We start from the raw sequence: 70,606 nt of genomic DNA, 5'->3' as shown, positions 1-70,606 counted from the left end.
CATAGACCACCCTCGAAGAGACTGTAGGAAATATGCCAAGAAAACACACATGCACAAGGCTTAATGCTTTACTTGTTCTACCACGCACAACTTGCTGTTAATGTCTTTTGTTTTTCCAGCAATCTCTTCACTAGAGTCAAAGAACGAATCCATGTCACTTTTAAATTCGGAGTATGCGATCACTCCTCTGTATCTAAGATGGGACCACGGCCTACGCCTCCCACACAGATGGAGATGTGTTAAAGGATCGTTGGGAAAAAATGTGCTCTGTGAGGGTGGAGTGGGAGTAGCACTTATGTAATCCAAACATGTTACACTTTCTTGAGTTATTTTAAAACACATTCTACATAATCATCCCATAGTATTCAGTGTTGCTGCATCACATAATCAGTTGATTGTTAGTTAAACTGTGTGAAATGAACGGTTTAGTGAGATGATCCCCAAGATAATCCTCCAGGTTGCCATCGGTTTATTGGACTTTGATTACCTTGAAGGCTTGTAATGTCGAAGTGTGCTTTGTGTGATTGCAGACAACAGGAGTATTTCCTACCAAATAAAACTCATTTTCCAAAGTCTTTTTATATTGTTTTTTTTTCCTCCCTCAAAAGCAGTCACAGTATTACATTTTTCATAAGTGTAACAACACTTATCGTAAAAGAACTTCCAAAGAAGTATGTTCATTGAACATCAAGATTTCAGTGTTCTCATACTTTATTACCATAAAATGACCAAAAGCCTAATTTGATGTAACAATATAATAGACATTTACAACAAAAAATAAATAAGCAGTTGATAAATTGAAATAATTCCAGCAACCAAATCTGTCTCAAAACTTTACAGACATTTTAAAGGTATCCACTCACACCACAACAGCACAATTCAGATCATACTGTACATTATATTAGTGTTCTCAATCCTGGTTCCGGAGAACCGGAATGTGCATTGCACATTTTAGTGTTTTCTTACTATAACTCATACATTTGAAGGGCTTGTTAATTACTCATAAATTAATATCTGACAAGCCTAAAACTGTTCACAGATTTCTATAACAGAAGCAAGTATCCTTACTTGGGAATTGTATTTTATCTTGCAGTATTTTATATCAGGTTAGAAAATCCTAGACTACTAAATTGAGGTTGCAACTCATTTATTATGTCTGTTACAGCTATTTATCAGGAGACTTAATGGTGACTCTTCTAAATTTCCTTGGGAGAAATAGCATTAGACTGAAAGGAGACATGAGATACTGGACTTCTGGCCCAGATACAAATTATAATACTTACTCATACATTTAAAAGTGTTGTTTTAAATTAAAAACGTTACCATGGCCTTAAAATTCTGAGTGTATTGAACTTCTTATATTACTAACAATATGTTAACATAACAAAAGTCTGTCATATGTTATTTTGTTATTTGAAGTTCAGTGAAGGCAGCAGGTTACTTACATTTTCAGTTAAAATGAAATTATTTTACTTTGTGCGAAGGCTCTTAGTCTTGGATGCTAAATTGTTGAATTCCTGTCTTTAGTTCAGTTGTAGATAAACATGAATGTTTTTATCTTGGCAAAAAAGAGTGACTTTATTGAGATTGCTACTAAAACTCAAGAGGACAAATGTAAGATTACCAAGGTATTTTTCTCAGGAGAAATATCTGAGCCTCAGAAGACTGGGACATAATTCTCCATTGTCTTTTGCTCTGATCTCATTGGTGTCTAGTAGGAAGTATATATTAGGATCTCTTTGATTTGTCTTTTCTGTGAAAGCAACCAACTAGATGCACAGAGCTGAGATGAAAACACCTAAATGTAAAGAAAGTTATAGTAAACTAGACAGCTGCTGATGGAAAAACAAACTCAAAGTGCAATTAACTTGTCAAAAAAGTTACAAATATTGTGGTGCCTGTTAAATGGGGCATTACCCATTCCCAGTTTCAATTTCAATTATGCTTCATAGCCAAAAACAGAAGTTAGGACACTCAGGGTTTGTCCTAAAATTAGGACAGCATTTAGGAACTTGGCAAGTTGGGATGCTTCTGTAATACTATTTCCTAACTAAAGTTATAGTGACTATACAGATCAGATCTGGGAATACAGCCCCAGGATTATAAATGTTGCACTATACCAGTTACAGAGTAACTAAGAAAAGCATTACTATCATTATTCAGTTACAATTATACCTCAGTTTTATTACAGCAAAGTACCCAGCAGCATCTACAGTCTGTCATAACTTAGAAGCATGAAGATAAGACATTATGTGGTAATGTGCAAATCTACTCTTATCAGCCCTAAAAGTAAGAATAATGCAGTAAAAGCTGGGCTGTGAATTTATCACTAAACAGCATTTTCCACTTTCAGTGTTCACTGAGCCAACCAGACATTAAATTAGACTGAGTGAAGGAGCAAAAGACCAGACATTTAAAATGAATCTAAATGTGATCACACTGTGCGGACTGTCAGGTGAACAAAGCCACATTATGAGGCTTCTGCAGAGAGGTCCAAAGCACCCCCTCTTGTGAGCTTGCGGGACTTCATATCCTGACTGGAGTGTTGATAAATGAAGGGAGCACTACTGGTGCCCAATCCCTGTAAGTCCTGAAACTGAGCATCAGAAGGCAGTGGCATCAGTTCTCCTTCACTTCTCCAGTACAGGCCATACTCCTCTGGCTGGTCCACTCCAAACTTGACAGCGCAAAGTTGTGACAAAGCCTCTCCACTGACCCCTGCCTTCCACTGCAGTGTCTTCACCAAGCTACACTCTCCATCCTGGAAGAGCACCTTTACAAACCTCTGTAGAACAGAACAACAGTAGCACTTTATTAGTGTATTTTGTCATCTAAGCCGTGAGCTGCATTCAAAATCACTCACTGTTAGTCAAACAGTGAACTGTGTAGAAAGGGTGAACTGTATGGCTAAAAACAGCACCTTGCAAAAGTCAAAGACCACGTTTACTGATATAAATTCCAGCCAAAATCACTAATAAGAAAAGTAAATCATCTTTAGTGTCAGAATCTGTTTTCTTAACAGGGACACAACCTTTCAGTGCCAAAGCATTAAGTTGTCTTTTCACAGTGGATGGACGGACAGATCTGAAACAAGTGTGGTGCTTGATTTTCTCCTACTTAACAGTTTTGGTGGTCTGCCAGGTCTTGCACAGTTGTTAGTCTCATTTTAACTATATCTAACCATTTTTGGGAACTCCTGGGTTTTTCTTCTTTACTCATTTTCTTTTAAATTTCCCCTTCCTTATGAAAGTGGATTACATTCTATCTAATCTGCTCAGTTATATGTCTTGAAACATTAATAACTTGTACTGTAAATTAAATAAATGAGTGGTCTATGATTGATCATTCTTTTTCATTCAGTTTTCTCAGTACACAGTAAATACCATGGTATTTCATTTTTTGAGGTCTGAATAATTGGAACAGACCAAAGAGAAAAGTCTTGGTGTCCTATTAAAATTATTTTCATTGATTTATTTGGTTTATTTTATTAAAGAAGACCTAAAAATTGTGACTGACCTGTTGCAAGTTTCTGTCTTTCTGATTCTTGGCCTCACTGCTACGGCGGTGGCTCCATTCCTTCAGTGATTCCCTGACCTGTTGGGTGAGTCCACTCTGCGGTACAGTCTCAGGCTCACTCTGGATATGACTGAGGCTGGCATAAACACTGGTCAGATAGTATCCACCTAAAAGAAAAGTATTAGGTCAGAACATTTACATTTTGTAGAAACTTTTTTTTTCTTAGGAATGAAAGCAGTATACTGTGAGAGCACGTCATATGTAGCTTTTTAGCTTCATGGTTTGAAAAGTCTGATATTCATACCCTCTCCTGTGAGCCAAGGCGTTTCTAACAGCTCCATCATGTACTCCACCTCCAGAAAAAGCTCAGGCATGTTGCACTGCACTATCACGTAGGAAAGAGCTGGCAAGAAGTCATCTGCTCCAAATTCCTGTGCTGTTTCACAGACAAGAATATTACTGAATTGTATTTAGATGATTCTTGCCGTGCTTATCAAATTTAAACAAGATTTTTTTCAATAAAATGGTTCATGTATCTGCTTTATTCACTAAGTGCAAACATTTGAAATTCATTGCATTCCGTTTCAAGGAGTCCTCACCTGTATTATTTTTCATGGCTTTATAGATGAGCTTACAGATCTGCAGGAGCAAATGTACTTTGTCAATGGGTGAATATGCACATTTCATGAGAGACAGTTTCCGCTTTATCTTCTCTATGCCCTGGACATCCGGAACAGCCACTTGCACACCGAAAAGGTCACAGGGTGACTTCTCTCTGGCTCTCCGCATACTCTCAGCCATCCTCTTAGAGGTGCCGTCGCGCTCATGCAAGGTGTGGAGTGCTGCATAAATCTGTGCTTTCAGAGGCTTTAGTACACAGCGGAACATGGCTTTTTCCAGTGTCTGATCTGCAAATTCACACATACATACAGACATATTCAGTTGTTTTTTTTGTTAAGGAGCTTTGTAGTGATGATGCAGTACTGTTTAATTTACTGAATACAGTTCAAGATGCCTAATCTATGCAAAGTCTTTGTTGTATACCTTTCTCATCTTCAGGTACTAGGGTCTCAATCGGGGGCTCAAGTTCTCCACACTCCAGGAGAAAGGCCTTAGCTTGGTTGATAAAGAGACGCACAACCTGCAGCAGATCCACAGCAGATGTCAAAGACTGCGGTTTCAGCGCCTCCCTCTGCTCCCTCAAGAAGTCCTGAACAAGGGTTCCAAACGCTGTACACCTGTCACGAGAAAGATCCTCCACTAGCCTTGCGACTCGCTTTCCTGGCACAAAAAAGGACACAAAGGCTGCGCTCATCTTGCGCAGTGCAGAAACCGACTGGCGGGGAGGACGAGGTGAGGGGATGATTGGGTTACTGGTGCCCCGCGTTAGGGAAGGACGTTCAGGAGACTCTTCTGTCTCATCTAAACTGCTAAGAGAGCTGCTGCTGTCCAGCTCACTGAGGGACGGGGCAGACCTTTGTTCCAGGATCAGTCCTACTGCCACATCCTCTTCTTCCTCCTCTTTCTCCATTTTTTTACCAGCCTGTACATACATAAACAAGTTTGAAATGAAAGAATTAAACCAGAAGTGTCAAACTGGCTTCCTTCCAAACCACAACTCAGTATTGACATTAACAGCATTTGGCAGACGCTCTTATCCAGAGTGACTTACAATTTGATCATTTTTACAAAGGTAGGCGAAGGTAGTGTTAGGAGTCTTGCCCAAGGACTCTTATTGAACCCCTGTCTACAACGTGGAAGGCAGAGATGTTACCCACTACACTATACCAACTCACTGTTTTCCCTCTTCTGCAACCAGCAGTATACACCAATCAGGCATAACATTACGACCACCTCCTTGTTTCTACACTCATTGTCCATTTTATCAGCTCCACTTACTATAAAGGTGCATTTTGTAGTTCTACAATTACAGACTGTAGTCCATCTGTTTCTCTGCATACACTGAGCCTTAAGCAACCTTAAGATGGACACTAAGTGTTCTTGTTAAGAATATGTAGTTTGTTTAATTTGCCAGCTTAATACTCTAAATTCAACTCATAAGACTTCAACGCATAACCACACAACAAACAGCTTCTGTGCATTCAATTTAGTTTAGGGAAAATTAAATCTGTGGGAATCTCTCAAACAGAGGTCTTCAATTCCAGACCCTCAGTCCAGTTCCTGGTCCTATATTTGGTAATCACTGGTGGTTAAATGAACAGTTGATATAACTGATTTGCCATCTAATGTAACAGCTGTCAGTGATTACAAAATCTAAGATCATAAACTAGATTCAATGTCCAAAGATCTCTGCCACTCCAGCTCTGCGTCCCAGAAGAACCTTTCAGCCAATGGTTCTTCGGACAACCATTTTTGTAAATCAGGTGCAAATGTGAAGATAACCTGCATATGTTTTCCTAGATCTGCATGTATAGTCCAACAACCATTCAGGTTGCAAACATTGTTGTGTAACTGCTCCGTATAGGCTGATGTGTGATAGATATGGTGCAGACAAAGTCATACCTGCAGAAAAGCTTTGGGCAACTGGTAGTCATCCTCCTCTACAGTAGGAGAGAGAGTGGGGATGACCATAGCAGAGCCCTTCTTCAGCAGGGCAGGACAAGGCTGCAGATAGTCTGAATCTGCCTCGTCAGGTTCTGTTTTCTCTTCAGCTTTCTCACTGGTGTGGATTGCTTCAGCCTGCGGCACAGACATTCCTTTACTCTTGGCTTTTGCAAGCAGTGGTGGAGGTGGTGGTGGGGAGACAGGTGGTGAGAGTGAGCTTGAGTTTTCAGTGGAGACACGAACCTTAAAGCTACGTTTGAAGTGATGCCGTTTATGCATGGCGCCGCGGACAGGGTGCTCTTGCAGAAAAAGTGGATTTATAAAGCACAAAGCCCCCTGGCCTGCCCCCAGATCAAGCTCAGAGGGACTTCGTGTTTGAATCGGGCAGAACTCCTGGAACAAGGTCAAGCTTGTGCTTGTAGACGAGGTGCATTCTTTTGGGGTGGGATTTGGAGTAGGATCTGGATTTATGGGTGCATCAGGCACTGGTGGAGGACCATTACGAGGACCACGGAAATTCAACTGCGAACTCCAGAACTCTGTATGGAAAAATGGCAAGGAAGGATTGTGATAGTTGATTTGCTTGCCACGCTGTATAATATCATCATTGATATAATATCATCATTTTTTTCACGTTATGCTTCACAATATTTAATTTTTCTATGGTGGAACAGACCAAAAATGCACCAGCAGTGCCACATTAAAAATTTATATCAAAAAAACTAAATTTCACACAATGCACTGCACTAAATCCGCTTAAACAGGACTAACGCTGATAAAAACAAGCAGTGTTCTTTAGGTACTGACTAAAGTTATCACATTGCACACATCTGAGTTTTTAATTATCATCTCAAGAAGTTGTGGTGATATTTTTATGAAAGAGGTCCTCCTTGTTTTCTGGTTATGAATAAGAAGGTAAAAAAATGATTTTATTCATGAATAGACACTGTTTTCTTAACCTAAAGTTAAAACTAAATTAATTTTTTGTCTTTTTTTCACTTTTGTAAATCTAAAGGTTCATATATTCTTTTGAAATAGTATTTTAAAACTGATCATGGTAACACTTTAATTGGCTGGTCCATTTAAATGGCTTGTAAATGTTTAACTAACATCTAACCAGCATTTAACTAAATATTTATTCACCTTAAGTTTTTCTCAACAACCATAATCTCAACTCTGGTTCCAACCATAATCTTGAGTGTAATGCTATTAGTAATCTATATTTAGGAACTGACTTTCTCTAGATTACTCCCTGTATGACTTCAGTTTAGAGTCAGCCCAACTTGTACTCACCCACACCCATATGAGAGATGGATTCAAGCTGCTTGTGGGATGAAGCCTTGGCTATGGCTTCTGGTAACTCCAGCGTAAAGGGAAGAACATCCCTGAAGTAAAAGATATTTTACCACATATTTCATTTAAACAAGGAAAAAAACTGAAATTGACAACATCTGTTGGCAACAAGCTGCGACTTACCGGCTAACACAATAGAAGGCAATGAGTCGGCAGAGATCTGGAAAACTGATAGCTGAGCTCTCCAAGGAGAAGGCTGAGGGTTAGAGGGAAAACATTAGTGAATGCCACATCAATGAAATGTAACTGTTCAAAACCAAACTTATTTCCACAACTGATTCATTTGCTTTTCATAAAGAATTCTCACTTGAGTCCTTCTCTCGGATGACAAACTGCTTGACAAAAGACGGCATGCTGTCATCTGCCAGCCTGACACACAGCATTTTCTTCTGTGATGTGCTGGACTTTCGCACCAGGAAGCTCTAGAAAATACAGAGCAGACAACCAGTCTGTGTTACTGACACATTTGTTTTCTATTTTTGATTTGATTTTCACCCAAATGTCTCCAAATTGTCTCTGCCTGTATTATGTGCGTAGCATATGAAGCTTGTTAGTGCCTAAAATGCCAGACAGAATTGCCTTAGCCTGTCTGCAGGTTGCTGTTCACCCCTCAGTTATAAATATAAGTGAGAGCAGACAGTCTGAATGTGTGAGTAGATGCTCCTCACCCCGGGGGGCTCGCGCTGCAGGATGTGAAGGGCTGTGGCTGAGTTGATGGACAGCTGGAGCCACACAGGGTATGTAAGCAGCAGGCGATCCAGCACACTGATGCTCTTCAGAGAGCCTCTCTGAGGACATGCCCGCCTCTCCCCCACTGGCTGGGGGTCTGGATAATCGTACACAGGGTCTTCCTGCATCTAAAAGACATGCACATACCTGAATATGTAACAACTGTGAGGAATATACTCTAAACAAACAAAAGTGTAAACTTCAATCTGTCACTAACAAATATTAAATGAATGTAAATCATTGTGTAAGTATGGAATTAAAATGTAATCACATTAAAATCCACAAGATATTCAAACTTAATAGAAGAGCTGATGAAAATGTATAGAAAAGAGGACTTTGAAATAGGTGAGTGAATGCACCAGAACTGACAAATTATTGTTCCAAATATTCAATCAGCAATTGATTTTTTTTTAGTTTTGGCCAATCTGTTGTGCAAGTGTATGACATACATAAATAATTTCAGTCAAATAAGTGCATTTGAGTATTGTATTTGAGTGCTGCTACAACTGTACCAAAATGTCATAGCCTCTTACTGGCAATGTAACGCTTTATTTCACTCATCTTAACAAGGAACTGCTTTTTCTCACTTCTAAATAACATACCCCATTAAAAACAATGTTAATTATGCTTCAACTATTAGAAAGTACTGTAAATGTGCTAGTGTGTGTGTGAGGTTAAAAAAAGGCTGCCAAAAATCTGAAAAAATCATCTTTTGGCCAATTAGGCTGTAAAATAAATTGGAAATGGAACCAGCCATAAAAATGTAGGAACAGTGCATCCTTAGTCAGTAATTTACAGTTTTAATTTCTGTTACTTGACTGTCGTCCTAAATGGCGTCATTGTTTGGACAATGGACAAAACGCCGCTCTGATCGTCACTGTAAACCTCCCTTACAATAAATACTAAATCACTCTTACATTTTATTTCACTTCCTCTCTTTCCCGTACATTATGCCACCTTTTTTTCTGGAATGGTTATTTTCTACTCAAGCATGTGCCTTTTTTCTCCTCTTGACCTCTGTTCTTATTGCTTGTGGGAAACTCCCCCAGGGGCTTGTTCCTCCTTCTGATCATGTGAGGACTGAGTGTCATGGCCTGACTAATTCCATACACTTCATTCTGTAAAGCACACCATTGACTAAACCTGTCTGTTCTCAATGACAGCACATCTTTCACATTATGTTTAGAATAACAACGCAGTAATGTAAACTTCAGTGGTAATCGAGTTCTTGTGCACCCACATCTCTCATTTAGCCTACTCTGAGGTGCTATAACAGTTCTAGCTTGGCATAAGGTTTTTTTGGCATTAAACATGTAAGTTTTACAAACATGAGTTTAAAATGTAGTTTGAAATTATCTCAAACTGAAGCCTTGTATCCGGTCCCTGTGGGAGTCAGTTACGCTGGTGGGACGTGAATCAGGCCCACTCCAGTCAAAAGTCATCGTGAGATGTATTTTTATATAAGCTGATTCTATTAATATTTTGCGCCTGAGTTTTTTTTCTGGGTTACAACTGCATTAAATTATAATCTGCATGTGAATAGATTTACTATTCATTACAGATGCACCAATATGGAATTTCTTGGCTGATACAATAACTGTGATAATTAACACATCATTGTGGCTGGTACTGATATTGAAAACTGAACATTTTCTTAATAAATTAATTATTTTAAATTGAATTGGCTACACTACTGTATATGGATATTTAACATCATTTAGCACTAGTAGTGAACCAACTCTATTACAGCTAGACCTTCAGTTTGAGCCACAAATGCCAAGACAAGAAAATGAGAAACAGGAGAAACCTTCGCTAATGCTTATTTCTGCTACCATGTTAGGTCTTTATAGTAAAGTCTGTTCACTCAGCAGGTGTATAAGGACTACCTTCCAGCTCCTGAAGGCCTAACCAATGGGACAGCTCTATCTAGATACCAAGGTGGAGAAAACAGATAAAACTTTTTTTCAAAATTTGAACCCTTTTAGTTAGCCCTAAGTGAATGCGGGTGCACGTAAACTTTTTTAGTCAGTATAGATGAAACACAGACATTTGAAGTTTGTAAAAGATATTTTATTTGAAGTTTGTAAAAAACATTAACATATTTTTCTGTGAATGTTGCAGTTGTACTCTTTAAGTAAACATCACTGGCATTGAGCTGCAGACACTCTTTTCCATTGCTAACAACTGAGTGAAACCACATTGGATTGCTGCTTGTATTGTCAGTCTGTTATGTGTCTACTACCTCCAGAAGGGCTAATGCAGTGGTCAACAATCTTATCCACAAAGGGCCAGCATGGCTTCATATTTTCGTTCTACCCAATATAAAGCACATCTGACTCTATCTGTTTAATCAACTGATCTCAGTCTTCAAATGACTAACGTTATATGAGGTGTGTTCCTACTTAATTCAAATGAAAACCTGTAGCCACACCAAACTTCCATAAATAAGACTGGTGACTCCTGGCCTACAGCGACTATTTTTCTCAAGGAATTGGTCCTTCCCATTGTAAATCAAAATGTGATTGGTTACTTCCATTTTCTAATTGCTTGGTCACTCCCTAATTGACTAGTTAACTCTTCCTTCCTAATTATGCCCGTTAATCAGGTGTACAAGGTGTTCAATATACCTCCTGAAGGCCTAACCAATAGGAGAGCTCTATACATACAGTATAAGAAGGAGGGAAAATGATTGGACAGTTTTTTGTTAGGTGTTTCAGGATTTTAACCCTGGTAATTCCAACTGAAATGTAATAATGAAATAAAACATACGGCTACAAAACTTGCAGCGTCTCAATATAACAAGCACAATCATTCTGTTAAATACAAATATGCATTTTTCTTAGTTTTCTTTTCTTCTTTCTCTGAAGTCCTAGAAGACTCTGAGGGTTTCACACTGTTAAGAAGACTTACAATTAACTATATAAGTAAGAGAACTTGCTACATCCACTAGAAAGTGTTCACAGGTATACATGAAGCCTAAACATTAAAGTGTTAATTTAACCCAGAGACAACAGAGTACTCTATAGTGAGTACTGACTCACGTTGATAAACCAAACCGCGGACACTAAATGCAACCCACCCCCGCCACACACACACATGTACACACACGTACACACACTTCTTCTAAGCCGCTTCTCCTTCTTGGTACTAAATGTACACTAAATATCAGATTTATATTCTCAGTTTATAGTGTTACTCTAAGAATAAAGGCTTTGTGCTGATACATTTGGTACAGGCTTATTACGATTATGGCTTTATTAATTTATGTATTTATTTGGAAACCACCCTGAAAAAGTGATTCAGGTGAATTGTTGTATCCATTATTAGACAATTCCTTGATGAAGGGTATAACACAGTTTTAATTTCCACTTGGCATGCAAGTGAGAAAAGTGTGTTTGTTTTTGTGGGTGGGGGTTCAGAGAGGGGAACTGATTGGTAGGACATCTTTAGAGTGGAAAAAGTTTGGAAACCCCTGGCATAGGTTGACTCTGAGTGGGCTGGTGAAGAATTCTCTTTGTTATCAGCAGATGGCTGCTATAGCAACAGCGGCCTACATGTCCTGCTGGGCATTTCCCACCCACACACACACCCCTATGCTTTTTTAGGATTTCACGAAACTAAAACTTTCAAACACACTTCAAAGTCATCCAACAAGTACTTTTGAGAGCTCACAGAAAAAAAATCATCTCTCATCTCGTTTCAAAACATTAGGCTTATCTGGATTGTGTTTTACAACATATTAACTGCATGTTAGAGTACATTTCTACCCAGCTCCTGCAAATACAGTCCATATTTGAGATGGAAATGTTTCAAAAGACATGATTGATGGTGTCTCTAGAGTTAAAGGGAAAAGCTTCAGAGAAATAATACGATGCAGTAAATTACAGAGTTAGTGTTTAGGCTGGAGGGGCAGACCACAGCTCTGCTTATGAGGCGTGTGCTTATGAGCCTAGCAAGTCCAGGCATGGTGAGGTGGAAGCCTTTAAGTATGTGCTGTGGAGGTGTCTGTATTATTTTTGCGTGACTACCATGAGCCTGTAAGTGCTACCTTGCATGGCACATTATAGAAATCAAGGAAAAATGCAGCACTGTTCACACATGTACTGTACTGTCTGGTACTTGGTTCTGACTGTGTTGGGCTGATCACAGGAGCTTTATAGTATGGAGGACTACACTACAGTGTGGAGAAAGCACTATGGTGCAATCAGCTGAACAGATCCTTTAAAAGTCAGCTAAAACATCCAAGTGAACAAAACTTGGTAAAATCTGTTCTGTGACCAGTTTTTGCGCACATCATATTATCACACGTGAAAAAATGTAGGATCACGTGTGAAAACCTGCTCACATGTGACCACTTGAAGACACATAGTTTTTGCACACTTCACATGTGAAACATAAGTGACTTTTCTGTAGGAGGTGTTATTGTTTATATGCTCTTCTCTGAGTTTCTAACTTTTTTAACTTTTAAACACGTCTCCCACTACAGGTGCATCCATTTAGTCCTGAATAAAGCAACTAGCCATGAAATGAAGGAAAACATTTTTAAGACAGGCCTACCAGTTGTGATAATCGTGAAGAAGATGTTTATTGTCGCTGCTATTCCTGTTCTCCTTCTTCTTCCTGTTTTTATTATTTTTAATAATAGTAGTCAAACCCTTATGGGAAAACAACATAGTAATAGAACTGAAATGTACTATTTGAATCTTTTAGTATATTCGGAAATGACCATAGTTTACTACAGGATACTACACGAATGTTATAGGTTACTGTATGATGGTATTACAGGTTCATTATACAGGGATTAAAACGTTATAGATTATTATAGTAATATACACCACTATAGAAATGATAGAAAAACTTAGATCTTTTTGTATAGGTAGTAGTAGTACACGCTTCAAAAGGTGGTTGTTTAAGGGTTTTCTTAAACCGTGTTATGCTTAAATGGTTCTTTGCATGGTGAAATGGTTCTTCAGATTAATGGAGAATGTGGTGTACATGTAAATGGTCCTATATCGCACCAAAAAGCTTGTTGTTACAAGCTTAACATCATAAAAATAGCAGAACCATTTTCAAAAAAGGTTCCATATAGAACAAGATATAACATATTCTCCACTGATCTGAAGAACCATTTCACCATGCAAAGAACCATTTAAGCATGTACAACTCCTTGCCTTTACTAAAGAACCTTAAAGAACCCCCTTTTAAGTGAGAAGAAAGCTATCACAGTTGTATCTCAGCGGGCTGGGAGAACTAGAGCGAAATAAGCCCTTGGGATCCATTTCAGGGGATCCATAGTGAGATTAACTCAACACAGTCACTCCACCGCTCACACACACGCGCAGACTTTCCTCGACCTCGGCTCTTCCCTCAGCAAATGTTTGACCAGCGCGCCTCAGAACACGCGATGAAAAGCAGCGCTGTGCAGGAAGGCAGCCTCAAGACTCTGAGCCAACTTAGTACAGCGCTACAGACACACAGACGGAGCTCATTTTCCTCCAGAGAGTCTTACTTACCTTTCCGCTCCGTCCCTCGAGCTCGCTCAGTCACAGTTGCCCTCACACCGCTCCGTGACTCTGAGCTGTCAGCTCCATGAAGTGTCTCGGACAGCTGAACGCTGAAAAAAGACCTGAACGCTGGTGTTTTTGCTCACAGGGGAAATCTACAGGTTATTTCCTCTTCCACGTGTCCGAGAAGATGCCGTCCAGCCCTCTCCCGCAGCGTGTTTGAGAAACTGTGATTCAGACATTACTCACAGCACGTCCTCCTGCGCCTTTCCACACTTCTCTTCTTCTCAATGACAATCCAACAGTTTGCCCTGCTGACAAATCTGCGCATGCGCCGTCTCAACCTGGACGGTTCACCTCACCTCAGGACTAAACCCACTCTTACAGAGCTACAGGGGTAAACTCGCGCTCTGAGGACTAAACCCACTCTTACAGAGCTACAGGGGTAAACTCGCGCTCTGAGGACTAAACCCACTCTTACAGAGCTACAGGGGTAAACTCACGCTCTGAGGACTAAACCCACTCTTACAGAGCTACAGGAGTAAACTCGCGCTCTGAGGACTAAACCCACTCTTACAGAGCTACAGGGGTAAACTCACGCTCTGAGGACTAAACCCACTCTTACAGAGCTACAGGAGTAAACTCACGCTCTGAGGACTAAACCCACTCTTACAGAGCTACAGGAGTAAACTCAAGCTCTGAGGACTAAACCCACTCTTACAGAGCTACAGGGGTAAACTCGCGCTCTGAGGACTAAACCCACTCTTACAGAGCTACAGGAGTAAACTCGCGCTCTGAGGACTAAACCCACTCTTACAGAGCTACAGGGGTAAACTCACGCTCTGAGGACTAAACCCACTCTTACAGAGCTACAGGAGTAAACTCACGCTCTGAGGACTAAACCCACTCTTACAGAGCTACAGGAGTAAACTCACGCTCTGAGGACTAAACCCACTCTTACAGAGCTACAGGGGTAAACTCGCGCTCTGAGGACTAAACCCACTCTTACAGAGCTACAGGAGTAAACTTACGCTCTGAGGACTAAACCCACTCTTACAGAGCTACAGGGGTAAACTCGCGCTCTGAGGACTAAACCCACTCTTACAGAGCTACAGGAGTAAACTTATGCTCTGAGGACTAAACCCACTCTTACAGAGCTACAGGAGTAAACTCACGCTCTGAGGACTAAACCCACTCTTACAGAGCTACAGGAGTAAACTTACGCTCTGAGGATTAAACCCACTCTTACAGAGCTACAGGAGTAAACTCGCGCTCTGAGGACTAAACCCACTCTTACAGAGCTACAGGGGTAAACCCGCGCTCTGAGGACTAAACCCAGTCTTACAGAGCTACAGGGGTAAACTCGCGCTCTGAGGACTAAACCCACTCTTACAGAGCTACAGGAGTAAACTCACGCTCTGAGGACTAAACCCACTCTTACAGAGCTACAGGGGTAAACTCGCGCTCTGAGGACTAAACCCACTCTTACAGAGCTACAGGAGTAAACTTACGCTCTGAGGACTAAACCCACTCTTACAGAGCTACAGGGGTAAACCCGCGCTCTGAGGACTAAACCCAGTCTTACAGAGCTACAGGGGTAAACTCGCGCTCTGAGGACTAAACCCACTCTTACAGAGCTACAGGAGTAAACTCGCGCTCTGAGGACTAAACCCATTCTTACAGAGCTACAGGGGTAAACTCGCGCTCTGAGGACTAAACCCACTCTTACAGAGCTACAGGAGTAAACTCGCGCTCTGAGGACTAAACCCACTCTTACAGAGCTACAGGAGTAAACTTACGCTCTGAGGACTAAACCCACTCTTACAGAGCTACAGGAGTAAACTCGCGCTCTGAGGACTAAACCCACTCTTACAGAGCTACAGGGGTAAACCCGCGCTCTGAGGACTAAACCCAGTCTTACAGAGCTACAGGGGTAAACTCGCGCTCTGAGGACTAAACCCACTCTTACTGAGCTACAGGAGTAAACTCACGCTCTGAGGACTAAACCCACTCTTACAGAGCTACAGGGGTAAACTCGCGCTCTGAGGACTAAACCCACTCTTACAGAGCTACAGGGGTAAACTCGCGCTCTGAGGACTAAACCCACTCTTACAGAGCTACAGGAGTAAACTTACGCTCTGAGGACTAAACCCACTCTTACAGAGCTACAGGGGTAAACCTGCGCTCTGAGGACTAAACCCAGTCTTACAGAGCTACAGGGGTAAACTCGCGCTCTGAGGACTAAACCCACTCTTACAGAGCTACAGGAGTAAACTCGCGCTCTGAGGACTAAACCCACTCTTACAGAGCTACAGGTGTAAACTCGTGCTCTGAGGACTAAACCCACTCTTACAGAGCTACAGGAGTAAACTCGCGCTCTGAGGACTAAACCCACTCTTACAGAGCTACAGGAGTAAACTCACGCTCTGAGGACTAAACCCACTCTTACAGAGCTACAGGAGTAAACTCGCGCTCTGAGGACTAAACCCACTCTTACAGAGCTACAGGGGTAAACTCACGCTCTGAGGACTAAACCCACTCTTACAGAGCTACAGGGGTAAACTCACGCTCTGAGGACTAAACCCACTCTTACAGAGCTACAGGGGTAAACTCGCGCTCTGAGGACTAAACCCACTCTTACAGAGCTACAGGAGTAAACTCACGCTCTGAGGACTAAACCCACTCTTACAGAGCTACAGGAGTAAACTCGCACTCTGAGGACTAAACCCACTCTTACAGAGCTACAGGGGTAAACTCACGCTCTGAGGACTAAACCCACTCTTACAGAGCTACAGGGGTAAACTCACGCTCCGAGGACTAAACCCACTCTTACAGAGCTACAGGGGTAAACTCGCGCTCTGAGGACTAAACCCACTCTTACAGAGCTACAGGAGTAAACTCACGCTCTGAGGACTAAACCCACTCTTACAGAGCTACAGGAGTAAACTCGTGCTCTGAGGACTAAACCCACTCTTACAGAGCTACGGGGTAAACCCGCGCTCTGAGGACTAAACCCACTCTTACAGAGCTACAGGGGTAAACTCGCGCTCTGAGGACTAAACCCACTCTTACAGAGCTACAGGAGTAAACTCGCGCTCTGAGGACTAAACCCACTCTTACAGAGCTACAGGGGTAAACCTGCGCTCTGAGGACTAAACCCACTCTTACAGAGCTACAGGGGTAAACTCGCGCTCTGAGGACTAAACACACTCTTACAGAGCTACAGGAGTAAACTCGCGCTCTGAGGACTAAACCCACTCTTACAGAGCTACAGGAGTAAACTCACGCTCTGAGGACTAAACCCACTCTTACAGAGCTACAGGAGTAAACTTGCGCTCTGAGGACTAAACCCACTCTTACAGAGCTACAGGGGTAAACCCGCGCTCTGAAGACTAAACCCAGTCTTACAGAGCTACAGGAGTAAACTTGCGCTCTGAGGACTAAACCCACTCTTACAGAGCTACAGGGGTAAACCCGCGCTCTGAAGACTAAACCCAGTCTTACAGAGCTACAGGAGTAAACTCACGCTCTGAGGACTAAACCCACTCTTACAGAGCTACAGGAGTAAACTTGCGCTCTGAGGACTAAACCCAGACTTACAGCCTATGATTTTAGGGCTGGTATAACCTGACAAAGCGTAACAAAGCGTTCTTCAAATTGATGGCCAATGTGCTGTAGATGGTTCTATGTCTTTAGAACCCTTTTCAAAAATGTTCTACATACAACCATATAAAACACACTCTCCAGCAATCTGAAGAACCTTTTAATGAGGCAAAGAACACTTTAATCATGTACTGATGCAAAGGGTTCTTTATGTGTTCACGGCTCTATATGTGTTTTATATGGTTCTGTGTAGGACCTTATTGAAAAGGCTTCTATATCCTGTTGAAAAAGGTTCTGTACAGAACCATATAAAACCCATTCTCCATTCACCATTTTCTTTCCTAAAGAACCCTTGACGAGCTGTCGTCTTTAAGTGTGTACTTTATTTATACTGTCATATCATAAAAAGGTCGTTTCCATCCGTTCTTTCAGTCTACGGCAGTTTTAGCCACGCCCGTTCTCATATTTAAGACAGCTTCCTTTTCTTACAGCTATTCCTCCAGTTTGAGCGGTGCCAGTTCCCACATCCTGATGCTACTAAGCTGTTAGGGTGAAGGTTAATCTGTAGTGAAGGCGAAACGATACTTTATTTACGCTTAACCGGAAAAACATGTAGAACGCAAAGTTTTTAAAACTGCTGCACATTAGTGACACCTGGTGGACATAAATTTACAGCATCCTGGGAGTGCGCCTGCAGGGTTTTAGGCTGCTGCAGCCTTCCCAGGTTCAGGCCTGTTCCTTCAGTTGGGTGTATTACATGCTAAAATGTACATTGAGAAGACGTTCTAGTGTGTGTATATATATATATATATATATATATATATATATATATATATATATATATATATATATATATATATATATATATATATATATATATATATATAATAAAACTCTGTATAACATTATTCACATTTACAATAGCCCTGTCCCTTCATAGTCCACGAAACCATTTAAACTCAAACCAGCGTTCACTTCTTTTGAGCCACTTTCCAAAGCAGCCACATGTTTGTGTGCAGATGAGGATGGTTCTGAAACTTATAAAAACGACGTGTCTTTATTTCAAATAAACAAACAAAATGTCCCATAGCCTGATAGCACAGAGAGAGGCTGATTAACCGGTATCTCACAATACAGCAAGCACTGCTGTGTCTGACCCGCTCGCACCATCCCACCACCTCGTCAGTGTCACTGCAGCGCTGAGACTGACCCACCACCTAAATAATACCTGCTCTGTGGTGGTCCCGTGGGGGTCCTGACCGCTGATGAAAAAGCTGATACAGGGGCTGATACATTATGCACAGACACAGATGAACTACAGTCTGTAATTGTAGAACTACAAAGCGAACGCTGTGACAATTCTGTGTGTTTGCTGGGAAATTACTACCGACCCCCAATACCCCGATGAATGCTGTAGTACAGTAGCACGCAGTTTGAGACGCAGCCTCGGTTATGTGGTAAATATGCCGTGGTGCACGCGCACAATAAGACTTTGAAAAGGAACCGTGTCTGTTCTGGTATCGGTATGACTCGGCATCGTATCTGACTAAGGTTACCATTTCTGCCCTGTAAAATGCCTGGTAGTTTAATTTTAAGTTGAAAGTTTAATACTAAATTTAGCGGAGGGGAAGCTGCGCTCATGATGTGGTCAGACAGTCCGTTCGGCTACAGAGCGTTATCGAGTCAGCTCGTGTTGCAGTGCTGCCTGGTGTCTAAACACGTCCATGCAGCGCATTTTACCAGCCGCTGGCCTGCGCCCTGCACCGAGGGTGATCTGAACTTTAAAAATAAGCATTATTTGTGTGATCGTTGGTTGACTCGACAAAAAGAAGCAGTTTAAACCTCATAGGAAAATGTACTGTTTCCAGGATTTTTTTTCTTTGACAGGCAACCAAAAATCGGACAACCCAGGGGAATCCTAGACTGGTGTTCATCCTAGCTCAAGCAGAAAACGAGCGGTATCACCAACGGGTCGGGCATTTCTTTCACAACGCTGCTCGGACCAACACGGACGCGAAGGAGGAACAACATCTGTCAACCGGAAATCGGCCATGAAGAAGTCTGCCCCGCGTTAGGTAAGATAACTGGGTAACTAGCGTCCTTCTGTCCTGTTTGTGATAAAATCTGGCGCTGTGAGCTGATTTCTGCCCAACTTTTGTTTTCGGGGGTTTCTTTAAGTAGTCTTAATACCGTGAGTGTGCTTCTCAGCGAGTGGATAATCCGTTATATCGCGTTTGCTGTTGTTTGAAAGACTACACGTTGTTAGCGCGGCGCTGCTCTGTCGTTCGCGCCTTCAGCTAACTGGTAGCGTGTTTAACTCGTATTCACGGCTTGACGCTGTAAATAATGTAGATTTATTTCGGTCCGACGTTTATCGGGGAGGGTTGGTTTTTAAGTGAGATAACAAATTCAGCAGGCACGGATGCTTTAACTTGAGGGTGTTACGGCGCTGCTCCGTGAGTTAGCATTTAGCTAAAGACTGAGCTAGCTTAGGTTAGCGAGGTTAGCTAACTCTTCTTTCGCTAGCTTAACGCCAGCAGTTCAGCTGTGTAGCCATACTTGTTCAACCCAAGTCCTGCCTCGTATAACATATCCCAGTTTCCTTTACTAGCTAGCTGGCTAGCTGTTGCACGTCACACCAACATTTCCCCTTCTTTGTAACTCACAACTGAAGATATTAACAATTATCTGTCCCTTTTGTAGATTTTACGTCTGCAACGACACGAAAAATGCTCTCCTCAACTAAGGCTTTCTCCGTTACTACAGCTGCTTTAGGCTCGCTCAACGGAAGTGCCAAGCCCATTATTCTATTTCTATTATGAATTGTTCTATTAGCTTAAGGTTGTGTCGTGCAAAGGAGGAGAAATGAGCCATGTTCCCTATTTCTAGGTTTTTGTCGGGTGCAATGGACAACAGCAACGCGGTGAAGCTCTTTGTTGGGAATCTGGCGTTGGAAACAACACAAGATGACCTTATAGCGCTTTTTGCCCCTTACGGAGAGGTGGAGACGATTACTTTACTGAGGCAGTTTGCCTTTGTCCATCTGCAGGGAGAAGGGGCTGCTGACCGTGCCATCCATGATCTGAATGGTCGAGAGTTTCATGGTCGCAACCTCGTAGTTGAAGAGTCCCGAGGGAGGCCCCTCAACTCTATCAAAGTATTTGTGGGGAACCTGAGTGCTTTGTGCACTGCTGACGACCTGCATGAACTGTTCTCTCGTTTTGGAAACGTCTTGGAGTGTGACAAAGTAAAAAGTACGCTGCTCTTGTCTAAATATTTTGCTTCTCTTGTAGTAGTGTAAAAAATGCATTGATGCATCGTGATTGATTCGAAGGTGGCGACTGAACTGCGTAGTTTTTGGAATATTAGAATCGATTGTAATATTTAATAAAGTATTGTGTAGTCACGTTTTGTATTGAATCATTTCCTAAACAATATTAAACAAAGCGTTTACAGGTCAACGATATACACCCCGATTCTCTTTTGTTTTGCTTCTAAAATGCAGTTTTAAAACCCACTTGTGATGTTGCCCTCATGTTCAGACCACATTATATATTACACTTTATTCTTCTAACATTCTGATTTGTTTCTCATTTCTCTGTTGCAGCCAAGCTCTCTTCCTCAGCAGGCTACGCTTTTGTGCACATGGAACGCAAAGAAGATGCAGAGAAAGCCATTGAGGCTCTTCATGGGACCTCATTCAAGGGCCGCCCACTCTCTGTGGAGCTCTCAAAAATTCAGCAGACAAAGCCAGCAGCCGCATCCAAGGTCCCTTGTGCACGTTGTGGGATACAGGGCCATTTTGCAGGAGAGTGCCCCACCAGGCCTCCCATGGAGCACCATCAGAGTCAGGCAGCAGTACTGGCTGCTGCAGCTGCTGCAGCTGCTGGACTTCCCATACAAGTACAACAGAGTGTGCACAACTCTTTCTTCAACACCACAAGCTCTGACCCAACATACGCAGCCCTAAAGGGCCTGACTGAAGGCAGCGGATCAGATGGCAAACCAGTTAGTGCTGCGGTCTATGGTGCCTTGGCAAGTCAAGTGTACGGCACTGTTGTTGACCAGGTCTTAGGTTCACCAAGCAGCCAGGGTGCAGACCCTGCTGCAGGAGAAGCCCCATCAGCAGCTGCTGCTGTGAACCCTGCTTATGGTGCGAACTCCTCCCTTTATTCTAGCCCAGCCTATGGGACCATGGGAGGGGGAGAGTCTGACCCTCAGGCCATCTTTGAAGCAGCTCGGGCGCGTTTTATTGAGCAGGGCCAGCAGGTGCTGGCTGAGCAGCAGGCCATTACCAAATCAGAACGGGATCGTAGCCCAGTGAGACGCTCGGCTCCACTTTTGCCGGACCCGGTTCCTCAGCCCCTCTCCCAGGCAAGACCCAAACGCCGTGCCCTGCTTCCCACCCCTCCTGGTGGACCAGAGCTGCCTTCAGCTAAAGATGGAGACCCTATTTCAAGGTAAGAGTGTGTATTATGTTAGTTTTGTTTTCAAGTGTAGAGCATTAGGCTAGGATGCAATGCAAAATATCTGAGAGCAGATTCTTTTTTTTTTAGCAGAAAGGTACTGAACTGCATTTTTTGTTGTTTTTATTGTGTATGCAACCTTCATGATCACAATGTTACAGCAACTGTTTTAAAGCTTAAGTGCTCTGCTGTTTTTTTAAATCTACTGTTTCTACCTTGCAATTCTGCTGCGCACACGTTTGACTCTTTTGCTAATGTTCTTCAATAATAACAACCCTGGCCAATTCCAGTGAAATTTATGGTGTGGGATTTTCAAGCTGTATTTATTTTTTTTATTTTTTTAGGAGGGGCAACGTGAGTCTTAAACTGACTCATCTAAACATCAAACGTTTTGTCATTTGTCTTTTCGAACTAGGTGCTATGCGGAGTACTACCAGCAGTACCAGCAGTACCAACAGTACCAGCAGTATCAGCAGTATCAACAGTACAACTACTACTATCCGCCACCACCGCCGCCTCCACCACCCCCGATGCCTGTAATGCCCATGCCACCTTCAGGCCCGATGGATGGCCATCACTTGGCTGCCCCTGGAACCACCGAATCTCCAAGAGCGTATGAGCCGCCACCAACACACAAGGAGCCCCTCCTCCGCCATCCTGACTACTCCCACCTCCACACGCCAGAGCCCCCTTACCGATAGCCCCCACAACCTCACACGCACACGTGGATGAATGTGTTGAGTGTGTGATAGGGTGTGTTGAATGTGTGTGATGGTGTTGGCCCTGTATAATAACAATGCTGAAGAATTTGTGGGAAGGGATACATTGAATATTTATATCAAATTGATGCACCAGACTTTGCTCTTGTTGCAGAGGTTTCGTTTGATCCCCCCCCCCAAATTAGTGTCAGACAACCCATAGCTTTCAAAGATGTACAAAGTTATTTTACCACCTGTCTTGGTTTGACTTCTAGTGTCATCAGGTGGTCCAAAATGCAAATGTGAGTTTAAAATAATTTTGTCTCACGTGTTTTTGTCTGTCTTTGCCAATCTGGTATCAGCCCCTGTCAGAAAAATGTGCCTTGTGCAGTTGGTTTTTTTTGTGAACAAGTTTTCAAATTAGTTACATGATTTTTTTTAAGACTAGGGGCTCTAGATTTTTTTTTTCCCATTTTTTTTTCTTTGATGCATATGCTTGAGCATAACAGCAGCAGGAAGGCTTTGACTCTAGAGATCAAGATCTGTGCTGTAGTTGATGTGTGTAATTTTACAATCTTTAAGACAGCAGCATTAAGGGTTGTAGAAAGACAGTGGAAATTTTCAATTTGAAATTACAGGACCTGTGTGAATGATGGGTGAATGTATGTGTTTTGGTGCGTGCGTGTGCGTGTGTGTGTGTGTGTGTGTCTGTCTGTCTGTCGACATGCAAGAGCGTTAATCAAGAACAGTTTGACTTGACAGAGCCACACATGCTAACACACGTCAGATTTGTTACCTTCAGTTCTAAACGGGTGGGATTTGGCTTTGGGCAGAGACATGCTGTCGTCAGTATCCGCAAAATAACACAGTTGTGTTTTAAGGATCCCAAGTCGTTTTCAGCCCTTTAGGCACAGCCTTGCTGGGGCAGATGACTCTTGGTCTGCACATGAACCTGAGCTCACATTTTAATGTCACCCATTGGAGTGAGGCTAGGCCATAAAATGGATGGCAAGTGAATGTTAGTCTATCTAGCATTCGTCAATAAAACCTACAGACTTTTCACCTTTAATAGATAGCTATGCTCATACTTCATACTGTTTTTCTGTTGTTTCCATATCTTTATTGACTCTGGGTTGGGGATGCCATTTATTATGAATCAGCAAAACTATTGGTTGCCTGCAGACAGCAACTATGCATGCTTTGCAGGGTTTTAGAGGAATTGATTGCCATTTCTAAACGTGTGCTCTTCTCTCACATGGACAAAATGCTGTGGGTGTACAGACAGATATTTAATCTCTCAAATTACCATTTTATTTACTTGTCCTAGACAGAAAAGCATCCCCCCCTTGGAGTGTAGGCCCGTGCAATCACATCTTGTTTTCCTCTAATCTTTTCACTTCCCACATGTACATCACAATAAATATTAGTATGCAGAGTGATTTGGCTTTAGTTGATTTGATTCTGGAGTTGCTAAGGTCTATTGCATTAGGTCTCCAGATGATTGGAATTTGAGAATAAAAGACAGTAAAGTACAAATATCAGATGTTTATTTTTTTTTTTCTTTTCTAAAAAAAAAAAGCAATGGGATGTTCCATTTGGCAGATGTTTTAGGTCATTTTAATTTTGATTTGATCTAAAATTATAAATCCAATGTCTTGTAAACTCATGCAGTTCTTTTATTTAATTAAAATCCCAAATGCCCATGTCAGTTGACAACGAGTGTACGGAGTCTACATGAGATTTTCATAACATCTAATATGTAAAACATCCAAGACGAGCTTATGTCTGCCGCTAAATCTGACTATTCTCAAATAACTGAATTCCTTGCAATCAAGAATCCATTGGTCAGTATTGTATGGTTTTGACCACAGAATTTGTAGAGGTTAACATTCTTTTGGTGTCTTTGACTGGACACTAGTAAATGACTGTAATGAAAGCATGGCAGAGAACTTTTTTAAAAATGATGTTATGTCCTCTTTCCTTTAGAATTCACCTCAGGCCGTCTTCAGTCTTTCATTCCAACACTGAGAGATGGTGGGGTACATGCACAACACATACATACATGTGTACACACAAACAGAATACAGTATCAGTGACCCCTAAAGGCCTGGATACACAAAGCTGCAGCTAGGTGGGGGTAATTTAAAGAGAAATCTTGAAATGGAAATAACATGCAAGGGCAAGAGCTCACATGGTTTAGAAACTTGTATTTTATTAAAGGGCTCTAACAGAACTGAACTTGAACCTACCGTGACAGTCCAGTCTTTGGATTTGACCGGTCATCACCATATATCATGAAAACTTGAATTGGCCATTGTTGTGAATATTTGCTGTGGTTTTTAGACACCTAATAAGTGTTGTGTATCCAAGCCCTAAAACCTGCTGAAGTAACAGGCAGATATGTTGTTGTAGTGTTCAGTTTTCTTTAAGAACACTTGATAGAGTGGAGATGGGAGGGTGGCGGGGTGTAGCTCCTTACAGTGCACCAGGGCTCCACACATGTGTCTCCACACCTTATCGCAACATGTCTGTAATGTGTTATTGCAAATAGTGCATGACTTGTTACTTTTACTGCTCTTCCAGCCACATTTTCCCTTTTCGCTAACTACAGCTAAAATGGCTCCCGGGCCTCAGGACGCCAGGTTGCACATGACGGGGGGAAGAGAATTAGAGTCCCACAGTGGCATGGACGCACTCCCCACAAAGGTAAAGCCCTCTGCCCCCCATCACGCCTGCACCTCGACCATACACTTCCCCTCAGTCATCCTACTACAACTGTTGGAGATCCTCAGCCCAGATCTACTTTCTGAGGCTTAAAGACGTTAAGTCAACACAGTTGTAGCTGTAGCAGTGCTGCTGCTCAGAGTAACTTAAAAGTGATGGCTTGCACAAGCAGAGGAACCAAGTCCTTCAGCTCAGACACACAAGTACCCCACATGATCTTCGTTTGGTTGTCTATTAGTTTAAATGACTTTTCTTTGTTTCATCATATTGCTAAAAAGAACAGAGGCCCCCACAGCTCACCCAATAGATCAGCAATGGCAGTAACCATACCACTTTTTTCATTTTTGAAGTCTCAAAGTAACTTTTTAAAAAAATTATTTAATCATAAAATTGGTCTTGTGAAATTGGTGGGAACCTTGCCTTGGCTTGTTCTGTGGCATTTGGTCTTTTTGAAGCATTTCCAGTAAGACGAGACGAGACGTGCACTCAAAACTGAGGTGCCCCGGCTGTGCATTTGAACGGTTAAGAAGACAGCACAGCTGTAAAGAGTGTGCAGTGCTATCCGAAAAGCAAGAGGTAGGGCTGTCGCCTGGTAGGTGAGTAACCCAGTGCGCCACTGTCCCACTCAAACTTACTCCTTCCTTCAGACCCCAACACAATATCTCTCTCACCTTTAAGATCTTGTAGATCATGTTGCCCTTTCTTCAGAGAAAGGTGGTTTCTGAGTTCACCTGTAACTCCACAGAAAGGATTCAGAGCCTGGGTGGGGTCTAAGAATTGAGATTCTCAACTTCACATGTAAAAATGCACTCAGACGTCTGTAACTGTTAAGACTGGAGCTGGAGAGCTGTTTGGCCAGTTTGAAAACCCTTATCGCTAAACTGTTCATCTTATCATTTCACAAAATAAAAAGTAAGAGTTTCTGTGGGCATCATAATCTTCACTTCAAACTTTTACTAGAGGTTTTGCTTTTTGTTTTGTTTTTTGTTTTGTTTTGTTTTTTTTTTGTCTTTTTGGGCAGTTGAACTTTCTTGTTTACTGATCATTGAATGAACATGCTTCATCTCTGGGTTTGGGTTGAACGATATATGTAGAATGTTGCTTACGATTACTTTAGATCAGGAAATCTTTCAGGGAACTTGCATTAGTTGAATTAAACATTATTGCTTTCATCAGGCTTTGCATACTGCTTTTGCTACTGTCCTAGAAAAGAATGTCACATCCTTGTTTTTTTTCCTCCTTTTGGCCATTATCTTTGTTAGGCCTACTCTGATCTTGTAAAAACAAATAAATACTTTCCTGAATTCAACAATGGTGAATTGGTGGTTTTTAAAAGGGACCTAGTTTTGAGATGTATTGATTTGGGTTGCAGAGAAAAAAAAAGTTAATTAAATGTGTGTGGGATCAGGTTTACTATACTGTTTTTAGGAATGCTAATATGTATTGGCCGTGTGTGTGTGTGTGTGTGTGTGTGTGTGTATGCCTGCGCACACTGTATGGTCAAAAGTATTGGGACACTCATCCTAACAAGTTATCGTTACGTTGCTAACAGGTAGGTGAAATTAAAAGTACACAACCATGCAATTTAGATAGACAAGCAATGGCAGTAGAATGGATCATACTGATAAGCGCAGGATGTTTATGTGAAATTTCTGTTCTGCTAGATCTGCCCCTGTAAACTGTAAGTGCTATTATTGTGAAATGGAAGCACCTAGGAGCAACAACAACAATAGACTATGCAAACTATGTCTATCCTCTGTTAAAATCACACACTAACAAGATCCAGATTACCTCTGGAAGCAACATCAGTGAACTGCATGTTAGGAGCTTCATGAAACCAGTTTCCAGTAGCTAAACACTGCTTCTATGTGTCTATGCAGGAGTAGTTGGCTAGAACGGCAGATAAATAAGCTGCTTCTACACCATTAAGTGATTTGCAGATCAGTAGTAGTACCTCAAAGTCTATTCTGTAATTTACTGTGTAGTGTAAGGAGAGACTGGCTGCATTTTGAAATAAACAGGTGAGGCTGTTTATTTTATTTATTTATTTTAAGTTTAGTTTGGAGACCATTACAGTAATCAATCAAGCGCGAATGTTTTTCCCCAGGCCTGGTTTAGTCAGAGAACCTCAGATCTTGTTGATATTCTTAAGGTGATAAAATGCTGATTTAGCGATGTAATGACTGCTTTAACATGAAAGACCTGACTTGGCTTTAGAGCCAAGCTTTAAAGCGGGTAGGTTTTGCTCATTTCCTCCTCATACTGTTGAATTATGATGGGGTTCTGGTCGTAGTTGTGTTACTTGGCGCAAAACGTAGCCTATCGAAATTTTTAAAGCAATCTCGGGTTAGCGTCTCCGTTTGGACCCATCCCGTGCAATGACTGCGGGGAAAGGGCTCGGCTCGCGAGTTTTGTGGGGAACCGTAAATCACGCACAGCGTGAGATTATGCTCAAAAACTGAGTAATATGTGGACACAGTGACGCGCGCTGACCTGCTCAAATCCCGCCTTTATTGCCTTCTAAGTCTTTAACCTGCGCCCACATGCCTCGCGCTCCTGCTTATTTGGGCGTTGAGCCGTATAAGCGTGCGGTGAGGGGCACGAGCAGCGGCTGCTACTTCAGCGGGCAGTGGGAGCAGCTACATTAGAGGAGGGAGGCTGGACCTGGGGGCTTCTGTCTTTCCGGAAAGCGGCACGGGACGCGCTGTGTGGTCGAAGACACCTTGCATGCTGAACTGAGCGGGGCAGAGCAGTTTTTTAAACACTGAAGGGATAATACTCTTCATTCCTGGGAAGACGGCAAAATGACAGCGGTAGAAACGCAAGTGCAGTATCAGAGCTCCTACATGATGACCTCGACTGAGGAGTACATGATCCAGGAGGAGGACTGGGACAGGGACCTGCTGCTGGACCCTGCCTGGGAGAAGCAGCAGCGTAAGGTAGTGTAGAGAGCATGGGGAAGGACACACCGGTGAAGTTTTCCAGTCCCATGTCGAGCCTAAGTCTGCACTAAATGAATTTCAGTAATGAATTAACACGCATAATGCAGTTTAATCCAAAATTAGGCTTATTGTATGGTTGTGAACTGGCCCTATTAGCCTATGTCTCTTATCTGGATTAAGTACACATCTAAGGGCTGGTTTCCTGAGCATGGATTTAGCTTAGTCTTGGACTAAACTGCAGTACCAATGGTGAATCCCCTTTAAAAAATACATCTTTGTTTAGGTTCAGACTTAAAGTGGTCCTAAATAGTAATGCCCATGATGAATCGCCATTAGAGCGCCTTTTAGTGCCGGCTTGAACACTGACCTTGTTTCCTTCAGCTAAACATTCATTCATTCAGCCCATGTTAATTTTATTGCAATAAAATAAACCTCAGCTTGGTGCTGTACTTCCATGTCACAGCATGGATCCAGAAGAAGGTGTTAAGAAATGTAAATCTGAACTGTAGATTGTTCCTATGTGGTTTGGGTAAGTGCTTGTCACATTGATTCTCTTTGAAGTAAATGCATAGGCCCTGCAGCTCCTTCAGCAAGATGCAGTCTTGTGATTTGGTTCTCGGAACTGATTGGAGGAGGAGACTTGCAGAATCGGCTGTCTCAGATTTAAATACCACTGATGAACAGATTTGCACACCCGGCCTTCCTGCAGCTGCTATGTGTCGTGTAGAAAACACACCTGCAGTGTATGGCAGCAGGCCCTAAGTACCCCGAAGTGACTGCAACAGGTGATGGTCTTGTGAAGGGGGGTGGGGGTGTAAAGGAAGCAGTAACCTGGAGAGCGCTTCAAATAGCTTCCTTTACTAAAAATACTGAACCTGCTTTTCCCATCCACATCAGCCTGTTCTCCCAGCGCATTAGTCTCTGACCCTGCGGCTTGTTCATCATAATCTGTTAACCCTTATTGAATGATTGACAGTACATGGTGCAAAGTTATTACATGATGCAAGATATCCACTTTCACTTTTGAAGCTTGGGTTTAAATCTTTTATCAGTGCAAATTCTTATCAGTCATAAACTTGGTTTGGTCTTTTACACTGTAAGAAAAATGTTATATAAATTTAAAGTTAGTTACTGGGCTTGCCTAAAGTTTGAGGTTATTGAACGTATAATATTAACAGAAGAAGAATCCGTGTCTTGACAACCCAGGAATTTTCCAGTCTAAATGACTTGGAATACCTTTCATATGTAGCTCATTAGCTCATTTATAAATTCATCATTGGCTGATCTATATTTCTTTGCATGTGACCAAATAGAAACTAAAGATTTTTTTGTGGTGTTTTCAGTCTACGGTGCTACAGTCTTATGTAATCTGGTCAAATATATGTAATTTGTCTAATTGTATTAATATGCATGTATATAGATAGATAGAAAAAAAAAAACACACACACTGAGAATAAAACCTCTTATCTCCAAATTGACAACCACACAGGAGAAGGAAAAAAAAACATACTTTTAATGTAAGTTGATCGAACAAACACTTACTTCTCGACTTCTTTATAGTTATTTTGGGTGGCTTCTTTTGGTCCAATCATAATGAAGTTTACACAAAATATAAAGGGCAACAGACATTTTCAAATTATGTTACAAACGACAACAATAGAGATTAGGTTTTGTGGTTTTGTTCCAACAGCAGTGATTTTATATATAATATATATATATATATATATATATATATATATACACACACACACATATATACACTTTTGCTTCAGCAGTCATTTTTTTAGCATAATTTTTATTTATCACTTCAAATTATTGATTTGTATAGTCTTGGCTTGGTTCTGTCTGAAATGGGTCGGGAGCTATGAGAATTTCTAGTAGGGGAGGATTTTTGCTGCTCTGTTTCCTTATGGGCTTGTACTTAATGGCCTAGTAAGCTTTTGTAGCTTAATATGTGACCTCACAGCTTGGAGGACAAGCATACTTGTTATTTTTTTTGGTCTTGGGCTGTTCCTAACTTCACTGCCAAGCTGCCTATTTTATAATTTGAACATGCTTGTCAGACCAAACTGCTTGTAATATTGCAATAACCACCTTTTATGAAGGTTATATCGTTGAGTTAGACTAGACTGCTTAGAATATACATGAGGAGAGTGGCCATTACATGTTTCAGGTTCTCAGTGAGGGTTGGTATTTCCAGCATGAGCTGATTACTCTCTTAATTAGTTCTGCAGTCCTTGTAATCAGGGCAGTTATGGGAATTATTACTGATGCACTTTGGGAATATGGTTTGTGTAAAAGACTAAGCATTAACTACATGCTTAACATTGCCCAGCTCACTGATAGATGAAGGCCAGTAATGGGGTCGATGATCTGGAACTAATTCATGGCAGTAAACACTCACTGATTTCTTTTAATTGCAGTTAAGAACATTTTTCTGAAAACTTCTTGATCTAGATAATGGCTTTGATCTAAACAATAGTTTTGATCTAGATTCATTTTGCTAATAATAAGTCAGATGTAATTCCTAACAAGAGACGTTTCATTTGACAAGGCCAGGTGAGTTTATTAGGTATGAGTGTGCCCTCTCACAGCCTCCTGTGGGTGGGTCAGTGTGGCCATGCGTACGATCAAATGGCAGTTGCTATTCCAGAAGAGGTGTCCTTGTAAGGGAGCTGCTATAAACTGTCTGATGTAAAGGGGGGGGAGAGGTTAGGGCAGGGGTGCACAACTCCACAGTGGCTGAAGTCCAGCATAATTTGCTGATTTCCCCGCTCAAAAAACTTCAACTCATCACTTAATTGCCAGTGGTTAAAAGTTAAAGCAGGGAAATCACAAAACTATGCTGGAGATGGGCATCCCTGGATTAGGGGGTGAATGGTATAAGTTTGAGGGGCCGCAAATATATGGAAGAAACCAAATATGTATGTATATGTGTGCATCATCTAAAATGTATCAATGTGTATAATTTCTTACTATAATGTGTAGAATATTTATATAAATGTACCAATTACTCACATTCCTCAGTTCATAAAGCCTCACTCCACATGTCCAGTTTGTGTTCTACTGCAGATTTTCTTCTTTTTTGTCCGTTTCCGTTTCTCAGTAATGAGTTCTTAACAGCTACACATTCTTTCAGACTCATCGTGTTGAGTTGACTTCTAACAGTGGGAGGATAGACAGAAACAGCTGTGTCAGATCTGAAATAAGAGCGGAGCTTGATTTTCTCCTCTCTCATAAAGATGAAAGCTTTAAGCACTGTTTATCTGAAGGATACAGTTTTGGTGGTCTGCCAGGTCTTGCATGGTTGTTAGGAGTCCTGTCTTCTCTGTATCTTTTAATAATCATTTGAGCTCCATTCTTAAACACTCCTGTCTTTCATTTTTTCCCCTTTGACTTTCTCATTCTTTATGCAAGTGGATGCAGAAATAATTCCTTTACACAGTTTCGGGGCAAATGACAGAGAACTTTGCAGGCGGCTTAGGTGTGTTTGTGTAGTTGCTTGTGTGAATGTGTCTAAAGGGGAACAATGTCAATGAAAGCTTTGGGAGCAGGTTCTGTTGGAAGGACACAGCTGGTTGGTGTTAAGAATAGGATCATGGAAGTGTTAAAATGGCAGTAGGTGCACAAAAGATGCATTAAACACTGTTCCCTGCTTTTTTTTTCTGACACTGAAACGTGAATAACCTGGCTGTTTATACTCGTGTCATATAATTACCCTGTCCTATGAAATGGGAATATTTTCATAAACTGTTGAACCTGATATATAGGATGAGATATTTTAAGTAGGAGTTGGTCTACTGCAGTTTAACATTTTCCTACATACAGTACTGGGTAACAGTCCAACCAACCATGAAAGTTGTCTAAAACTATTTCTTGGCAGTGTGTTGTCTTGCCATTAAAATTTTCTTAAGAATTCAGTTACAGTACACAAATACAGTAAAATGTAACTAGATTTATGAGAAACGTAGCCAACAGGGTGTATCCTGAATGTGATGTACTTCTAAGGAGATACGTCACAATATTTGAGCTTTGACTGAAACTTTGTAATGTGAAGTTTTATACTTATATTAATTATATATTAGACTTTATTGTATGTTTGTATAAAACCCAGGAGTTTAACACATTTCAATTCTAATACACCCATGTCTCATTGTTTTTTAAAATACATATCGTAGGCAAAAGATAAACAAAAACATGTGAACATGACCTGAATTCAAAATTTGAATGGAATTGTAATTAGTCTTTGTAATTGGACATTGAGGCAGTATTATGTGTTTAGCTTTATCAGCACACTGATTTGAAATGATGTAAAATGTTCCTGTTTGTTTTGGGGGCTTTTGAGCTATTGTGTGGGGGTTGATTTGGGGCCAGGTGACTTAGTCAGTCAAAAGCGTTCTATTTTTGACAATGAAAAACACCGTAGTTGATTTATTAGTTTATTTTTGGTCTCTATCTTGCTGCAAGGCAAATCCGTTGAGTTTTGAGCCATTTAGATGGATCTCGGAATTTAAGAAAGTAGTCACTAGATCCACCTTCCTGCAGTCTCTTCAACCACAGTTTGCTACATGTGCTCTAGCTAATGAAGCTCCTTGATTGACTGGATCTGATGCATTGGGGTTAGGTAAGGAGGAGGCATCATGTTAGATACAGGCTGGAACTAGTCGATCTTCAGGAGGAGGGCTGGTGATTGCCGATTTAACATGATTCTGTACACTTCAGAATTGATCCTGCTGCTCCCATTGGTATTATGCTATCAGTGTAGATAAATGAGGCAGATCCACAGGCAGCCATACAGGCCCATGTTTTCTGAGATAAGGTAGTATGCTTTGGATCATAAGCATGTTTTTTTCTGTGGGGGTTTTGTCACTTTTCACAAACTGTAATTTGGCCGTTCTGTCCTTGTGTCGTACCAGTGGTTTGAAATCCTGGCTGTGTATTATTGTGTTTATGGTAGCCTCTGACTTATGTATGTCTATATCCCGCGTAGTGATGTTTAATCATTTTCTTCATAATTGAAAGTATTCTTGGTCATCAACCACAGTGGTAGTTTATGGTCTGCAGCTTGTTTGTTATTGCTAATCTCATTCATGTGTTTCTGCTACTAATGTTCAGTGTGTAAGGTTTAGTGGCATCTAGTGGTGAGGTTGCAGATTACAACCAACTGAACACCCCTCCCTCGCCCCTCTCTTTCCAAGTGTGTAGTACAATGTTTCCTGCCATCACCTGTCCCAATTTCGTTTTCCTTCTTCATTTTTAGTTTCTTTGATGTCGAGAACCAAAAATGGTTGGGCAACATTGCGGCCTCTGTTGGAAGAGGACTCTATCCCTATGTAGATATGAAGGGCTCATTCTAAGCTGACGGAAACACAATGATTCATAGTTACAGGTGATTGTACACTAATGAAAACCTTTTTTTAGACTATATTCCATTTCTGCTAATAGAGGCCCTTAAAACTGGCACACTGCACCTTTAAGAATGTACCTAACAAAGTGCCCAGTGGTTAATTTTGGCATTTTTCAGCATGTAGGCTTGCTTGACTGATTTGTTCTTTGGAGCTCATGTTAAAAGGTCCAACCTACTACATATGAAAACACAAGACTTTTTGTTAGCTCTGTTGTACATGAACCATTGTTGTGCAGTGACATGCAGCTGGCTCAACAAAACTGAGAAGACATTTTAGAAGAGGGCAAAAGTCCCTGCACTTTGATCAAAGATGACAAGAAGTTTGTCTTTTTGGTTGACTTTAGAAAGTTTGACTGCTACAAAAAACAAGATGTTATTCCGTTCAGTGTCACCTTGACAAACCGGCATGTTGTTTCATGCACTGGCGAGAAAAACAGCTGTGTAGAAGGCAACAAGTAATCATATTTACTGCAGCATCAGTTAGCTTTAGTGTTAGTTAACTCATTCATTCTTCAGAGGCAGCCACTGTTGTTTAAGCATGCTGACCTAAATATTCAGTTTCTTTTTGTGAATAAGATGTTTTCAAATGTTGTGTTGTTTCAAACGTCACTAAATGCTATTAATTTTTTGTGTTACTGAATGTTTTAGCCTGTTAGCAGTAGGGTACTCTGTTTTCTGATGTTTGAATCCCTTAAATAGCCAGTCCTACTGTCAGCCCAACGTTTTAATACCCTCTTCTGTAATGATAGGGATTTTAATTGATTAATATTAATCTTTTTTTTTCCTTCACTGTTGTTAACCAAATATATCTGTTTATTGACCTGTATGGATATGATACCAGAATTAGTCAGTATGTACATCACTAATATGGATGAAATTGCAATATCTATAATACATTTACATTTATGGCATTTGGCTGACGCTCTTATCCAGAGCGACTTACAATTTGATTGCTTTACACAGGTAGGCGAAGGTAGTGTTAGGAGTCTTGCCCCATTTCAGGGCATAGACATAGACATTTCAGGGTATCTCAAATGTTTTTAATTAAACTTGAAAGAGAGGTGGCAGTTTTCCAAGCAGAATTATTTTAGTCCTTTTTTATAGTCAGTAAGATTTGTTGCATATTCAAAACATACCACTGTATGTTATATACTATATTGTATATATTGTATACGTCAACCTGTCTGCATCAACTACCACAAACATCCACACTGATTGGTTTACACACTGTATTTCCTCTATGAATGGTGGGCAGTCATTTCAATGTGCAAGCCATGACGTCTCAAGCTCTATCAGTGAGCATTTGGGTGAGCACTTGGCGCCGTAGCCAACTGACCCGTTCCTGCCCCACAGCTGCATGCCTACTATAAGTGCTAATCTACTCCCAGGCTTAAGCCCAGGTCAGCGGCAGCCTCACACCCACACCTGCTCCTCTACAGCCAGACTCTACAGCCAGACACAGTGGCCCTCTCACAGCTACAACACCTTCTCTTCTCTCAGCCTTGAAGATTTTGCTTAAAGAAGTTGTTCACTGAAAAATCAAATGTACCCAAGTGTCCACTTACCCCTGTAGTCTGTCAATCAATGAAGATTTGTTGTCTAAAGTTGTTTAGTTTAACACTGGAACCACAAGGCTAATGTGTAATGCCTGCAATAATGATCTAGGCTGACAAATTTCCAGCAGATTGGCTTCATAGCGCAAGTGCAAAACCAAAAAAAGCGAACTCCAGAAACCAAACACACATTGGCTTATCACCTAATTTTAAGGGAAGGGGTAATTGTTTACATATAAACCATTCCTTTAGGTACATGAAACTGAGTGAATGTAGCTAACTGCTGCCCACCTCTCTAGCTGACTCATGCATTGTTGATGGATGAGCTACTAAGGGAGTGTTTGCTGCCAGATTAAGCCAAGGCTTAAAAACACTTAAAAAGTTATTTTAAAGGAAATAACCAGCAGTCTTGGAGTGTAGCTACACCCAGGGTGGAACTACATTCCACATTGACTTGTTCAATGCTATTGAAAAAAAGTTCTTTTGATCTGATTATAAAAAAATATTTTGTTTTGAACTCCTACAAGTGAAGTACTATAAAATCGATTAGTTGGATCACAGTAAAGTGAGTCCAAATAGTGTTTTACATGTGACTGGAAAAGGCACTTTGAATAAGGAGCTTTATATTCTTTTACAGTGTGAGCTTATAACAGTTAAATCTAAGCTCTGTGCAGACAGTATCATGATGGCTAGGATAAAATGTCAGATTTTTATTAGCTTTTTTTATTAGCTGTTTAATGAACATGGTCTGAATGGGACATATTCATATTTGGACTTGATTGGCTATATGTAAACAGGTATCTGCACACATTTCAAAGCAAAAGTACCAGGTAGAACCATTAATGATTGTCCCTGCAAGGAGGGTACATACACATTTTGGTACATAGTTTGACTAAACACTTCTAGCTACCCATGGAATCTTGAAAATGCAACCATCAAGCACGAATTTAGCGTGTCATTAATATGTCTATCTATTATCAAGCCTGTCATGATCAGCAATTTTAACTTCTGATTAATTGTCATATAAATAATTGCAATTAACACTAATTGTTTCTTTTCTGAGACTATTAAAATATAAACATGGCCATACTACCTAGTCTTGCTTCCTAGCTGTTGAAGCAATTAATGACAGAAACAGCCCAAGAACAAATAAACATTACTCATCGCTGCCCCTAAATATATTATAGCACCAGCCAGAAGTGAACTTTTATTGTTTCTGTTAGACCTGTTCTGTTGTTTTGCATTATTTTATTTGTATTTTCTGCAAACCAATAGATAAAATAATTAAAGAATTGTGGAAAATGATTGCGGTCAGCTTAAATAATTGTGAGGTGAGAGTGTAATAACTGTGGCAGACCTTTTTTTTGTTTTTTTGTTGTTTTTATTTTAGATTTAATACTGTTTTTAATACTTTTTCACTCACTGGAAATTGTTGCCACGAGGATTCACAAATAAAATCTTTTGCTAATAGAGATTATATCTCTAAAATGATATGTTAGTAATCACCCTGAAGGCCTGAAGCCTCTGTGATGGGTGATAACTGAGGTAAATATGCAGCTTTCTAATTTTAGACCTCCTAATCTTTTTTTAAATGGCAAGAAGACAAGTTATTTGATGCACTTTTAAAGATGGATTAACAGCATTGGGAATGGATAAGCTTCTTAGGTGAAAATGAATGTGCAGATTATCAGCACATAATGTTTTTGCCTTTGGCAAATGTTACTGTATGTCTTGTTTATACAAATGCTGTGAAAGTACTGGGAAAAATTGTCCGAGAAACATACAGTATTAGTGCAATGAATGACGGCTGTTCATTCCTTTTGATTGTAATCCACATGGTGAGATGTTATTTACACATGTAAGATCCCAGGTAAAATATTAAAATCACAGTCTTTTTTTTAGCCAACAGCTTTAGTTTGCTGATGCCTTCTTTAAAAGACCTAACTGTCCTGAACTGGACACATTTTGTCTTGCTTCAGTGCTGCCAGCATACATTCCAGGAATACTGTGCTCTCAGCTGTCTTCTGGTGTCTCTTTGGCTCCCAGATATAGCCTCCTTCTCCAACCCTCTTACTCTCCTCCAGCTTCCCCCTCCCTCAGCACAGGGGCTAAATTTGGTCATGTGTGGCAGGAGGGGGTGATTTGAGGGGTGGACACCTGCTGCAGAAGGGTCTCCTCTTCCAGTCTTACATCAAATTACGTTGGGCCTGGGCATTCTTTAGTCACCTCTCTTTCAGATCTTCTTCCATGGCTCCACATAGGTGTTCTGCCTGGGCTGTGATCTGCAGACTTTTGGTCTTCAGGTCTTGCTCCATGTGTTCTAATCCTCTGCACCCATTTCCTGCTGAATAACATAAACCCTAAAGGCCCTTTTTGGGTTCTCACTACTGTTCCTCACTCTCTGAACCACATAGTACATATTAATGTAACAGTTACTGAATATCATAGTAGTGACGGAATAATAAGTCTTTACTAATTGATTCATAAGCTTAGGATTCAGAATGTACTTAAAGCTTCTCAGAGTAGGAATGCTGAGGTAGGTCATCGTAAATAAGAAAAGAATCTGATCCCAGATCGGCACTCCGGTGAGAAGCTTTAGGGACGTGGGCCCTCTTCCTGGAACACTGTGAACCCTGTGAGTTCTGGATTCAGTCTCAAGATAGAGCACAGAGATGCTGACATAGTACTGGATGACTTTAAATACAGGCCCTTTAAATTCACTATCTTTGTGTTTTTGAGTAAAGCCTCCCATTACTCTGGAATACTGCTTTCCAACTTTAAAATGCAAAAACAACTAAAACAAAACTATGCACTGACTTCTAGAATGCATAGAGAACATCTTCAGCAGCAGATGCCATTCATTTTTGTGGACTTTGTTTTATAAACATGTCATTGTATTTCTAACAAAACTTAACAAAATTGCAACTTTATTAGGGAATATATTTATCATAATTTGGACCTGTTAGTCCATTCATCACGAAATGTTCACAAAATGTAAGCAGCAACTGAAGCTTTAAAATAGTGACTGATACTAAAATCCAGATAAAGGATTTATGAGGATTTGATATGACAGTGATAATAAACTGATACTTTTGTTTATGTTCTATTAATGTAATCTTACTACAGGATGTTTTAATTTAAAAGGAAATTCCTGCGATTGTGCAATATTTTCCTAAATGAGAAAACATTGGTGAATGTCAGAAAATTGCATAAGGTTTAAAGGGGAAAGAGAAACCTACCGGCTCAGACTTTTTTCATAGTTGTTGTTGATAGTAACACCCCCCCCCCCCCCCAAACCTCCAGTGCGTTTTAGTAAAGTTGATACTGTATGCATGTGTTCAAAAAAGTATATGTAAAGCTTTGTATGAGAAAACGTTTTTCATATTTTCAAAACTTATATAAAACAATGTGTCAGACATCAGAGTTTTTGTACCAGATTCATGTAATAACTTTCTATGATGTGGTTGAAAAATCAATTGAATTCTCCTTTAATGAACATGATTGCTAGTGAAATTCTGAAATACAGATCCATTGTATCCATTGTGTTCATTATCTCCATGATCCCATTCTCAGACCTTCACCGCCTGGTGTAACTCTCATCTGCGTAAGGCTGGGACGCAGATTGAGAACATTGAAGAGGACTTCAGGAATGGACTCAAACTCATGCTGCTGCTGGAGGTGATCTCAGGTAGGAGCCAGCTTTGGGGGCATGTTTACTCTGAGATGCTTGATTAATGTGGCCAACTGTAACAAGATTATTAGACTGTTTTTATTAGTCCGTTCATCATGAAATGTTAACACCACAATAAGGGTGGAGCTTTCAAATTATACAAAAGTGAAAAAAAAGACGAATACAAAGGTTTTTGTGCAACAGCAGAGATATGCAGGTTGTGTTGTAGACTACACTCACTGAAAACATTATCCTGCTTTTATATGGCAGCATCTTAGAATATAAGGTTCTTATTCACTTCACAGTATTCCCTGGAATCACATCTTGCTGTAAAGTGAACAAGACCCTTACATTCTAAGACATTGCCATTTTCAGTTATGCCTGCTAGTGTTGCAGGACAACACATATGTGTAAAGAAATCCCACGAATGAATGAATTGCCAAAATAAAATAACAAATGTCACTTAATCATTGCCATATGTAAATACATAAAGGCAAAATAACAAAGTAATGACATGAAAACAGCTGTTCTAAATTAGTTCTAAATACCTGTAATAACAATCACATGACTTGCATTCTTTAGACAGTCAGATTGCCACAGATGTGGGATTTTAAATGCTCTTAATAAAGATGAATACACAACAAAACAGACATTGACAAAAATAATGCCAGCATATGACAGTCATTTTCAGTAGTAGTTAATGCAAATGGAAACCAGCTGTACAGGTTTGGAGGTGGGGGCGAAACAAAGTGTTTAAGTTGCGGGTGCCTAGTGTACATCAAGATAGGAGAATATTGGAATTGGAAGGTTTTTGACAGCAGTTATTTTGAACACATGAGTTTGTGCCCACAAGATCAAGATTAACTTACGTAGAAAGAAAACATGGATTTAGCTTCCCTGCAATTTTAAAATAATCAATCACTGTTACCTTCTTTAATTTTCTTAAGTATCATCAATCTTACCTCACAAAAGTTTTCTTTCTTCTCTTCTCTCTTTGCTTACAGGTGAGAGGCTCCCCAAGCCAGACAAAGGTAAAATGCGCTTCCACAAGATCGCCAATGTGAACAAGGCCCTGGACTTCATCTGCAGCAAGGGAGTCAAGCTGGTATCCATTGGTGCTGAGGGTGAGCTTCTTGCTTCTTGTTGTTTTACCTGTAAACTGTTGAAATTATGTGCAATGGCATTTTATGTTGTGGTAGCCAAGTCCGTATATGCTGACTCTACTGTAGTGTTCATTCAACATTTTTTTGAGTGCTCTTTTCTTCTTTTACTCTTCTCCATGACTCTTTCAAATTGTGCCTATCTGCTCTTGTTCTATTCATCTCTCTGACCCTTTCATGTCTTCATGCAGAAATTGTGGATGGTAACGTGAAGATGACTCTTGGAATGATCTGGACCATCATCCTGCGATTTGCTATCCAGGACATCTCTGTAGAAGGTGAAGGAACTTTAAATCTGAAGCTCAGTTGACTCATCAAAAACCCCTGATGCAGTTTCTGGACATAATGACCTTCATGAATGAATTACTAATGATGGTCATTTGTCTTCTTGTATCAGAGACTTCTGCTAAGGAGGGCTTGCTGCTGTGGTGTCAGAGAAAGACTGCCCCCTATAGGAATGTGAATGTACAGAACTTCCACATCAGGTGAGCTGTCATACCCTGAAGACCATCTTCTGCCATAGTTTATGTTCATGTGAACTATTTTTGTGCTCTTTTGTTCATGGTGATTGTTCTTCAATTTACATCATTGTCTATCCCATCTGCTTTGCTTCACCTGCTCTATGCTGAGAGGCTTCACACATTGTTATAGTCTCTTGATCACCTTCTCTGCCTTTTTTCCATCCATCCTCTTACCTTCTTCCCTTCTCTCATCATCTTTATGTGTGTCTCAGTTGGAAGGATGGCCTGGCTCTGTGTGCCCTCATTCACAGACACAGACCTGACCTCATTGACTACTCCAAACTGCGCAAGGTGCTCTCCTCTCGCTCTAGCTCTCATTTCTTGCTGTTTCTGCCTGCATGTGTCTTTATTGCATATATGAGGACCCATTAGTCTGTTTCTGCACTATCCCTCTCACATCTCCATCTCCTGAACACTACCTTAAACAGGGTCTATACTTGCAACAAATTAACCCAACTCAGAAATCAATTGGTAACACTTTGCTGTAGGGCAGTGTGCACAAAGCAACATGACACCTACAGAAGTCTTTTACAACAATTGACAGATCTCTATAAACCTTTATAAACACTTATTCCAGTGGCCATCATTTGTCATAAAGGTGGCCAGTTTGATGTCATAACTGTTGGCATAGCATCTGTTTCAGGTGATTTTTTCTGAAATTAGGTTATGTAACGAAACGCTCTAGGGTAAAATGACACAATGTCAAGCTGGTTGAACAAACGTGAGCATTTTCTGTGGCAACTGGGTAAAGAGAGTTTCATTTGGCCGTTTATCAGATTTCAGCTATGTCACATTGTTAGCATTTTGACACTGTGATGTACACAAAAGCCAGTTGTTGTAACATGCCGTATTAATATTTCTCTCAAAAGTGTGTCATGACACAACCCAGTATAACGCTTGACATAGTTGTTATGTCGATGACATCAAAGCTGACAGAAGGGCACTTTGTGAGAGACAATGCCTATTGGAATTAGCCTTTATGAAGGTTTATGTAGCCTCATGTAGCCTTTGTAGATGTTTATGTTGGAAAAGTCCTGACAATATGTTTTGTATGTTTTTATGAATAATGAGAGTGGTTTTGTAAGTCACTTTCAGCAACTGTGTGCTGCCACTAATCAGGGGCGTGGTCAGTGCCATCATAGCATGTAGCATAACCACCCTTCTGGCTACCCCAGTTAAACAAGTCATCATAGAAAAACTGTCCTCCGTGCCCTGTGTAAATGATTCATCTGTCCTCAGGGCTGTTACCGAACCAGTTTGAAGAGTTTGATGACTCAATAATCAGTAGCGCTGTGATAAACTGTTTTACTGAGACAACCGGCAAGAAGGCTGGTCAAAACCTTAACACTGGTCTTTTGTCATTTTTCTTAATGATGAGGCAGCAAGTGATGCCAAGGATCAAGTAACAGCAGATTTTGACCGCTGTTATAGGTACAGTTTCCTAGAAATTATACACGAAATGAAACTAACAGGTTTTTTATATAACTTTATCCAAGAATGGCAACAAAATCTTTGTTGTTTCAGAGTAAAAACTGTATTGCTGTATGCAGCTCTGTACAGTATTTATAATAAGTCATGTTAAAGAACTACTTTTTACAGCAGAGGGCACGTGTGTTCAGGCTTGATTCTTTTGAGGTGAATCAAATGCTAAGTGGAATCCGTTCGTGTTAAACATAAGTCAGCCTGCCACTTGGTCAATGATTGTTCATTAAAATGTGCTTATACTTTGCTGTGTGGCTAGTTTTATCATCTGAATCATGAGTAACCTTTAGTGAGGTTAGTCTAAATTAGCAACTTTGTTAGTGCACTGAAAAAAAATGCATTTAATTTACTTTCAAATGTATACGCAGTTACTCATAAATGAATAGTTGTGTGAACAGTGTTTTTAAATAATGTAGCCTTAATATACAGACACTGCAAAAAACATTATCTTAGCAAATCTCAGATGCAGTCTGTATATGTAATATTTCTCATTGAGATTGCTGTAAGAATGTTGTTAGATTATGTAACTTTTTTTCTTGGCTTTTTTTTTTTTTTTTTAAGTGATTTTATCTTACAAAGGCATCTTATTCCATTGGCAGATAATTGTACTTGCTTTAAGCATTATTTCTCGAAACAAGTAAAATGATCTGCCAATGGAAAGAGACAATTTTTTTAGATAAAATAAAGGAAGTAAAACAATGTCTAGAAATAAGTCAAATATAATTGTGTAGTATTTTTACAACAATCTTATAATAGAAATTATTGATTAATTAGTCACATTAAAATGTTTTTAATTTTTTTGCTCTGCTCTTTTATTTTTTCCTTTACCACCCCAATAAAATAACTGGGTCTAACCCGGCCACCCCATTGTAAAAGTTCTGGCTGAGCCCCTGCAACTAATCCATTTGATATCTAACCACATGCATATGAAATAAATTGTGTGTCTTTGTTTTTTTTGGTGGGTTTTGTTTTCTTGTGCCAAATCTAGAACCACCTCCATCCCATCTCATTATTTCTTCATGCACCTATGTGTTTTTTAATTCATCTGGTGCTGTGTGTCTTTGCAGGATGACCCTATTGGCAATCTTAACACTGCTTTTGAAGTGGCTGAGAAATTCCTAGATATCCCCAGGATGCTTGATGCTGAAGGTGTACTTTTTATTCTTTCATATACTCATCTAAGTTATTTGGGACTGATTTTAGGTAGATGCAGTGTGTCATTATGGCACGATGGCATTATGACACATTATACATTTTTGTTCATTCTCAGACATTGTGAACACACCAAAACCAGATGAGAAAGCCATCATGACCTATGTGTCCTGCTTTTACCATGCCTTTGCTGGAGCGGAGCAGGTATGAACAGTGCTACCAACTGTTTGCCACAAAAACAGGTGTTCACTACTGAATTCAGTTATATGACTGTTCATATGTTCTTCTACAGGCTGAGACAGCAGCTAACAGGATCTGCAAAGTGCTGGCTGTAAACCAAGAGAATGAGAGACTGATGCAGGAGTATGAGAAACTGGCTAGTGAGGTACTTTCAGTCAAATCGTGCTTTAATTTTCTCTTAGACTGTCTACAGTCTTGAAAATAAGGTTCACAGAAGAACTTTTCAGTGGATGGTGATTTTTTTTATACACATGTGAGTGTGAAAAGCCTTTTTTAAATAATTTTTTTTTAGTTTATGCAAAAGTTCTGTACCAGTTAAAGTTGATCCCTGAACCATATATCCAGGAACATTTTTTAAAGAATGTAGAAGCAAACTATTTTTGTTCTAACTAAACATGCAAAGTTTGCTAATTATACAAAATCTTGTCATCATTTGTAATGATTCATAGCTGCTGGAGTGGATCAGGAGGACCATCCCTTGGCTGGAGAACCGTGTACCAGAGCAGACTATGCCAGCCATGCAGCAGAAGCTGGAGGACTTCAGGGATTACCGCCGTGTACACAAACCACCTAAGGTCCAGGAGAAGTGCCAACTGGAGATCAACTTCAACACTCTGCAGACCAAACTGAGGCTCAGCAACAGGCCTGCCTTTATGCCTTCTGAGGGCAAGATGGTCTCGGTATGTGATGCAATGTCATTTGACACTCATGTAAGATCGCTTTTCATCATTTCCTGACCATGTGTATCCAAATTAAAGATGGCACATGCCAGGCCTGGTTCTGTGGGGCACAAAAGCATGCATTACATCCTTGATTAGTATCAAGATCAATTCATTTATACCCTTCTTGTATAGGACACCTGATAGTTTGCTTGAAGTAATCTCCACAAATTAGCAATTTAAAGCAGTACATTTATTGACATTTTCATTTTTTGGTCATATAACATCAAACAAATGCACAGTCCAGCTAATTAAGGTTTTCAGCCTCATTGAGATTACATCTCCATCAGTAGAGGGTTGCAGTGATGTTCTGCAAAGTGGTAACTTAGCAAAAGTAAAGTTGGCTGCTCCCAATTTTCCCTCCTGCTACAGGACATTGCCAATGCCTGGAAGGGTCTAGAGCAGGTGGAGAAAGGCTATGAAGAGTGGCTGCTGACAGAGATCCGTCGTCTGGAGAGACTGGACCATCTGGCTGAGAAGTTCAAACAGAAGTGTAGCCTGCATGAGACATGGACTGCAGGTATCAAGCAGAGTCCACAAGATGTGGCTCTAGGTGCAGCATGAACACAAAACACAGACATAGCACAGGATAATAGTTCCATAGGCATTTTATTAAGCTCAGTAATTCTTGGTGATATTGAGGAAGTCAGGTGTAGCTGAAAAGTATGTTAGGGTGGTGCAGGACATGTATGAGGATAGTGAGACAGTGGTGAGGTGTGCAGTTGGAGTGACAAATGGTTTCAAGGTGAAGGTGCTTCCAGTCTAGGTACCTCAGTCCACTGGGTGTCATAGCGATAACACAGCAAATTGCCATGGAGACAACCTTGAACGGTCCCGGGCAGAGTCAACAATCAGCAGGTGTTTGGGGGAGTGGGGGAAGGAATAAAAGAGCGTCTCGCTGCAGTGTTCTTCTGGAGGAATGGTTTCAAGGTGAAGGTAGGGTTACATCAGACAGCTGCGTTCCCTTCATTGGCTTCCTGTAGCAGCTCGCATCAGATATAAAACCCTGATGTTGGCCTACAAAGCCAAAAATGGTCCAGCTCCTTCCTACTTGAGATCAATGGTGAAAGCTAGATCCGTACCCAGAGACCTTCGTGCTTCAAGTACGGCTCGACTTGACCCACCATCTTGCAGATCACAAGGAAAACATGCCTCCAGACTGTTCTCTGTCCTGGCACCATCTCTTTACACTACACTTATCTAATCACTAACACTGTCTATTAAAGATCTTCACCTCTTTTATTGTTCACTGTATTTTATTACAAACTTTTTTTCAGCAGGTTTAGTGTTGTGTAGACCCTGTGTTGAGTTGTAGGTATTTTTCTACTTGTTGTATTTGTTTTAGGTCTCAATGCATAGATAACTTCAGGTAACAATTTAGAGCAAAGCTCTTTAAAATTATGTCGACCTTTATTAACATGAGATATTCTGAAGTAATGACAAGCACTTTTGTAAGTCGCTCTGGATAAGAGCGTCTGCTAAATGCCATAAATGTAAAATGTAAATGTAAATCAGGGATCATCTTTGAGCCCCTTCTTGTTTGCAATGGTGATGGAAAGGTTGACAGATGAGGTCAGGCAGGAGGCTCCATGGACCATGATGTTTGCAGATGACATTGTAATTTGTGGTGAGAGTAGAGAGCAGGTGGAAGAGAATCTGGAGAGGTGGAGGTTTGCACTGGAGAGGAGAGGAATGAAGGTCAGTAGAGACAAGACAGAATACATGTGTGTGAATGAGAGGGAGGCAGGTGGAAAGGTGAAGATGCAAGGAGTAGAGGTCGTAAAGTTGGATGACTTCAAATATCTTGCGTCGTCCATCCAGAGCAATGGACAGTGTAGAAAAGAGGTGAAGAAGAGGGTGCAGGCAGGATGGAGTGGGTGGAGACGGATGGCTGATGTGTAAAAGAAGGATAGCAGCAAGAGTGAAAGGCAAGGTTTATAAGACAGTAGTGCGTCCTGCTATGATGTATGGTTTGGAGACTGTGGCTCTGTCTAAAAGACAGGAGGCTGAGCAGGAGGTGGCGGAGATGAAGATGCTGAGATTTTCGTTGGGAGTGACAAGGATGGACAAGATTAGAAATGAGTAGATCAGAGGGACAGTGAAGGTGGAGCAGTTTGGAGATAAAGCCAGAGAGGCCAGGTTGAGATGGTTTGGACATGTGTTGAGGAGGAATAGTGGATATAGTGGTCAAAGAATGTTGGAGATGGAGCTGCCGGGTAGAAGGAGAAGAGGTAGACCTCAGAGAAGGTTTATGGATGTAGTGAAGGTGGACATGGAGATGTTTGGTGTAAAAGTAGAGGAGGCAGTGGATAGGGCAAGATGGAGGCAGATGATCCGCTGTGGCGACCTCTAATGGGAGCAGCCGAAAGAAGAAGAAGAAGTAACTCTTGGTGATTGAGTAAGGTTAGGAAAGAAAAGAGAAGGTGAGGTGTGCTATATAGGGAAACATACCGTCTACTAACTGTACATTCTAGGGTCTGAAAGGCACAGGGACTAAAAAGCAAAGTTTTTCTTTAAAAATTTTTAAGAGGGGCATAATTCTATCCTGCACAGCTTGCACTTTGCCATCTCATATACAGTATATATAGAAATGCCCCTGTCACTGTAGATAATACAATTCTATATGACCCTGACAGTGTAGATAATGCTATTCTATATGCCCCTGACACTGTAGATAATGCTATTCTATATGCCCCTGACACTATAGATAATGCTATTCTATATGCCCCTGACACCGTAGATAATGCTATTCTATACACCCCTGACACTGTAGATAATGCTATTCTATACACCCCTGACACTGTACATAATGCTATTCTATATGCCCCTGACACTGTAGATAATGCTATTCTATACACCACTGACACTGTAGATAATGCTATTCTATGTGCCCCTGACACTGTAGATAATGCTATTCTATACACCCCTGACACTGTAGATAATGCTATTCTATATGCCCCTGACACTGTAGATAATGCTATTCTATATGCCCCTGACACTGTAGATAATGCTATTCTATACACCACTGACACTAGATAATGCTATTCTATACGCCCCTGACACCATAGATAATGCTATTCTATATGAACCTGGCACTGTAGATAATGCTATTCTATATGCCCCTGGCACTGTAGATAATGCTATTCTATATGCCCCAGACACTGTGGATAATGCTATTCTATATGCCCCTGACACTGTAGATAATGCTATTCTATATGCCCCTGACACTGTAGATAATGCTATTCTATATGCCCCTGACACCGTAGATAATGCTATTCTATACACCCCTGACACTGTAGATAATGCTATTCTATACACCCCTGACACTGTACATAATGCTATTCTATATGCCCCTGACACTGTAGATAATGCTATTCTATACACCACTGACACTGTAGATAATGCTATTCTATGTGCCCCTGACACTGTAGATAATGCTATTCTATACACCCCTGACACTGTAGATAATGCTATTCTATATGCCCCTGACACTGTAGATAATGCTATTCTATATGCCCCTGACACTGTAGATAATGCTATTCTATACACCACTGACACTAGATAATGCTATTCTATACGCCCCTGACACCATAGATAATGCTATTCTATATGAACCTGGCACTGTAGATAATGCTATTCTATATGCCCCAGACACTGTGGATAATGCTATTCTATATGCCCCTGACACCATAGATAATGCTATTCTATATGAACCTGGCACTGTAGATAATGCTATTCTATATGCCCCTGACACCGTAGATAATGCTATTCTATATGCCCCTGACACCGTAGATAATGCTATTCTATACGCCCCTGACACCGTAGATAATGCTATTCTATGTGCCCCTGGCACTGTAGATAATGCTATTCTATACACCCCTGACACTGTAGATAATGCTATTCTATACACCCCTGACACTGTAGATAATGCTATTCTATATGCCCCTGACACTGTAGATAATGCTATTCTATATGCCCCTGACACTGTAGATAATGCTATTCTATACACCACTGACACTGTAGATAATGCTATTCTATACGCCCCTGACACCATAGATAATGCTATTCTATATGAACCTGGCACTGTAGATAATGCTATTCTATATGCCCCTGGCACTGTAGATAATGCTATTCTATATGCCCCAGACACTGTGGATAATGCTATTCTATATGCCCCTGACACCATAGATAATGCTATTCTATATGAACCTGGCACTGTAGATAATGCTATTCTATATGCCCCTGGCACTGTAGATAATGCTATTCTATATGCCCCTGACACTGTAGATAATGCTATTCTATATGCCCCTGACACCGTAGATAATGCTATTCTATATGCCCCTGACACCGTAGATAATGCTATTCTATACGCCCCTGACACCGTAGATAATGCTATTCTATGTGCCCCTGGCACTGTAGATAATGCTATTCTATATGCCCCTGACACTGTAGATAATGCTATTCTATACGCCCCTGACAGTGTAGATAATGCTATTCTATATGCCCCTGACACTGTAGATAATGCTATTCTATACACCACTGACACTGTAGATAATGCTATTCTATACGCCCCTGACAGTGTAGATAATGCTATTCTATGTGCCCCTGACACTGTAGATAATGCTATTCTATACACCACTGACACTGTAGATAATGCTATTCTATACGCCCCTGACACCATAGATAATGCTATTCTATATGAACCTGGCACTGTAGATAATGCTATTCTATATGCCCCTGGCACTGTAGATAATGCTATTCTATATGCCCCAGACACTGTGGATAATGCTATTCTATATGCCCCTGACACCATAGATAATGCTATTCTATATGAACCTGGCACTGTAGATAATGCTATTCTATATGCCCCTGGCACTGTAGATAATGCTATTCTATATGCCCCTGACACTGTAGATAATGCTATTCTATATGCCCCTGACACCGTAGATAATGCTATTCTATACGCCCCTGACACCGTAGATAATGCTATTCTATACGCCCCTGACACCGTAGATAATGCTATTCTATATGCCCCTGACACTGTAGATAATGCTATTCTATATGCCCCTGGCACCGTAGATAATGCTATTCTGTATGCCCCAGACACTGTGGATAATGCTATTCTATATGCCCCTGGCACTGTAGATAATGCTATTCTATATGCCCCTGACACCGTAGATAATGCTATTCTATACGCCCCTGACACCGTAGATAATGCTATTCTATATGCCCCTGGCACTGTAGATAATGCTATTCTATATGCCCCTGACACCGTAGATAATGCTATTCTATACGCCCCTGACACCGTAGATAATGCTATTCTATGTGCCCCTGGCACTGTAGATAATGCTATTCTATATGCCCCTGACACTGTAGATAATGCTATTCTATACGCCCCTGACACTGTAGATAATGCTATTCTATACACCACTGACACTGTAGATAATGCTATTCTATACGCCCCTGACACCATAGATAATGCTATTCTATATGAACCTGGCACTGTAGATAATGCTATTCTATATGCCCCTGGCACCGTAGATAATGCTATTCTGTATGCCCCAGACACTGTGGATAATGCTATTCTATATGCCCCTGGCACTGTAGATAATGCTATTCTATATGCCCCTGACACCGTAGATAATGCTATTCTATACGCCCCTGACACCGTAGATAATGCTATTCTATGTGCCCCTGGCACTGTAGATAATGCTATTCTATATGCCCCTGACACTGTAGATAATGCTATTCTATACGCCCCTGACAGTGTAGATAATGCTATTCTATACGCCCCAGACACTGTGGATAATGCTATTCTATATGCCCCTGGCACCATAGATAATGCTATTCTGTATGCCCCAGACACTGTGGATAATGCTATTCTATATGCCCCTGACACTGTAGATAATGCTATTCTATATGCCCCTGACACTGTAGATAATGCTATTCTATATGCCCCTGACACTGTAGATAATGCTATTCTATACGCCCCTGACACCATAGATAATGCTATTCTATACGCCCCTGACACTGTAGATAATGCTATTCTATATGCCCCTGACACTGTAGATAATGCTATTCTATACACCCCTGACACTGTAGATAATGCTATTCTATATGCCCCTGACACTGTAGATAATGCTATTCTATACGCCCCTGACACCATAGATAATGCTATTCTATACGCCCCTGACACTGTAGATAATGCTATTCTATACGCCCCTGACACTGTAGATCAGACATGCCCAAAGTCCGGCCCACAGTCAGTGCCATTTTTTAAATGCATTTCTAAAATGGCGATTGGTGCGAAACCGAGTAAAAAGAGGAAAGTTGATAACGAGGGCTGCCGTTTCCAGGACAAATGGAAGTCAGAGTACTTTTTCACTAACATACGAAACAACTGTGTCTGGTTAACATTAACAAGAACCGCGTGAGGACGAGACTAAGTGACTCTCACCTGCACGACATCTTGCACATCAAAACCTCTGCTTTTGAGCCAGACCTGGCCTGTTTATATGATGATGATGAAGAACCTTTGTTACTAGTCACAAGTACCAGCGAAATGGCCATCAACCAGTTCAAGCACATACAATATGACAAACGGGCGGGGGGAGACAGGATGGGAAGACAGGAAAGGAAAAAAATACAGAATACTGAATACATGGGTAAAGGGAGGAGATAAAAAACACATTAGCACACATTATACAACCCAGAGTTCAAGACTTGCAACGGGGGTAGGGTAAGGGGTAAAGATGAACCCAGCACAGCAAGCAGCCATCCGGTCTGCACCCATATTCGGCGCTGATCACAGACCCATCATGCCACGCCGAGGGGTAGAAACGGTGAAGGCGTTGAGAAGGGGGGCCTGGTGAAGGTGCTTCCAGTCTAGGTACCTCAGTCCACTGGGTGTCATAGCAATAACACAGCAAATTGCCATGGAGACAACCTTGAACGGTCCTGGGCACAGTCAACAATCAGCAGGTGTTTGGGGGAGTGGGGGAAGGAGTAAAAGAGCGTCTCGCTGCAGTGTTCTTCTGGAGGAATATGTTGTTCCGGCAGTGGCCTTGGCTGAGGCCAGTGCTGATACGGGGAGCCGAAAGCAGATTAACAGGGTTATTTTGGCCTTCAGGCCAGTAGTTGCATTTTCATGACTACTCACCTAGTCCGTTTTGTCCATCAGGTCTCTCAATCGATCCATATCCATTTGCAAAGCCTTCGCAAAGCTTCTCCATGGTGTTTTCCCAGTTGTGATTTGTGGTCTAAACCAATGCCTAAACCAATCAGCAAAACACCTGTAATCATGGTTCCTAATAGATAGACGTCCTCAATATCCTCCATGGAAAGAGCCGCCAGGCACACAACCCACTACCTCTCCCACGCATCCATTGTGTAGCCAGCTGCAAACGTTCCGGCAGGACTCCCCCAAACCCAAACTTCTCATTGAGATGATGGTGTCAATTGCGTTGAGAGACCATTTGATCAAATGCATTTTTCTTAGTTTGAAGAGCAGCGCGGAGAGAGTCTCTCAAGTAAAGACAGTAGACTAGACAAGACTGGAGAAGCAAAGCAGGAGAGATAAGGGAGAGGAGAGGGAGTGCGACTGCCTTCGTTGAGAGCCAGAGAGAACACTGACCTGACACTGTAGATAATACTATTCTATATGCCCCTGACACTGTAGATAATTCTATTCTAATAAAAAAATAAAATTGTTATTCTGTTGATATTCTTCAGCACATCTTCTGCTCTCTCTAGTCACTTTATCTTCCTCTTTTGTTAAATAGTTGTCCCCCAATCACACTCACTTGAGACATTTCAACTAATTTAAACCTGGACGTAAGAGTTGGAGAAAATTTCATACATAACCAGGTGTTGGAGATTCCTCAAATGTTTGTAAATTGGGCAGAATATGACACCGCCTGCACTTCTAATATCTCCACATATTTTCTGGGCAGACATGGGCAAGCTTGGCCTGATTGATTGGCTTTTGTATGATCCAACTCCGTATACCTGGGCCGGAAAGGAACATTTTACAGTGGGTTGGGCAGGAGTGAGACAACCAGTTTGGCCGTTTTTGTGGTTTTGGCAGTGATCCATGCCAGCCTGTCATCAAATAACATGGCTAAAGCCTCAAAGCTTTCTTTTACCATTAAACTTTGTAATAAACAATGAATGTCTGCCAGTGTGTATGCTAGTCTATTATTTTTGTTGTTTGCAACACTTTACAGCATCCTTCTTTCCACCTCACAACATTTTACTCTTCCTTGATTGTTTCCTGCTCTTGCTTGATTGTGTTAAATGCAGGTAAAGAGGAACTGCTGTCTCTGAAGGATTATGAGTCAGCCTCTCTGATGGAGATCCGTGCTCTGATGAGAAAGCACGAGGCCTTTGAGAGTGATCTGGCTGCCCACCAGGACAGAGTGGAGCAGATTGCTGCCATTGCACAGGAGCTTAAGTAAGAGAGGAGCCAGTTCTCTGCCACCTCAAATTCCTTTTAGGGGAGATCTATTATCATATAGATGTATTACAACTGTGCTCTAGTAGACAGAGACAATAAAGCCAAGATCAGTAGCAGAAATGTTGATGTCAACTTTGTTTCCTAGTGAGCTAGATTATCATGATGCTGCCACTATTAATGCCCGCTGCCAGGGTATTTGTGACCAGTGGGACAATCTAGGCACCCTGACCCAGAAAAGGAGAGACTCACTGGAGGTACACCTCTGTGCAGAACTGTTGCACTGAGCTAGCATAGTGTTAATATTGGTGCAATATCTGAGGCCTCTGCAAATTGTGTAAAGCTGCATTTTGTGAAACCACAATTTTCTAACTGCGATTTAATTATTGTGCCCTGCTGCTGCAGCGTGTGGAGAAGCTTTGGGAAACTATTGATCAGTTGTTCCTGGAGTTTGCCAAGAGAGCAGCACCCTTTAACAACTGGATGGATGGAGCCATGGAGGACTTGCAGGACATGTTCATTGTACACAGCATTGAGGAGATTCAGGTGCGGATTAAACAAAGAACATGGAAGCATTCAAGCAGCAAGTCTCTCATCTATTTCTTCTCAGAGCATTAGTGAAGACTAAAGACAGACTTCCCTCTTCCCTTTTACTATAATGTACAGTTTCTTTTCATCTTCATCATCATTGCTCTCTTTCATTTCCAGCCTATGTACACTATAAAAAATAAAAGTGCCAAAAAGAGTTCTTTAGCGCAGTGCAATAGAAAAAACAGTTTAGGTTCTCTTGCAATGGATAGTCCTTTAAAGAACCCCTTTTTAATTAATGTGTGAGTATAAAGTATTGTTTTAACTTCTTCCTACAGGCCAATTGTAAATTAAAATTAAGATGATCAAATAAAATATTTTCCCCAATGTTCTGTTATGATGTTAACTAGGCTATTGCTGGCTCAACGCATGTGAATTGGGACTCTTTGTTGAGCTGCTAGTGAGCAGTAAGGTGTGAAAGGAGAGGGGTGAGAACCCCCTGATGTGAAAACAATTCGCGCTTGTTCACAAAGACAGATAAATGGACATCACTACTACTTCATGTTAAAATATTGATTACAGGAGCCACAATAAAAAATAGAATTGAAACAATAAATTCACTTTTATAAATGTAGGCTTGCTTGCTTAGAAAAAGTGAAAATCCAGTGTGCTTCTCGTTTTGTTGATCATATTAATTTCAATCAAACCATATTCTGTCATTTTATTGAAGAAGAAATGCATACATCTACAAAACAGGTGGGAATTGCGTATTGCAGCTACTTTGAAAAAGGGTTGAAGTTGACAGAACCTCCACATAATGTAAAGATTTTATAGCAATTGAAGTGTGAAATGTACATCCAAGCCAAGAACTTGAAAGGAACCATTTTTAAGAGTGCCTTTGTCCCTTTCACTCTCTCAGAGTTTGATCACAGCCCATGACCAGTTCAAGGCCACACTGCCTGAGGCTGATAAGGAACGAATGGCCACCTTGGGCATCCAAAATGAGATCCTGAAGATCGCTCAGACTTACGGGATCAAACTGACCGGCGAGAACCCATACACTAACATCACCCCGCAGGACATTAGCAACAAGTGGGAGGCCGTGAGTCTCACTGTTTCTGCTCTTTGTAATAATGAAAGCACTGTTAGCTACTGCTGAAGCTAGATATTCTGTGATATCCATTTCACACAACTTCCACTTCTATAGAACCATTGCCATGTTATTACTTAGCCTACCACTGTCTGAGACTGTTCTTCTCTGTCCTCTTTTCCCACCAAACAGGTCAAACAGCTGGTCCCAATGCGTGATCAAATGCTGCAGGAGGAGGTGGCCAGGCAGCAGTCCAATGAGAGGCTGAGACGCCAGTTTGCTGCCCAGGCCAATATCATTGGACCCTGGATTCAGACCAAGATGGAGGTACTAAAGAGCAGGCTTACACCAATAACACAGTGCTGTTTTTTTCCCATCTAAGACTGTCCCTAAATCACACCCATCCTAAATCTGTATCCAGGAGATCAGCCATGTGTCCATTGACATTGCTGGGTCACTGGAGGAACAGATGAGCAATCTGAAACAGTATGAACAGAACATCATCAACTACAAATCCAACATTGACAAGCTGGAGGGAGACCACCAACTCAGTCAGGAGGGTCTTATCTTTGATAACAAGCACACTAACTACACCATGGAGGTACATTTATCTTTATGCTAGTATGTTAGTTCAACCAGTTGTGCACCTTCTGTTTTATCTCAGTCTGCCACGGTCATATTTTTGCGATTGGCATGCATCCGCACTCATCCATTTCTGTTGTGTAGCATGTCCGTGTGGGCTGGGAGCAGCTGCTCACCACCATTGCACGCACCATCAACGAGGTGGAAAACCAGATCCTGACCCGTGATGCCAAAGGCATCAGCCAGGAGCAGCTCAATGAGTTCAGAGCCTCCTTCAACCACTTTGACAGGGTGAGAAAGTGGAATCTGATGTTACATCGCCCCGTATTCAGCTGTATTCTTCTGCTTAGAACTTTAGAATTAGGCACTTGGCCAGGTTTTATGTTTAGCTAATGTGAGCAATCCTCTTATCTGTTGGATTTGCAGAAGAGGAATGGCATGATGGACCCAGATGATTTCCGTGCTTGTCTCATCTCTATGGGCTACGATCTGGTGAGTGTGAGGTCACATACCAAACATGCAGCTTACATATTCCATAATTACAAAATATAAAGTTAACTTTACATGAAATTTTAACAGAAATCCATAGTTAGGTGATAGATGTGTGTGATTGTAGCCTGTCTCAGTCAGGACAGAATACATACTGATAAACAATGATTTGTAATCCATTATAAGCCAGTCCTTTCTTCTAATGCTACAGGGTGAAGTTGAATTTGCACGTATTATGACCCTGGTGGACCCCAACAACACAGGAGCGGTCACCTTCCAGGCCTTCATTGACTTCATGACCAGAGAGACAGCTGAGACAGACACTGCTGAACAGGTCATGGCATCCTTCAAGATCTTGGCATCTGATAAGGTGAGCTTTCTGTATCTTTGCATACATTCTAGAAGGAAACACAGTCATATCAGAAAAAAGGAATTGTGACTCAAATTACATATCGGAGAAATGGAATTGCAATCACAGTATTAACTACATATTTCAGCTATAACTAAGGGTGGACTGATGTGGTTTTGCTAGTAGTTTTAGTAATGAAGGTGAGCAGCTAGTGCGGGGGTGGCCAGTCCTGGTCATGGAGATCTACCACCCTACACTCCAGCCCTAATCAAACACACCTGATTCAGGTAGTGAAGGCCTTCAGGAGCGTCTAAGTATTAGAGCCAGGTGTGTTGGATCTGAACTCTTCATAGTGGTAGATGTCCAGGACCAGGATTTGGTGACTGTAAGTAATAACTGTAAAGGATAAGATAAGAGGATGTAACTGTTAAATGCTCTGAGATTTAAGATTGTTCTAATGTTCAGTTTAGTATAAAACGATCTATAAAGATTATCTATAAAGTGCTTGAAAGTCCTGCCAACACCCCTAAATTGGTGTAACCCAGGATTGTTCATTCTGCCTATCTTGACTGTTTTTCAGCTATACATTACAGTGGAGGAGCTGAGACGGGAGCTGCCTCCAGAGCAGGCCGAGTATTGCATCAGCCGCATGACCCAATATGTCGGAGCTGATGTTCCAACAGATGCTCTGGACTACATCTCCTTCTCCAGCGCCCTGTATGGAGAGAGTGACTTGTAGAACAGCAACACCCCCTCCCGACACTATGCACACACACATCCCTGTACCCTGTAGTGGCACCTTTGCTCTTACTAGTCACCTCCTCTCTTATGTTTCCTACCAAGGAAGCCCAAAAAGTCTAACTCCAGGAATACTGTGAGGCGTATTGGATGGCTTTGCTGCAATGCCCTGAGAAATGCTATTAGGCTTATGTCCCCTGAGTTGACATCAAATTACGTGCAATGGCAGAACTGCTAAGGGATGTCCAAAGTCGCAAAGTTTCATGCAGATTGGCATTTTCAGTCAAAGCCTCCTCTTCCCCATCTTGTCACCATTTTGGAGGAAAATAAATAAAATATTCAAGAAAATAATCCAGTGTCATGTTCTGTTTATTTTGCTGTCTTGCAAGACATTTGTAGTGCTTTTAATTTGTAGATTTTACCAAGTGATGCCACATATTGTTGCCTCAACAACATTAATAATCAAAATCCGTAAATGGGCTACATTAAACACATCCACATTACTTCTCACACTGGTTCAGACTGTGTGGGGGCCACATTGTAATACAGTAATGTGTAATAACTGTCCATCTTCTCCTGTGATCAAATGCAAATGTCTGATCTTCATAACTTTAAAGTGGCAAAGTTTTGTGGACTGGAGTAGTTATAGAGTAGGGCCATTAAGATTCTCCAAGATGTTAATGTGGAAAATGGCTTAAAAATATCTGCTCAGAATAAGTGATGGACTAAACCCTGCAAAAGAGCACATCAAAATATGGATTCTATCAGCTTATCTGTAGGCATACTTTGTGGCCACTAAATTAACTCAAATTCAGGGCCTCTTTTTGCTAAATAGGCTTAGTTTTAACCCTCCTATTATCATTGGGGTCAATTTGATCTGTATGCATCAGTGTTCTTTGTGGTCAATTGAACATAAATATCAACATTTTATGCAGCTTGTTTTGGATGATATTGAGGTCACTATGATATGCAATTTTATAATCTTCAATAAATTTCCCCCATGTGGTTTTCAGTGGGCTTAATATGCTGTGATGCGGTACGCCTTCTCTCTTGTTCTTTAATAACCAGTCTACAAACAAACGAAATACAGGTTCACTGTAGAACTACTGAGCAGCAACAGAGCTGAACTGCCAGTCTTCAAATTCTAAATGTATCTGTTTTGTATTTACATTTTATTAGCAGTGTCTGAACTCACCATTATTGACATTTTTCTACATTTTGATACAGAAAACATGAGCAGAAATGCTTTTTCTGCTTCTCGCAATTCAAGTAATACCAATTACAAGCTTAGATCCAGTCCATAAAATGAAGTCCTGTTTTGGTGTCTTAATGCAAGTTTTCTTCTTTTTTGTCTACTTGCTTTTCTCAGTAATGGCTTCTTGACAGCTACACATCCTTTCAGACTCCCAGCATTGTTCTTTCACAGTGGATGGACGGAAACACCTGTGGATTTTTGAAGCTTGATTTCCTCCTCTGTCTCAAAGATGGAAGTGTTAAGTATTGTTTATCTCGAGGATTTTTTTTTGTGGTCTACCACTCTTGAATGGTTGTTGGATCCCATCTTTTAATCATTTCTTGAATTTAATTTTCCATTTTTTTCATTTGTCTTTCCCCTCCTTTAAGCAAGTGGATTATTTTACCTAACCTCCTCAGAAATACCACCTTTAGTCATTCTAGATGGACATAAAAGTGGGCAGGACATCTTAGGTGTGTATATGTAGTTGCTTGTGTAAGGGTTAGTGTCTGTTTGAAGGGGAACATGGTGTTAGCGAGATCTTTGGGAGCAGCTTTTGTGAGGAGGACACCGCTGTAACTGGCTGGATTTAAGACTGGGAGAATGGAAGAGGCAGGAGAGTAAATTTAGAACATAGATGTGCTCAGTGCTGGAGGTTTTGTGTTAAATATCTTTCCTTTAATGGAAAAATGAATAAATTATGACCATTTTCACTGGAAATGGAACAAATAAAATGGTGTTGTCTAACTTACAGCATTGTATATGCCCACTCACAGCCTTTACCAAGCTTATCTACTACTTCCTTTTTTGGTTGTTTTAATAGATCTTATTTATTTGCTAGTCTGGTCTAGACCAGTGTTTCTTAGTTTCTAAGTGATACTGGAGCAGGCCAGCGGAAGCTCTGCGCTCTGCTAAAAGAAGAGCTGCCACCCCCACACTGCACACAGAGAACCTTCAAAAAGGACCTGCAGGTGGAGTCAATACATCATTATTCAACAGCATACACTAAAAAAAACTTAATGTGGTAAAAAGTAAATTCACTCATTTTATTCAATATTAAATGAACCATTTGTTCAATCAAAGTATTTATTAATTGAACAGTAATTTCTTACCACATGAAGTACAGTGTACTTACTTCAGGACACACAGATGTGGGTGAATGCATGACCAGACACTAGCAATGATAAGACACAAAAGCACATTTATTTGTGAAAGTCACATTTTTGTTTTCCCTCTGTCCTGATTTAGTGCAAACAATCTCTCTACTTCAAATCAAAAGCACAAAATAGCTGCCTTATTTTAAAGGAAATATGAGTGATATGTAGATGGTTGCTTGGTGTTGTAACATCGTGTGTCCGGTTTGAAACAGGCCTATTTTCTGTACAATATTTGACCCAGATTTTTAGTACAGAATGAAAAAAATAGCTCACTATAAAAAAAAAACAACTAAATAATACTACACTAGGTCAACTTAAAATTAAGGTTACAATTTTATAGTAACTCAAAAATCTGTGAAACTAAATTTTAAATTGACCTGATTTTCAATTTTTTAAGGTATGTACTTTCACAAAAGTAAAACTTCACCACAAGAAATTCTTAGCAAGTTTTTACAATAGTCATATAAAAAAAAAGAAATGAAAAGACAGTGTAAATGCAAAATTTAAATACATGTACATAGAAAAAGTACAAATATAGTCACTGCCCAAATATTTAAAAAAATAATATAAAACATTAAATAAATATATTGTATCATTTTAATCCATTTTTACTTTTCTGCATCATTTGAACAAAGCAGCTATTTAAATAGTCAACTTTTCATGAGGATTGGACTAGCAGAAATGTTCAAAAAATACTTGAATTGATTAAATGTCTTTAAATGAGGCTGCAGTAAAAGTTAGGAATGTTCTTGTATTGTCTTGTAAAGTTAATATTTTAGAAACATATTTTGAACAGTGACTATATAATAATTTAGAATGTAAAAAAGTTTTATATAAAAGTTCACTAAAACAAACATAAAACAGAAAATAAAACACACAAAACATGCACTCAATAATTTAAACAAATAAAAATTCCCTGTCATTACAGCATGTCAGTGAAGTAACTGGCATAATCAGTCTGATTATTTCATTTGCACTATTTGGTGCCAATATCGAGCCTGCCCATATTGCCAAATTAGAGTAGGCTGTACAGTTCTGAAATTTGCTGACAGATTTTTTTAGATTACAATAGTAATTTAAGTAAGACATTGTTGATGTTATTTTTTTTTTTTTTAATATATTTTGCCTTTAAAATAACTCGTTTTTCATAATTTGGTCACATGATGGCAGTTGGGTAGTTTTCTGTAAGCTCTGCAATACATTTTGCTGTAGGTTTCACTGCTAGAGATGATTTCTCCAAAATTACAAAGCTTTTTTTATACCTAGCACTAACTAATAAACCAAGCAATTAAGGGCTTCTTAATGAAATCCTCTAGAGCCGGGCACTGAGTTATCAGTAACAGTAAAAAAGACATTTAAAAATAATATGCTGCATGTTAAGAGCATGTTAGAGATCATACAGTGTTTTAGTTGAAATCTAAGAAAGAATAGTGGTGGAACGCTGAAAAAAATGTTTGGTGAAATAAATGTTATGGTGTTATAATATTCATAAACTCATCTTTAAAGGTTTTTCAACTGCAGCTGTTATAAATAATTTATAGGTTGTAATTTTATAACCAGGTCCAATTAGTTATCTATTCACAAAGAGTGAGTGAAAAAGGAGTGAAAGGAAAAAGAGCGTAACAGAGGGATTGAGTTAAAGAGAAAGTGACCGAGTGAGTAAGTGCCAGTTTCAGTGTTACAAGCGAAGATCAAAAGGTGTCTTGAATCTAAGATTGACCAAAAGACTGCAGAGGTCTTCTTAATAACTATATTATAAATAGTTCAGCTAGTTGCTTTACTGAGTAAACCAATGTTCATATAGACCTAACTGTTGCAATCGTCAATCATCACCTTTGTTGGTTGACAAGGACAACAATCCTGATTCTGAACCCACAAAATAAAGTACTGTTTTAGGCACCTGAGAAAATTTGATATAAAAGGTCAAATTTTATATAAACGTGTTAATCAAGTATTTTACTGCATTTATCTTTACATTTATCTGCATCTATTCTAATTTTTATAAACATACATCTTGTGAATAAAAATGATTTTTTTTTTTAATTGGGTGTCAAACTTCTGCACAGTACTGTATAAATTATATATATATATATACACACACACACACACACACATACAAACACAGATCATAAAAGCAAAGCATTTTAAGTCATTTCTGACTTGAGTATTAATAACACCCAGGAGAGTCACCAGTAAAAGCTATATTAGCATTTTCAGCACAAAAGAGAGCGCAGCTCCTAGGGACAGCCCCAAAGCCAGGAAGAAGGTCATCAGAGCCCCAGTTGTCTCTGCATCTTTAGGCCTCACCAACCTAGTGAGCAAAAAATGAGCGAGAGTATAAGTATACAGAGCTATTACTGAGCTGTGTATACAACACCGTCTACAATCAGTAACAATGATACAAGTTCAAGATGTTTAGGCAGTAGTAGTAAATAGTCTTAACAGTCTTCAACAGTAACAAAATAACATTTAGTAAATGATAGATTTTGAATAGAATGCTACTTTAAGACTACATTATTCAAGGTTCAATAAGTTCAATTTGTACTTACTGTGGTGCATAGGACATGCAGAGACAGGCAAAGTACCCATTTGTCATAGCAAACAATGACATGATAAGTATATAGGCAAATTCATGTTTGAAAACTACTGGTAGATGGCGCGATGGAATGTTGCACAACATGAACGCTGGGATGAAGATCAGTCGGGCCACCACAAGGATCGGGAAGAGACGGCTCTCCTTTGAGGGCTAGGGGAACAAATATCAAGTGTCAGATTTTTTTTCAGAGGTTTTCCAAATGAAAAAAATGTTACAAATGATAAATTATAAAATTAAACATTCATTCAAACAAAACAAAGGAAAAACTAACATTAATTACACAAATTGTATGTGCCTCAAATGTTTTTTTATTTTTATTTATTGGTTTAAACAAAGCATACTGATGCTAACCCATTGAACAACTGAGGTGACACTTCGGCCAATCCAGTCCATTATGTTGAAGACTAGGAAACAGCAGAGGGCAGTAAAAATGTCCACTGAAAGAGAAAAAGGGAAAGATCAATTTGAATTCCCATAATGTGGATCATGCCATTCTTCACTTTTTAGAAAAAAAAACAGTGTGTTGTGGAAAGCAATGGAAACCTACTCCATATCCCTGTAAACAGGGCATCTGGTTTCACCAGCACAGTGATGGCAGGGAAAACTGATAGGGTGACCATAAAAACACAAGTCACACACAAGGCCATCACCCAAATCTGAAATAATAAGAAAACATCAAAATGATAGGAATTAATTGATTTGAACTAGTTTATTTGCATACATGTTCTAGAATCCTACATATTACAGATCCTGAATAATTCTAAAATATTTAAAAATCTACCTTTTTAAGGACTGCTAGCACTGGTAACTTCTCTTCATACTGCTCTTCTTGCTTCTCTCTTATAGCTGCAGTTAAATTGTTCTGACCACCGCAGTCTGGACCATAGGCAGGCTCACTGAGCTTCACCTTGACCAAGGTCACGCTCTCTACAGCAAACACACAAAAAGCAACAGGCAAGCTGCCATTAAGACCTGAGAGTTATCAATTTTAGCAAAAATGAGACCAACAGGTGACATCAGTGTGCCAGCCTCATGCGTTATTTAAAAATATGTGAAACTTACCCGTTTGCTTTAAAGTTGCCTCTTTCTTGGTGTCCCCATTGTTACCAAGCCCATCTTCTTCATATTTCTGAAATATATAAAAAAAAAGTTGGTAAAACTGGTAATATTAAATATTAACCACACTGAGCAATCTTGAAGGACTAATGTAATGATTGCATTCCCATATTCTTACGTATTAACATATTGTTGCTACCCAGTGTGTGTGTGTGTGTGTGTGTGTGTGTGTGTGTATATATATATATATATATATATATATATATATATATATATATATATATATATATATATATATATGTATTCATCCATTCATGATGAATTGACAACGGCTGTATTCAAACTGCCGTGTTCAAAAATAAAACAAAAAAAAGTGGCAGCACAGGATTTTTGTGGAATAGGTACAATGAAAAAACATACAATTTATGAACTTACTGTTCATATCAGTCAAAAAGTGACCTACCAGGTGAGACAGCAGTAGGTAACAGCACAGTGTGAGGAGTGTAGCAGCACAGGGAGTCAGAAAGTAGCCCAAAGCCGCATTCTCATTGTCAGCTTCAGCTAAAGAGACAACCGAGAGCTTTTAGGGAAACGTTCACACAGGACCAGCAAAACTGGATACAGACTTTTAATGTACAGAATGCAAAGGCAGGTTTTGCAGGCGAAGCTTCCAGGGACTTACATATCTGTGAAATCAACATGGCAACAGCAGAGAAGATGCCAGCCACAGCCTGGCCACTCATAAAAGAGGAGCTGTACTTCTGAGGGAGCTTCCCAACCAGACCAAACAGACTGCCCTGTAACACCGCCCCAAACACTAGCAAGTGAGAGATTGAGAATTGTTATCATGTTATGACAGGTAACAAAATTCAAGTAAAGCTACAACTGTCGTGTTTTAGCATTATCAACAGTAATGCTAGCGTAAAAGTGTCTTTTTAATTATGTATTACGTCTGATTAATGAGTGAACATACTGTTGATGAACCAGATGGTTGTCATTGTAATGTTGTAGAAAAGGTCCTGCTCCATTTTCACCTTCACCAAAGCAGCAGTAAGGATGAAGAGCAGTAATATAAAGACCATGCTTCCAACTATCCTTATCTTCTCTGCGATACTACAGAGTAATAAACAGATTTCAGATCAGTACAGCACAGGTCATGATCAGAAAGCAATATGTAAAAAACACCACGCACTCCAGCCCCCCAACGTCAAGCAGGAACATTGGAAAAAAAGTCACAAAATACTCACTGCTGATAAAGAAAGGAGTTCAGGAGGGTGAACAGCAGCAAAGGAAGCTGGGAAATCAGCACACACATGTTGTTGAACATGTATCGATCTGTCTGGCCAGAGTCGGTGACATTGTTCACTGTTGTCGGACTCAGACGTTCATTGAAATACTGTGAAAGACAGCACATCAATTTTGAGTCAGATAAACAGTTGTAAATAACAACATAGGACGTAATGCACTTTCACAAAAAATGTCACTGTTCTCTTACAGCAAAGGCAGTTGTGAAGAAATTCCATGGAAGAAGTGTCCCCATTCCCAGAATGAAAAAGATGACGGCCACAAGGCCTCTGTCAGAGCAGAAATTGTTTAGTTTAGAGAATCAAAAGTTGACCATGTTCTGCTAGTTTCACTTAGCCACAAATATCTCATGACAATAACAAACACTGGAGCCAAAGGCTAGATATGACCACAAACTCACAGACCAGAACCACAAATCCAAAATGTTTCAATTCACTGTACCAGCATGATAATTAATGCGTTTACTCACCTTTTATTTAATGCACATTTCATCTTGCAATTTGGTCTAAAAACAAGCGCAGACAAATATTAGTAATAAATAGAATGAAAGGAAAATACTGCAAATTAATACTAAATTTGGACACCTTGAATTCAAATATTCACTGGCCATGATAAAATTTCGGCATGACGGGAAAAGTGGAAAAGAGTTTTAAGAATGTGATGAGCTATAGAGCTATTTTTACATGTTTACTGCACACAGTCCCACAGTTTGTCTTAATTTTGGTATGAATTCTGGCACAGACTCAGCAGAACTGGAGAATCCTTCATCCCAGCTCTCTGTTAGAGAAACCCAATGAGTACTGGACTGGGAGTCAGACATACAGTGGACCCCAAATAGTGAGAGATACAGCTGCTGATATTCTAGACAGCCTGTCTGAAGAACACACTCTTCCACAACATAGACATGGTCTAAAGTAAAATATGGCTGGACTATCAAAGTGGAAAATGCAGTAAGATGTAAAAGTTGTAAGTTAATTTAGCGAACAACAGCTCTCAAACTTTCCTTGCAGCTCAAATATAATAACTACTGTCCTCTTTATTTGTATGACGTTTCCTTCTCTTTGTCTTTTTGTTCTTGCCAAGGTCAAACATCTTACTATCGTGCTCTCCTCTACGTCTCTATGTCTTTGTCGTTATGTAAGTTGTGTCGTTAAGAGGTTATGCAGATTATGTTTACCAAAAAAAAGAAAAAGTAAGATCGCTTAGCCTGTGTGGCATATGTTTGGTACAATGTTAAATATTCAGTCTACTCCTTACAGTTTATCAAAAGCAACATTTCTTTAACCTTAACATTTCAGATAAGATACAGTGTTTAGCCTCAAAGCACAATCCTGTCAGCACAAAATAAAAAGACCTTACACAAAGTTATCCAACATTAAACTAGCTTGACTGGTTATCTACAGGCTAAGCTCTATATTAAAGTAGCCTATTCATAACAACACGATCATTTACGTAGTCTGTGTCGTCTATATTCAGTTTCTTACCTGAGGGAAGAGGTTCAGGTGTGGAATAATGAAATATAAGTAGCTGAATGTCTGTAAAGTATGGAAAGCCACGCTGGAGATGGTCGACCATGTGCTCTGTAAAACACGCCCATTTACTCATTTCCCGGATCCGCATTCATATCTGACTCATTCAGCTGACACGCAGCGGTGCAGCCTGTCCTTACACTGGTTTAACTGCTTTTGTTTTCACGGAGATCTGAGATATTTCGATACGTTCAAATAGCCCGTCGCTTCATTTGGCCCACTGGGAATACAGCAGCTTACTGCACTGAATGGACCTTAAGCATTAGGACTCTCAGCGTCATTTACGCAAGTATCTCTGCGTTTCAAATCTATGTTGAGCGTGTGCACGACTCTAGAAATGAACCTGGGTTTCCACACAGATGCAATTTTAACCCATTACTGTCCAGCTTATGACAAGCATACAAAGACAGCATCCTAAAAACGGTACAATGAGCCGTGACGTAGAACAGATTCTTATTTAATCGCGGGAAACTTCTTTTTAACCGCCAAAACAAAGCGGATGTTTACATGAACGTTGAGCGGGTCACCGAATCTCTAACCATACCGTTTATTTACCTTACGCTCTCGGCTGCTACTGAACTGCCAGCTAGTAGTGAACTTTGTTTTCTTTGGCAAGAATCTGTGTTTTAGTCTAACGTTAGTTGGTGTGTCAGACTCAAAGTGAGTAAGTAAGTAAAACTTTATTTATATAGCACTTTTACAGAGTGACTCACAAAGTGCTTTACAAAGTACTTACAAATAAATTACAAGACAGTTAAGATCGTTATGATTATATACTCAAATAAGTAATACACACAGTTTAAATACTCAAATGCACACGGCTTATAAAGCACATTGATCAAAAGCTGTTAAAAACAAGAGAATCAAAATAAGTCTTTAAACGATTTTTAAAAACCTCAATTGATTCAGAGAGTCTGACATCAGTAGGAAGATTATTCCACAATTTTGGAGCATAAACTGCAAAAGCCCGGTGCCCCTTTGATTTTAAGTTAGTACGTGGAACCGTTAATAACCCCTGATTTGAAGACCTTAAAGTTCTCGCGCTATGAAGAGGACGTAAGAGCTCAGTGATGTATGCTGGAGCCTCGTTATGAACAGCCTGATAAGTAAGCATTAAAAATTGAAAATCAATTCTGGAGCTTACAAAGAGCGCGTCTGCCTCATGTTGTATGGACATGTCGTGTATGTGAGTTGTATAGGTCGCGTTGTTTAACTGAGCTGCAGGTCATAGTGTGACGTTAACTGTGTTCATCGGGTTATAAGTTGTAAAAGTGACTTACCTCCTCCAGCAGAATGACACAGCGGCGCTCAGGCGGCAGGTGCGCTCTGTCACAACAGCAGCTAATGTAGAGACTGAACTTGGCGCCGTGGTTTCAAAGTTGGTGCGGGAAAAATAAATCCAATGAGCGCCTGTCAGGCCTGCCATGGCCAGAGCGGGTTGGTTGTGTAGTTTACCCACAGCGCTGATTGGACCGTTTATTTCCTTGTCATTTTGCATATCCCGCCAAAAAAATATGTATTTTCATTTATTACAGTGCTGTAGACTGTGGAACACAAGTATTGCCAGGATATTAAGATAACAAGGTAACAGTATTTCACAAAAAAAGAAGAAAATAATGTTCAAGCGAATATGTGCTGTCTCCTTAAGACGGATCTGCCGCGCAGTGATAAGAGCGCAGTGTGCTGTAACATGACAGACCGCTGGACCACGCTCTTCTTTTATTGTACCTTTATTTTCTGTGAATAAACGCCATTGCGGAGCTTTTGAACTGGATCTTGATTCATGTATGAATGGACAAGTGGCTTGTATGGTCGGCTAGCGTGTTAAACCGCCTGGTTGGAAAGACGAAGTGAGCGTGACTCACTGTCTCGTTCTGTGGGCGGTGCCATGCTCTTAAGCCCATATATGGAAATCCGGGAAAGCCTGGGCGCACACTACACGACTAGATTACTAAAACGCAACCATCACAAACGTCACGCCAGCCTGTCTTTTCTTTGTGAGTGCGCTCACGCTAGACGACAGGGCAAAGAGAGTATAACACACATAACGAGTTTGGGCTACGAATAAGAACTCAAACTCCCAGATCTCCTCAGATCACATGACACAAATAAAGTTAAACCTACTGGACGGAGCGGGTCTTTCACCTGCCATACGCTTCAGCAGCAGACTTTTACACTCTATCTAAAGATATAACATTACAATTCTTCAAATTATAACAAGAAAACACACAGCCCTGAATTTGACTGGTTTTGTATTTTTGGGCACTATGAATATGAATATGAATTTTATTTGGGCCTGGCAAAACAACAATTTAACACGTTATTTATAGTATGTATATATGTATTTATTATTATTACTATTGTAAATAAAATGTAAAATATTTGCTATTCAGTTGTTACTGTTCACATTATGTAAACCTTAAACATGATGCACTTTGACTTTTATAGTAAATACAACTGCAGTATATCCATCACTGTTGAGGAGTAGTGAACAACGTCTTATTAAACTAGAATCATTAACTACATTTTGCAGTAGCTTGTGGGTAGTTTAACTAAATTTATATTTGATTCAAGTGGTAAATTTACTCTTTGGTACCACTGTTTGTGTAGTTTTCTACTGAAACTACAGTTTTGGGCCAAAACAAGCTGACATTCCTTACATTTGCCCATGAATAGGTGTTTTTTGGTTTATGTATATGATCTGTGATCAAGTGGGCACTTTTAACAATAAACTCAATTGTGTGGCATTTTTTGCTGGTATGTGACTTTTTTTGCATTATATTCTGTTATAATATTGTACCACATTACATAGTCAATTTGATTTATTTTTTCACCAAGTAGTTTAAACTACTTTAAGGAGCTTTAGTTAACCATGCAAGACTTCTCTCCAGAGTAGCTTTGATGTAGTTCAGCTTCTTTCAGCATAAAGCAATTTGTATCTTGTAAAGCTATGCTTTCAGAGTATATGAGTATTATACATATCCTCAAGGCCAGAGTGGGACTTTCTTCTGATTGGAGAGTTATAGGATGCAGACTAGCCCAATATGGGCTAGTACGTATATTTTGTAAACTATCATGCTTTACCAATGTGTTAGTTTATTTCCATGTACAAAGTGAGGACAGATTTAAAGAAATCAGAACAAACAGCAGGATCCAGTAATATTCAGGAGAAAAATGTACACAGGACAAAACATATCAGGTTCTGTTTATTTTGTTTGGTGCGACAGGTGATTTTTGCAAAATCCTATTCATTCTGGTGATGGAGTTTTTAAATAAATATTTCTTTAAATCAGTAAATAATCAATAACCAAGCAGGGAATGTTGATTAACAAGAAAATATTAATCCTTTCACAAAGGATTGGCCTTGATTTGCCTGATTAAATGATTTTGGAGCTATAGAAGCCCCCAGAGGCTTGTGAGCATTTGCCAACACAGTAAAAGAAAAGGGCAAGCTGACCCCAAAAAGCAGAGTAAGCTGATAAGAACCTTTAAAGCAGTTTTTGGAGTTGATTCATAATATGCCACAATAGCCAGTTTGATAACCTTGAGGAGACAGAGCGGCTTGGTACAAGCCAAGCTAAGATGTTTTTTTAAAAAATGGCATCATGTAGGTTTGGAAATAAGGGTTTCCAAGAAAAGTGCAGAGTTTGAATATAATGAGCTCTAAGATGATATGGAATTGTGTAAAAGGGAGGGGCGATTACTTCATCACCCCAAACAGGATATAAAAGGGACGTTTCGTGATGATCTTTGCACTGTGGTTGTCTGGGAACCATCTTGCCACCTTGAGCTCAATAAAGAAGGCCTTTTCCTTCCTTCCACAAGAACTCAGCAGCTGAAGTCTTTGTATTTCTTTTTGTCCCTTTTTACCTTTTACTGAATATTCTTTTATTTTTAATCTTATTGAAGAAATTAACTATATCTAGAGAACAGAAACTACAGTACATAATATATTAGAGGTACACTTATATGTTTGGACAGGCAAGGGCAGGGAGCTCTTGGTCCTGACACTGGCCATAGAGAAATTGAGTTTAGATCCAGAGTTCCTACTATGGGCATAATGCAGACTACAGAATGACACATGACTACAGTGCTCAGTGTGCTTTGTGTTTCATCAGGCTGGGTTCATTGCCGATGCCCTCTGCTATCCAGATTGAAGTTACAGTTTTTTACGATTGCTTACATGATACATTTAGAAATAACACACAGTTGGTGAAACCTGACACTGAAAGAGAAAGTTCTGCCGAGATCTGCACAACTCTAAGCTCATTCTCAGCCTCACACTGTTAGCAAAACACTTCACACCAAACACACTTCTCTACATTAGACACAGAAATCTAACATGATGTCACTTCTTTGCCATTTCAAGGCACTGCCTTTTAAAATACTACACCTGTGAACCAACTGATCAAACACGGCCTTCAGGTGTTCAGACACTTGGGTCAATAACTGTAAACGCACCAATCAAGTGTAAGCAATATAAAAAGCTAACAGGTGAGTTTTTTTTTTATTCACGTTTTCTTTTTTGGCTCTACAAATGTTTTTGCTGAGTTTATGTAATATATTCTATCTATCTCAACCTTTGGAATTGCATATTGGATATGCAAATATGTATTTAGAATACAGACATATAAAGTGTCTGTATTCAGTTACATTTTGTAAAGGCAGTATTCAGAATAAAGATTTTTTTTATATTTATAGGAAAACATTTTCAGAATCCTTTCTCACTAAATAAAAAAATCTTCAAAAGAAGCACTATAGATGCTTGTTTTTAAATCAGTGCACTGCATGTACCAAACATGCTGATTAGATGAACACTTAATAGGTGATGATCAGTTTCTTTACCAAAGGTTATTCTGGCTAAAGCCTAAGTCATAAATAAATGTGAAGAGTCAATTATTTATCTCTGAGTTACTAAGCTCTGCTAAAGCCTGAGTAGACTGACAAGTCAATGGGATGAGTAGACTGACATGTCAACGGGAAGACCAGTTATTAATCTCAGTGTTACTGAGCTCTGCTAAAGCCTGAGTAGACTGATAAATCAAGGTGATGATCAGTTATTAATCTCCGTGTTACAGAGCTCTGCTAAAGCCTGAGTAGACTGATAAATCAAGGTGATGATCAGTTATTAATCTCCGTGTTACAGAGCTCTGCTAAAGCCTGAGTAGACTGATAAATCAATGTGATGATCAGATATTAATCTCAGTGTTACTGAGCTCTGCTAAAGCCTGAGTAGACTGATAAATCAATGTGATGATCAGATATTAATCTCAGTATTACTGAGCTCTGTTAAAGCCTGAGTAGATCTATAAATTTATGTGATGATCCATTATTAATCGATGTGTTACTGAGCACTTTTGAGAGATGATCAGTCTAATAATCATCTCAGTAGTGGACATATTTGCAAGTGATAATCTTAGCATCAGTGTTGTACAGGACTCCCACTCACAGCTATTTGTAACTGGTTCAAACAGAATCAGATCATATGAACTCTGTT

The 70,606-nt window shown here is 40.2% G+C and overlaps 5 protein-coding genes across 12 annotated transcripts in view; 3 read left to right on the top strand and 2 right to left on the bottom strand.

The window, feature by feature from the left end:
• Positions 1-572, top strand: part of dpp3 (dipeptidyl-peptidase 3) — a 12,760-nt gene extending 12,188 nt beyond the window's left edge. For all 3 annotated transcript variants that reach the window (XM_017698755.2, XM_017698756.2, XM_037546063.1), the window contains exon 18: positions 1-572. This exon is cut by the window's left edge and continues 253 nt beyond it. The gene's annotated coding sequence lies outside the window, so the exon portion shown is untranslated.
• On the bottom strand, positions 432-13,959 carry rin1a (Ras and Rab interactor 1a). 2 transcript variants are annotated; one of them, XM_037546062.1, is made up of 12 exons: positions 13,677-13,959; positions 8,103-8,291; positions 7,742-7,856; positions 7,558-7,630; positions 7,375-7,466; positions 6,325-6,620; positions 6,040-6,216; positions 4,561-5,059; positions 4,116-4,424; positions 3,821-3,952; positions 3,517-3,683; positions 432-2,785 (listed from the first exon to the last, which is right to left on the bottom strand). In XM_037546062.1, the coding sequence occupies exons 2-12, from the start codon at positions 8,289-8,291 to the stop codon at positions 2,471-2,473; spliced, it is 2,364 nt and encodes a 787-aa protein (XP_037401959.1). In that variant the 5' UTR covers positions 13,677-13,959; the 3' UTR covers positions 432-2,470. The 2 variants fall into 2 exon arrangements, with proteins under 2 accessions (XP_037401959.1, XP_017554242.2); XM_017698753.2 differs by having other exon boundaries at positions 6,040-6,620.
• Positions 13,960-18,937: 4,978 nt separating this feature from the next.
• Positions 18,938-26,467, top strand: rbm14a (RNA binding motif protein 14a). Of its 4 annotated transcripts, none has more exons than XM_017698751.2 (5): positions 18,938-19,039; positions 19,158-19,345; positions 20,160-20,524; positions 20,878-21,730; positions 22,152-26,467. In XM_017698751.2, the coding sequence occupies exons 3-5, from the start codon at positions 20,176-20,178 to the stop codon at positions 22,435-22,437; spliced, it is 1,488 nt and encodes a 495-aa protein (XP_017554240.1). In that variant the 5' UTR covers positions 18,938-19,039; positions 19,158-19,345; positions 20,160-20,175; the 3' UTR covers positions 22,438-26,467. The 4 variants fall into 4 exon arrangements, 3 of the variants coding, with proteins under 3 accessions (XP_017554240.1, XP_017554239.1, XP_017554241.1); XR_001857898.2 differs by having other exon boundaries at positions 18,943-19,345; positions 22,152-25,140; positions 25,614-26,467; XM_017698750.2 differs by having other exon boundaries at positions 18,943-19,345.
• Positions 26,468-27,962: 1,495 nt separating this feature from the next.
• On the top strand, positions 27,963-56,233 carry actn3a (actinin alpha 3a). Its single transcript, XM_017698748.2, has 21 exons — positions 27,963-28,097; positions 38,634-38,748; positions 39,735-39,854; positions 40,082-40,168; positions 40,288-40,375; positions 40,624-40,702; positions 42,961-43,042; positions 43,164-43,249; positions 43,338-43,430; positions 43,735-43,965; positions 44,377-44,524; positions 52,306-52,456; positions 52,605-52,713; positions 52,862-53,002; positions 53,904-54,086; positions 54,267-54,401; positions 54,496-54,675; positions 54,801-54,947; positions 55,083-55,148; positions 55,357-55,515; positions 56,075-56,233. Exons 1-21 carry the CDS (start codon positions 27,963-27,965, stop codon positions 56,231-56,233), a joined length of 2,694 nt encoding a protein of 897 aa, XP_017554237.1.
• Positions 56,234-59,661: 3,428 nt separating this feature from the next.
• Positions 59,662-66,547, bottom strand: slc29a2 (solute carrier family 29 member 2). Of its 2 annotated transcripts, none has more exons than XM_017698536.2 (13): positions 66,390-66,547; positions 64,050-64,085; positions 63,771-63,849; positions 63,523-63,671; positions 63,249-63,388; positions 62,958-63,092; positions 62,739-62,836; positions 62,282-62,348; positions 62,001-62,146; positions 61,767-61,875; positions 61,571-61,656; positions 61,173-61,369; positions 59,662-60,934 (listed from the first exon to the last, which is right to left on the bottom strand). In XM_017698536.2, the coding sequence occupies exons 1-13, from the start codon at positions 66,533-66,535 to the stop codon at positions 60,823-60,825; spliced, it is 1,500 nt and encodes a 499-aa protein (XP_017554025.2). In that variant the 5' UTR covers positions 66,536-66,547; the 3' UTR covers positions 59,662-60,822. The 2 variants fall into 2 exon arrangements, with proteins under 2 accessions (XP_017554025.2, XP_017554026.1); XM_017698537.2 differs by lacking the exon at positions 66,390-66,547 and adding an exon at positions 65,065-65,254.
• Between the last annotated feature and the right edge of the window lie 4,059 nt (positions 66,548-70,606).

The sequence above is a fragment of the Pygocentrus nattereri genome, chromosome 16 (assembly GCF_015220715.1).
Source record: "Pygocentrus nattereri isolate fPygNat1 chromosome 16, fPygNat1.pri, whole genome shotgun sequence".
NCBI lineage: Eukaryota > Metazoa > Chordata > Actinopteri > Characiformes > Serrasalmidae > Pygocentrus > Pygocentrus nattereri.
Note: the sequence above shows the minus strand (reverse complement) of the source record. Positions and strands in the feature narration are given on the sequence as shown.

What these genes read in the sequence shown, in the direction of transcription:
- rin1a (XM_017698753.2), bottom strand. Translation starts at nt 8,291, where the DNA reads ATGCAGGAAGACCCTGTGTACGATTATCCAGACCCCCAGCCAGTGGGG. An exon ending in CATCTCTCATATGGGTGTGG is followed by an intron (nt 6,621 to 7,374) that starts GTGAGTACAAGT and finishes TTTTCCATACAG; the next exon opens with AGTTCTGGAGTTCGCAGTTG. An exon ending in AGTACCTGAAGATGAGAAAG is followed by an intron (nt 4,425 to 4,560) that starts GTATACAACAAA and finishes GTGAATTTGCAG; the next exon opens with ATCAGACACTGGAAAAAGCC.
- rbm14a (XM_017698751.2), top strand. Translation starts at nt 20,176, where the DNA reads ATGGACAACAGCAACGCGGTGAAGCTCTTTGTTGGGAATCTGGCGTTG. An exon ending in GGAGTGTGACAAAGTAAAAA is followed by an intron (nt 20,525 to 20,877) that starts GTACGCTGCTCT and finishes TCTCTGTTGCAG; the next exon opens with CCAAGCTCTCTTCCTCAGCA. An exon ending in GATGGAGACCCTATTTCAAG is followed by an intron (nt 21,731 to 22,151) that starts GTAAGAGTGTGT and finishes TTTTCGAACTAG; the next exon opens with GTGCTATGCGGAGTACTACC.
- actn3a (XM_017698748.2), top strand. Translation starts at nt 27,963, where the DNA reads ATGACAGCGGTAGAAACGCAAGTGCAGTATCAGAGCTCCTACATGATG. An exon ending in CTGAGGGCAAGATGGTCTCG is followed by an intron (nt 43,966 to 44,376) that starts GTATGTGATGCA and finishes CTCCTGCTACAG; the next exon opens with GACATTGCCAATGCCTGGAA. An exon ending in TTAGCAACAAGTGGGAGGCC is followed by an intron (nt 54,087 to 54,266) that starts GTGAGTCTCACT and finishes CCCACCAAACAG; the next exon opens with GTCAAACAGCTGGTCCCAAT.
- slc29a2 (XM_017698536.2), bottom strand. Translation starts at nt 66,535, where the DNA reads ATGGCAGGCCTGACAGGCGCTCATTGGATTTATTTTTCCCGCACCAAC. An exon ending in AACCATCTGGTTCATCAACA is followed by an intron (nt 63,093 to 63,248) that starts GTATGTTCACTC and finishes CTCACTTGCTAG; the next exon opens with TGTTTGGGGCGGTGTTACAG. An exon ending in ACCTACTGCTGTCTCACCTG is followed by an intron (nt 62,349 to 62,738) that starts GTAGGTCACTTT and finishes TATATATTTCAG; the next exon opens with AAATATGAAGAAGATGGGCT.